Source organism: Amblyomma americanum, chromosome 5, assembly GCF_052857255.1.
Source record: "Amblyomma americanum isolate KBUSLIRL-KWMA chromosome 5, ASM5285725v1, whole genome shotgun sequence".
NCBI lineage: Eukaryota > Metazoa > Arthropoda > Arachnida > Ixodida > Ixodidae > Amblyomma > Amblyomma americanum.
In genome coordinates this window covers 73107319-73179407 of record NC_135501.1, presented here as the reverse complement: position 1 = coordinate 73179407, position 72089 = coordinate 73107319, and the positions used below count along the sequence as shown (strand labels likewise).

Genomic DNA, 72089 nt, shown 5'->3' with positions numbered 1-72089 from the left:
GACCGGGGTTCGGACCAATGACATACGCACCTTCAATTGCATGCTTTCTGAGACTACGTGTTCCGTTAAGGAGCGGTTGAGGTGGCCACCGAGATGGGAGAGCTACTACGACCTTTATATAGGCATATGAGAGGGGAACAAAAATAAACAACCAACACATATAGCATTCAATGCGAAACGAAAGTAATATCCCGTGGTTTATGCTGAATCACATAATCTCCTTTGTCTAAAAAAAAATATTTGGAAGTAGCTCTTGCCCGTCGTCTTTCTTACGTCCCTGTGCAGATCGCATCACCAACTAGCCCCGCAACGTTTATTAGGTGTTACTAACGTACGGATAAAGAAAAGCAACATGAAAGAGTTAGAATAGGAAAAGTTGTCGGGTTAGTTGGTGGTGATTCATTCTTTTGTTTAAAGCGCTTAAAAAGCACGGACAGAAGACGTAGAAGAGGACATCAAATGCGCTGAACTTAACTTTATTCAGGAACACCGAAACACTGCATATATACCCAAAACACAGGCGCCGACAAGCGGCGAAAATTTTATGCGCTAGTGACAGCAAAAATGATACGGCAAGTAGTCGTAAAATGACAAGAGCTGAAAACAGTAGAATAGAAAAGGGGAGGATAAAACCAGAATAAGATGAGAATAAAAACTTTACCTAGTCATTTAAAAAAGAAAAACATCCGACACATAAAATAGTGGTGCGGTTTGACTAAAGGAATTTGCAAGAAGGGGTCTGATAACTTTGAACAAAAACATACATACCAACAAAGATCAAACGTGGTGAAAAATGGGAAAGGCGTAGTGGGAAGAAAAAACACGCAATGAAAACACGTTAGTGATTGGGCACGCAAACGAAAATTTAATAAAAATGATTAAGCCAACAATTAACGCAGCTAAACACAGAAGACGAAGTGCGCTAGATAACTAAAAGGTTAAAAAAACGGGGATGAGCAAGTAAGGTGAAGTCAACTAAAAACACGGCTTAAGGTATAAGATGAGATGCAGTAAAACCAAGAGAGAAAGAAAAAATATCAATAAATAAAATTCAACAAAACGTAAGTCTAAAAGCAAGAAAAAGATAATAAAATCAATAAAAGGAAGATTGGCGAAAAAAGCAAAGATTTTAGCTGCTTTGTAAAACCAAGATTAAGTCAAACATATTCAGAAAGATTCATTGTCGGAAAAAGAGTTAGATTTTAATTCTGGATCTGTTTGACTTAATCTTGGTTTTACAAAAGGGTTACATTCTCTGCCTTTTTCGCCACTCTTCCTTTTATCGATGTTATTATTTTCTTTTTCTTGCTTTTAAACATACTTTTGTTGAATTTCTTTTTTTGATATTTTATGCTTCTCTCTTGGTTTTACTGTACCTCATGCTATACCTTTAGCCGTGTTTTTTGCTGGCTTCAGCTTTCTTGCTCACTCCTGTTTTTTATCTTTTTAGTTATCTAGCGCACTTCATCTTTGTTTAGCTGCGTTAATTGATGGCTTCAACAGTTTTATTAAAATTTACTTTGCGTGCCCGACCAGTAATGTGTTTTCATTGCGTGTTTTTTTTTCTTTCCACTACGCCTTTTCCATTTTTCATCACATTTAATCTTTGTTGGTAGGTATGTTTTGGTTCAAAGTTATCGGACCCCTTCTTGCAAATTCCTTTAGCCAAACCGCACCACTATTTCACGTGTCGGAGGTTTTTCTTTCTTAAATGTCTTGGTAAAGTTTTTTTGTCTCATCTTGTTCTGGTTTTATACTGCCCTGTTCTATTCTTTTGTTTTTAGCCCTTGTCATTTTACCACTACTTGTGTTATTACCGTTGCCACGAGCCCATGAAATTTTCGCCGCTTGTCGGCGCCTGTGTTTTTGGGTATATATGCAGTGTTTCGGTGTTCCTGAATAAAGTTGAAGCTCAGCGCCTGTGACGTGGTCTTGTATGTCTTCTGCCCTTGTTTTTTAAGCGCTGTCAACAAAAGAATGAAAGAGTTAATCCATACTACCTGCAAACAAACTTTACTTATGAAAAACATTTTAGAGGCCTTGTTAGTAAAGCTTATTCGGATGTGAAGAAGTTCAACAATGTGTTTTACAAAAGATCACAAGACAGAAGAGAGAGAGAGAGACTCTTTAATGAAAAAACAGAGAATTTAGCCGGCATTTCAATATCGCTGGCATGCTACTCTGCGTAGGGAGGGGAATTTGGGAGATAAAGACTGAAGGAGAGCAGCGTGAAGAGGTGGAAGGGAAAAAAAAAAAGACAGAACCTGCCGGTTCGTTATATCTGTTCCTGTGACCATCCGCAAAATGGAGCCCAAATTTCCTTCTCAATCAAAATTTACATCACTAACACTGTTGGCGTTACCTGCCTTTCAGCAATTTAGAATCTTTTTCATGTGTGTCAAAAAACTTAGCATATAAGTAGTTACACATGTGCAAGTATACAACTATCAGCGGATATCCGGTGCCATTCAGCTTGCTGCACTGATAGATAGATAAAGAGGAGGAGGGAAAGACAGGGATGTTAACCAGGAAGGGGTTGCGGTTGGCTACCCTGCACTGGGGAAGAGGGATTAGGGGGCTAAAAGGAGGAAGAGAGAAGGGGAAAAAGGCATAACACGCACACACATGGACGACGCTGTCTCAATTTGTCACTCAATCCAGTCGCTCTCAAGTAGGCAAAGAGTGCCTTGTATGCCTTGAGGGCAGTCGACTGCTGTGGCCACGGACCGATGATCTTTTGCTCTGTTAATGGGCGAGGATCGAGGCGGTCCAGGGCACAACACAGTGTATGTCTTGCGCTCGCAAATGCAGGGCACTCACAGAGAAGATGAGCGATGGTCTCCTCACAACCGCAGCTTTCACAGGCAGGACTGTCGGCCATCCCCATCCGGAAAGCATAGTGGTTGGTAAAAGACACGCCGATCCATAAACGGCATGACAATGTTGCGTCGCGACTTGCTAAGTTACGTGGAAGACGAAGGCGCATTCCATGGTCCAGTGCCTTGAGGCGGAGGTTGCAAAACTCTCCCGTGTTCCACGCTAGAAGTGTGAGCTCCAGCGCCAAAGGGCGAAGCCCACACGCTGCGTCAGGTCTTGATATTGGGATCCTCACTGGAAGTCCATCGTTGTGAGCCGAACGCGCAGCCGCATCGGCCTGGTGATTACCGTTAATACCAAAGTTTTCTGGCAGCCATTGAAAAATGATTTCATGACCTTTGGAAACGGTGCCGTGGCACAGTAGACGGATCTCAGCAACAAAATACCCGCCGCGGTGGCTCAGTGGTTAGGGCGCTCGACTACTGATCCGGAGTTCCCGGGTTCGAACGCGACCGCGACGGCTGCGTTTTTATGGGGGAAACACGGTAAGGCGCCTGTGTGCTGTGCGATGTCAGTGCACGTTAAAGATCCCAAGTGGTGTCAAAATTATTCCGGAGTCCTCCACTACGGCACCTCTCTCTTCCTTTCTTCTTTCACTCCATCCTTTATCCCTTCCGTTACGGTGCGGTTCAGGTGTCCAACGATATATGAGACAGATACTGCGCAATTTCCTTTCCCCAAAAAACCAATTGTTATTATAATAACTTTTGTAATCAAGTACGTCCAATTCATAAAATAATTATAATATTGACTTAGCTACGGTCAACACCACGAATAAAATAAAACTTAGGAACATTCCCTGATGATCTTTGGTTTCGGTAACTGTTGGCTTCCTAGATATGGAGCTTATTTCAAGAAAGTTGTGTTGCCATAAAGCATCCATGAGTAACAGGCGCTTAAGAATCAAAGCACTGCATCCTGCCGCCACTAGGGACGGTAATACTGCACGTGTGATAGATGTTGAAATTTGCTAATGTGTATTTTATATCAACACATTTCTGAGAAGTATATTGGAAAAAAAACCTCGTATGCCATTGTCCCCAGCCCACATTCATGACACAAGCGTGTTCCGGCTCCCATCTGCAGTTTCTCGCTCTCCTGAACATCGATTGTCCATACCTTTCCCCGTGGGTGCGTTGGCGAGAAAGGTTATTCTTCTTAAAGCGGGGTAAACTGAAGAAATACACAATTTTTCCCAGTCATGCTTTCGCGACTGCAGCTGTTCAGGGCCCACGTCACTGGCCACAAGATCCGCCTGTTTTGTGTGCATCGCTATGACCATTCAATAGCTTACAAAAGTCTTCATTCAACCTGTCGTGCGAGTTCAAACGTTCCTTGTCGAATTTACCGACGCGATTTGTTCAGCGTGTAAAGCCGTTCTATTCAGCCCGCAAAGTATACTTGCGCAGAGTGGTGCAGAAGAAACACAGAATAAGAACATTTGGCGTTAGACATCCTATGCTACGACATGTTTTCTTTCTGCGTGTTCTTTGCCCTCTTATATCACCTTGAGTACCGATGGTAAAGCATGGGGTGCTTGTTGGCTGCATGTGAGGCTGGTTTAACGGTTTGTTTTAAATTCTGTGCTTCCATCTGTGGAATTTCGGTTGGGGCAACTCCCGAAGAAAGACATTTCATGTGGAAGAAAGCAGCTGCGCCCACCGTTATTGGTTGGTTGGTTGGCCTCAAACAATGCTGCCCAATACCCACTGCGGGGGAGTGGCCAAGACACATGCTGTTACATTGCTTTATAGAGGAGGGTTTTGACAAGAAAAGGAAAAGGAATAGTGTGTAGGCTGATAGAATGGAAGACGCAAGTACAGGGGTCGTATTAACTTGGCGATCGAAGACGGGTCAATGGCCTAATTTGCTTAATAGTATACAATGCCTGTAATGTTTCCATTTAATGCTGACTGAGAGCGAGAAAAATAAATTATAATGGGAGTCGCTGCGTTTTTTTAAAGGAAATTTTGGATAGCAGAGCGCACCCTCCTGTCCCTTCGTCCAAGCAAAGAAGCGCCAATGGGAAGATAAACCGCAGAGGACACAGGCAAACCCAGTTTATGAAACGGAGTTTTCAAAAGACGCTTCCTAAAATGAGAGAAGCTGCGGCAGAACAGCAGGAAATGATTTATTGCCTCATGTTCGGCAGAAAAAGGCCACAATGGGGAAGCCGCCAGGCCATATATGTGAAGGTAGAGATTTAGAAGGGGAGCCCGGCAACGCAGACGTGTTGAAGAGACCGCTAGCCTGCGCGAGCGCCAGTATTTGGTACTCCAAGAATGCAGAACATGCTGGTATTCGGGAGATGATGTAAGAGCTGATGCATTAAATTACTGAAATATTGTTTAGCTGCGAAACCTCACCGCAGCTGCATATGCACAGGTAGGCAGGACAGCAATAATTTGGCCGCAGAGAGGCCCTTGCTAAGAAATCTGCAACCTGATTTATTTAAAAGTCCATGTGCCCCAGTACCCAAAGCAACCTTACCTATTTTAGATTTCGCGGGATCTGGAACTTAAAGAGGCGTAATGCCCGAGACTCAGTGGGTAAGGACAACGAAGAGCAAATCAACAGAGTCCGTCATAACCACGACCGGGGAAACGATGGCTTCTAATTTTCGAAAGGATAAGCTGACTGCTAATAATTGAGCCAGATAAATTTGAGTGAAGTCAGGTAGACGGAGTGAAAAAGACCAACCCAGTGAAAGTTAAAAAATTCCGACACCTACCTTTTCGCGATCCTACGAGGCATCGGTAGCAATAACAATATGAGAGGGAAAGGACCTTAGGTGGTCCTGTAACAAGTCCTGAAGAAGAGGAAACGACTGCAGCTTTGCATTCAATGGGAAAATGTCATTGAAATCAATCTGGACAGAAGATGAGTTGTTGTACATTTTGCGGATATCTGTGAAATGAATGTTTAAGGTATCAAGGAGGGACTGCACGAAAAATATCTGCGGAGCATGCAAACGAGACCAGGCGGCACTAAAAAAGACTGAAGGTTGACTAGGAAATATTATACTAGAGGCGGGAGCAGATGAGTGTCACAACTTTAAAAATGTTTTAAATGTTAAAAGGCGAAACCTAGCTGATAAAGATTGGATTCGTGCCTCAAGGTGCTCAACAGCAGTGGCGACATATTTTGGAAGCCCCAGAAAGAGGTGTAACGCCTCATGCTTCAAGAGCACAATATTGCGAAGTTTGTAGGCAGGAGCTCCTGAGAATAAAACACAGCCGAATTCCAAAATTGGGTGGACGTACATTTTATAAATCATCAAAAGTGTATGCCGTCTCATGTCAGACCGAGCACTACAAAGCCTACGCAGGATGCCAGTGTCGCGAACTCCTTTTGAAGAAACTTGCTCACTGTGTGGCCGCCAGGATAGAGAAGTGTCGTATATTACTCTGAGATGCTTCGCCGTCTGTACTTGAGGAGTTATTTATATAGACCAGGCAGATCTTCACAGGAACAGAAACTGCAAATACTAACAATGCGCATTTGTTCACATTAAGGGACAGATGAATTCTTCCTAACCAGCTGTCAAGAGCATTAAGCGAAATCTGCAAAGTTTGAGAAAGAGTGTGAATATCACCAGCTGATGCAAAAAATTCAATATCGTCGGCGTACACATAAGTTTTCACACCTTGAACGTATGAAATTGAGCTTAGAAAAATGTTAAAGGGGCTCCAAAACACATTTTCAGTGCATAGTTTTGCCTGTTGGTTGCATTGAACAAGTTATATTGATGCTGTTAGCATCTGTCGTAGCGCGTACACTGCGGTTTTTATTATTTTAATTAGCTCGCAAAACCAAATTCGTAGCGCTGACGGTGTCACCACACAGTGGCGGTTTTTAGCAGTGGATATGACATCAGTTAGTGGGAGCTTGATGATTGGACAAAAATAAATATACTGCAAATTGTGTTAATAACTAGAGATACGATTCGTCAAGTTTTTGTGCTTTATCTTACACTAATAAATTAAACTTGTTTGCCCTAGATAAAAGCACTGTAAACAAGTAAAACAAAAATACACCACCAGAGGCTCTGGCTACTGTGCATCGACGGACTTTGCGCCTCTCTGTAAATATCCTACAACCTAGCACTCAACACTTATGGCTACTCTCAATGTATCCGAGAGCGGCTTGGCGGAACCGATCCGATCAAGCCAGGATCCAATCATAGAAGGATGCGTTCGTTTCACATTTAGCAGGCAATGCGCATCGTCAGCTTGTGAAGGATCACCACGCGGCGTCGCCAGATGGCGCCAAGTTCCCGTCAACAGCGCGCGCCATTTGCTCGCCGTGACCAACCAGCGCGCTAGGAGCGACGGGCGATGGTTGGCGGTAAGCAGTAGCGGTACACGCTACGCAAAATGTGTCTGATATCTTGCTCAGGCTGTCACACCGTCGCAGTATCTCGCGCTCGAGTTCGGATTCATATGCAAGGGAACGTCACTGATCAGCGTTTCCTTCTGCGCCCTCAACGTGACGATGAAGCATCGCTGGGTCAGCTGGGCGTTCACATGGTTGTTGTAACCATGCAAACGGCGCTGCCAGCCTTGGCATGAACGTGTTAATGAGAACAGGCAGCCATGGAGTGTAAACTTCCGCCACGTGCTCACATAGGCTGTTTTGATTGGTCGCACTAAGTGTCGTCATTGGAAGAGCGAAATGGGTATGGGATGCTGCGCGAAAATAGAGTTGAGGACAGCATTTTGTTTGCTTGTATTTTGAAATTTCGTCATTGCATAACTCTATTTTCTATGCATTGATTCACGTAATTCTTTTTGAGTCAGCATCTGTGTGACATAAATAAACCATATGAAGAGTAACCTGCATCCGTTCAAGCGGTGTCTCGCAGCCCGTTTAAAAAAAAAAAACACGTGAGAGAACTGATCCTTGCGGTACATCTCTTGTCTGTTGAAATCTCCTAGCGGAAACATCATTTAGGCAGCAATAAAGTTCTCTATTTTCCAAAAAAAACAGAAATCCAGGAGGCAAAATAGGTTTGGAAGTTTAGTTCCTGTAATGTTCCTGCTCTTAGAATTTTTCGCTGGGCTTTCTACTCGGAGCTTTTCTTCATGCAGTCGGTGTAGCTGTCCTTGGCTGTGGAGCGTTTTTACATGCAAGTTTACTGCAGGAAACTTTGACGACCAAAATCACCAACTGAAGCTTGCGCAGCGTTTTCCGTCTCTCTCCACGAGTGGATGGCAGCGATGGCGTAGAGATAGAGCATCCGCCTCGCGTGCAAGAGGACCGGAGTTCGAATCCTGGTGCCGCGAAATTCTCCACCGGGTTTCAAAAAAAAAATCCGCGTGTCGATGGAATTGCATAACCAGGCCTGGAGTGCGGCCTGATCTCGGTGACCAGAACCGACAACGCATTCTCTCACCAGAGCGGGATTTGGCCGCCCTGGTGTAGTAGTTGGCTACAACCTTCTATGAACAAACATATTAACCCTCGGCCCTCAGTCCCCAGCGGCTGCAGAGCAACTGACCACGGTGGCGGTCAGACCTGTGACGCAGCGGAGGGTGCTAAGAATCTCTGGCTCCGTACAGGCCGCCATTAGAATGTGAACCTGCCAACGTTTAACGCCAGAAGTTTATCTAGTGAGGCTAGCCTAGCAGTGCTGTTCGAGGAACTAGCGGGAATTAAATGGGATGTGATAGGGCTTAGCGATGTTAGGTGGACAGGTGAGGCGTATACAGTACTAAAGGACGGACACATACTGTGCTATCGCGAATTAGAGGATATACGAAAAATAGGTGTGGGATTTCTCATTAACAAGGATATAGCTGGCAACGTAGAGGAGCTCTATAGTATTAACGAGAGGGTATCAGCTATAGTAACTAGGCTGAATAGGAGGTACAAGCTGAAAGTGGTGCAGGCGTACACGCCCACATGCAGCCATGGTGACCAGACCGTTGAAATTTTCCATGAGGACGTAGAATCGGCAATGATTAATGTAAAATCACAGTACACTAACCTACCGCCTGGTCGTCAGCCTGCTTCTTGCCCACCTTCGCATTGAAGTCGCACATCAGTACACTGTACTGATGTGCGACTTCAATGCGAAGGTGGGCAAGAAGCAGGCTGACGACCAGGCGGTAGGTTACTACGGGATAGGTTCTAGAAATAGCAGGGGAGAGTTATTAGTATAATTCGCAGATAGATGTAATTTTTGGATCATGAATACCATCATTCCGCAAACGAGAAAACTGGAAGTGGACTTGAAAGAGCCCCAATGGTGAGGCTAAAAATGAAATCGACTTGATACTATGAGCGAAACCTGGCATCGTTCAGTATGTGGCCGTCCTCGGAAAGGTTCTTTGTAGCGATCACATAATGGTAAGCTCTCGAATTAGCTTAGACTTGAAGAGGGAACGGAAGAAGCTAGTGAAGATGAAGACCATTGACGAGTTAGCCATAAGAGGGAAAGAACAGGAGTTTAGGATTGCGCTGCAAAACAGATATTCGGCTTTAACTGAGGAAGACGATCTTGATGTTCATATAATTAACGATAATCTGACATCATTAAATACGGAGTGCGCAGTAGAAGTAGGCGGTAGGACAGTTCGGCAGGATACCGGAATGCTATCTCACGTGACGAAAGATCAGATTAAGAAGCGCCAAAGCATGAGGGCATCTACCCTTTCGACAGAATAGAACTAACAGAGCCATCAAAGTTAATAAATAAGCGCAAGGTAGCCGACATAAGAAATTTTAATATGGAGAGAATCGAGCATGCTCTAAAGAACGGAGGAAGCCTAAAAGCAGTGAAGAGGAAACTAGGCAAAGGTAAAAACCAGATGTATGCATTAAGAGACAACAGGGCAATGTCATTAGCAATATGGATAAGATAGTTAACGTAGCGGAAGTGTTCTACACAGACCTGTACAGTAGCCAATGTAATCAGAGCGTTAATGAGAAAGACATCAGTGCACCGCAATGCGTAATCCCGCCAGTAACGTAAGATGAAGTAAAGAAAGCCTTAGAAGCAATGAAAAGGGAAAAAGCAGCTGGGGAGGATAAGGTAACAGCAGATCTGTTGAAAGATGGAGGGGACATCGTGCTAGAAAAACTAGCCACCTTGTATACACAATGCCTTAGGACCTCGACAGTACCAGAAACTTGGAAGAATGCAAAAAATATCAAAATTTAGAATAAATGAATAAAAAGAATAAATGGAGAATACCTAAATAATCTACGATCCACTGATGACATTGCCTTGCTTAACCACTCAGGAGGTGAACTGCAAATCATGCTCAATGAGTTAGACAGGCGAGCAGAACGATGGGTCTAAAAATTAACATGCAGAAAACCAAGGTAATGTTCAACAGTCTAACAAAAGAACAACAGTTCTAATTGCAGCGAGGGCCTGGAAGTTGTGAAGAAATACATCTACTTAAGGCAGGTAGTGACAGCTGATCCAGATCATGAGAGGGAGGTAACTAGAAGGATAAGAATGGGGTGGAGCGCATATGGCAGGTTCTCGCAGATCATGAGTGGCAGTAGAACAGTCTCTCTCAAGAGAAAAGTGTACAACAGCTTTATCTTACCGGTACTCACCTACGGGGCAGAAACATGGAGGCTAACGAAAAAATTTCAGCTTAAGTTAAGGAAAACGCCGCGAGCCATGGAAAGAAAAATGATAGGTGCAACGTTAAGAGACCGGAAGCGTGCAGAGTGGGTGAGGGAACAAAAGTGGGTTAATGACAGCCTAGTCGAAATCAAGAGAAAAAAAAAGGGCTTGTGCAGGGCATGTAATGTGAAGGCAAGATAACCACAGGTCCTTAAGGGTAACGGAGTGGATTCCAAGAGAAAGTAAGCGTAGCAGGGGGCGGCAGAAGGTTAGGCTGGGTTAAGATTAAGAAGATTAAGAAGTTTGCAGGCAAAGAGTGGATGCAGATGGCAAAAGATAGGGTTAATTGGAGAGACATGGGAGATGCCTTTGCCCTGCAGTGGGTGTAGTAGGGCTGAAGATGATGATGCTGGATGTGATTAAAAGAGCCGAGTGCTCAACGCTGTTGTAGGCTTTACTGACATCCAAAGTGACAAGCGCAGCAAACTGTTTACTGTTGCGAGCTAATTTAATACGACTCTGTAGGTACGTATGAGCACACAAAATTGACAAGCCCGGCCTGAAACCGATTTGACACGGATTCAAGAGAAATATTTTGGAAATGAAAGACATGGCACGGTTGAGAAGGACCCTTTCCCACCAATTTCACTAAGTTCTATGTTAATGAAATAGGGCGTATGTTGTCTCAAGTAAAACCCTCCCCTTGCTTTTCAAGCAACGTAACTATTTTAGCAAGACGTCACTCATAGGATATCCAAGGACATTTAAAGGAATGGTTAACTAGAGCTAAAAGGTCTCCCGAAGATTCATTGAAAAAAATTTTGATCATCAATGAAGTGACCGCATCGGAGCCAGGGGCCGCTGGAGATAAGCGCAGAACAATTTGCGAGAGCTCTGGCGTAAAGACCTCGCTGAAATCACTTGAGGTGCACATAAATATAGCTGGAGATGGTAGAGCAGGTGCAAAGCGTAGCTTCAGGCCACACGCAATGTCTTCTAATTCCTTGGCGATATCAGCTTGGCACTGAACGACGGATTCGGTATTGACAGCTGGTGCAATTACTTTTTTGCTCCTCATGAAATTAAACAAAGCTCGTTTATTTCTTGATTGCGAAAGGAATATATATTGATTTGTAATATATCCATCTTTTGTGTCGGAGACAGTGCGCTTAAATTTTGCTACAACATACTTGTAATCCAACCAATTTTTGGGCATTGATTTATGAGAAGTTTCTACAAAGCTGCTTTCCGTCGCCTATATGCAAGCGTGCACTCAGCGTTCTGCTAAGTGTTGGCGGTTGCACCCTTAGTTATCCAGACCAAAAATTCGGATTTTGCCTTGCATGTTCCAGTACCGGACATAAATGTGTAGCCCTGCATTCGCGACTTGTCTCAGCGCATGGGTCTGAAGTTATTTTGAGAGCTGATTTTGGTGTCTTTCAAGCAACTTTAATTTATTAACATACGCTGATGTCGCTCAGAAAGAGTTAATTTACAGGCAAACTTGAAAGTAATCGGTAGCCGATCACTATATGTTGCAAACAAAGAGGCGCCCAAGATGAAACATAGACTCCTGGAGAGGAAAAAGGTAAATCTAAGGCAGGGCGGCATTGACTTCGAACAAACATAGGTAATCAGGAATTGTTGGATATCAAGTTGTTTTCAGAAACCCAATCAAATAGCCTAGAACCAAAGCTGCCCGTTTCAAACCCCCCGTCACATGGTGCGAATTGAAGTCACCAAGTAATAAAACCTGAGAACGGCTACTAGACTTGAGTAAGTCAAGGGCCCGAGTGTCATGCCCACCTGACGGGAAATATGCATTAGCTATCCTAAATGGCTTTGACTTTAGACAGTGAGGTCAGCCGCAAGGGATTCATGTTCATTGTCCGCATATTGAAAAAATATTGCACACCCTGTGACAAGACATTGTAGAGATTAACAATAACAACCCTACACCTCGTGATGTCCGGTAAAGCCGGAATGGACAGTAATTTTTTAGAAGATAATTGAAATTTGTAGTTAGCCATGTTTCCTGTAATGCAATTAAATGTGGTAGAAGCTTATTGCATTGGCAATTTAAATTTGTTGAAGCTGAAAATATAGAATGGCAATTCCACTGGAGTACACTTAAGAACCCTGTCTTGGCGGGAGTGCCGCAGCCACGACTGCCTTTTCTAGAATCCTGCTCTCTGGATTTTGACTAGCGCTGTTTCCCTTTGTCTTCGACTGAAGGCAAGATGAACCTGCAATATTCAAAAGAGACCTACTTCGTTTCTGGGCGCGGATATCTGACTGCAGATCCACACAGTTCATAAAGAATGCATCCATAATGCTGTTCGGAAAGAGACTTCACATGTTTTTGTTGCTCATATTGTTTTTGGTCCTGTGCAGCGCAGTTGACGACCAGAGAAGGAGGAGCAGCTTCCGAAGCCAAAGAAGGCACGAGCCGAATGGAGGGTACCTGCAGCAGATTGGTCACCTGGGTAGCTACGACCTGCGAGATGCAAGTGGATACAGTTTCTATGATGCGTTATAATGCATTTGCCACAGCTTTCTCAACTGCCGCTGTGAAAGCCTGGAAGCAACTGGCATCCATTATGAGTGGGCATTTGATGGCCACACTAGGGTAGCCTGAGGATCTTTCCTTGACATTGTTTGTCTATAAGCTAGAGCACCTGAAATTCATGTGCTCGTGAAGGACAGTCAGGCGAATCGGCAGGGTGAGCGCCACGACACAAATAACATTTCTCCTGCTGTTCAGGACATTCCTCTCTGACATGACCGTCACCACATGCACAGCAGCGTAAGGTCGATTTGCAGGCTTTGCCGCTGTGGCCAAATTCACAGAAGTTTTGGCACTGAAGGGGCCGAGAGTTAAATGCATCTACTCGAAATACCAATGATCATACCTTTATCTCAGCGGCAGAATATTCCTGCAAATGTGGCAATGACGGACTCTGTAGGAATTTTTACTCCGTTGACTATTCTGCAGCATTGATGTACAACAATTACTCCCGCAGACGAAAGGTTCTCAAGCGTTTCCATAAGGCTCAATCGAGAGTCGACCGACCCTCCGTCTAAGCCCTTGGAACACGCTAGATGAGGCGGAATGAATGCTTTCACCAGGTGGTTGGCGAAGGACGTACACTTCAGCAGGTCTTCTATACAGTCCTTATCCGGTGATCTGCACAAAATACCACACCTGCCGAGCTGCCGGACATCAGTAATGTGCATGAAGCGTTTCGTTGTGGATTGAAGAGCTGCCTGTACTTCCTCCGGATTGTTCTGTCGGATAGCGCCTCCATCGGGAGGCACTGAAGCCACTGGAATGCTGGAAACATCACTGCGGAAAAAGAGATCAATTGGGAGCTGGCCTTGAGGAAGAGATGCCGACGAAGGGGAAAATCCTTAGCAGGGAAAAGAAGTAGACATTAAGCCTTTGTCCCGCGCCCGTTGATGCTACTCGAAATTTTTCATTGTTTTCTCATGCAGTGCTCCTCAGCACTACTCTGAGTCCATATTTATAATCCAAAAAACTTATCTATTTCTTTCAAAGTAGCAGTGACCAGCCAGGACACCTTTCAGCAAAACTAACTATATCTTCTACTTCATCTTTTTACCTGATTTCTGTGCCTTGCGCACCGGTGCGAGAATTGCAAAAAGAAAAATCCCTCATACACACTTCCCCTACTGCCAGGCTTGGGACACTTGTTTTGTTCAGCACAGCGCACAAATGATCTAACAAAGAAAGAGTTGATCAGTCGTACATCCGAATAACCGAAGGGTACCTACCACACGTTAAGTACACCGCAACATGCTGGCATGGAGAAACGAATTGTTTGCTAACTACACTCATATTGTTTTCGTTGACAGCCAAAGTAGTACCCGCCTTAAAAAAGAATTGTCAAGCGTCCATCAAGGCTCTGTCCTTGTAGTCTTTTAATAAAGTATTCAAATGAAAGATTAAAAATGCGTCTACCATATAACGTTCGCGTGCTTGCTGATGACTGCACTATATATCGCACAGTTGTTAACACGCCTTACAAAACAGCTCTTCAAACGATCTTTCTAACGTTTTGTCACGATGAGTGTTGCAAATGTCTAATGCATAGACTAATAGCGACTAATGATAGCGTGGCTCATTTTACTGTAGTCTCGCTCTACTTCTCGCATTAGGCTAAGCGGTCGCTCGATTCCCTGTGGCAGTTTTGCAGTGTTATAGTTACGTACGTCTAACCTACAGCGGTTACCTTTTCTGGTAAAACTGCAATAATTTCATAAAGTAAACTACAAACTGTTCACTCAAATTTTTGAAATAGAACTTAAGTCTTGCACCACAGAACGAAATATTTTCGCCGATTAACTGCTTTTCAGATTAAGATCAAATATATCTGTATTTACCAACGAGTCTTTAAGAACAAGTCTAAGGTTTCAACATTCTTACTAGTTTTCTTAATACAAGCGGAAATGCATTGTGGGCTCTAAATGCGGCAACAGATATATTGCCGATGGCTTGAGTCTCTACCAGCGCCGACGGCCAGCGAGCAACACGTCAGCTCTGCTACTCAGCCGTCAATGCTCTAAAGGGCGCGTGTCTGTCACCTCTTCGCTTACCAAATCGAAAGTACATGTGATGACGCTACAGCATTGCCACATGAATCTGGCCTTTAAAGCAGTACAGACACTTATTTTTAGGCGCGTTTTTTCTTCTTTGTAATGATGCATCAGCCATTTGTACCCATAGATTGCCACATGGCAATCACTTACGACCGCTAAACAAATTATAATTGAAGCTCTTTTTAAGGTGTGCCGGTTACGGTATCAGCAGCCGCACGCTGGCACTGATGTCAACTGGGGGTTTCCCTAACGCTGGGCATGAAAAAACGGCGATACATTCTCTATTTTGTCGGTTGAATTCACTGCAACACTAAATCCAGGCTGCCTAAATGTCTGGAAAGGTAAGAAATGAGCAAGTGACAATTAAATTAGAATTTTTGTACGCTTAACGTTACCTAAACACAAATTTGACGTAAGAGAGTGGTTTAAATTGATACCGAACAACCTAACAGAGAAACTGGGTTAGCAATTATTGAGCAGTCGTATGCAAATAATGGAGAACCATGTGGAGTAATGTCTTACTCATCGTTGCAAAGGATACACGCCGCCAAAAATAAGCGCCTATATTGTTATAAACATTTATATTCATCGCCGGATGGGCAATGCTTGGCTGAATAAAAAAAAATGGAGAGCACTGCAGTCTGCTGGATAGGATAAATGTAAAAACATTGGCGTTTAAGCATCGGTATCTTTTTTAAAGTCATTGTTGTCACGTTACACCAATCAGGCGACCCTTGAATAACGTCCGCAACTTGTTTGCAAGTCATTGTTGTCACGTGACACTTTTACATACCCCTTGGATGGCATCAGCAACTTTTTTTGAAAGTCATCTTTTTCGAACATCAGTAGACATCATCAACACACTTTCACGTCGGACACACTACAATGCGTTCCCTTCCTGCCCCTCTGGCACGCTAGAACAAACGTCTCTTCGTGGCGTATGCGTTGCGTACGCGCGAGGCACTCGGGAGGACTGGGTTCGAACCGCAGTGCAGCGAATTTTTTTGTTCGAATGGTCGTTACCGCGCGTACGCGCACTGATGACAAACTCTGCCCCCACATTCCTCTGACAGGCCCGGTACACGCCATGCTACAGAAAAGAAATGCTTTCGCATTAGTAGTACACAGGTCGCTCAATCATTGTCCTTAGACAAAGACATAATCACGCTCATCGAGGCACAGTGCGCATGCATCTGGTGACCACTCCTGGCGTCCGCGGCACCCACGAACCTGTTTTCACCCAGACGAGAGCTGTCTTGACCGCCGGTCGCTAGAGGAAATTCAGCTAATTCACCTTGCTTCGACTGAATCTTTGATAAAGGGCGGGGAACGTAACACGACTGAGTAGCAAAGCCTGCACAATTCTCATGGTGTCATTTTCCTTGAGCCCCCCGCGTCTGTTGGAGATGCGGCGGATCAAGTGTGCCACCTGCGCAAATTGCTTCTGGAGCAGCTGTACACTGCAGGTCACCCGGTCGTTAGATTGTAGATACAGGCTCAGCACCCGCAGTGTGTCTACTGTAGAGATAGGAGTGACTTCGATGTGGATGTCGATATCGGGGTCGAATATTTGCGTCGTATAGCGCGCGCGGATAACGAGCAGTTATGACTTCTCAGGTATGCACTTAAGTCCGCTCTCTGTCGCATAGTTTTGCGTCACCTCTATGGCTTCTTGATGGCTACCGTGGATACGGAGGTTCAAGCCTGTCGTCACCCTTATCGTGATGACGGCGTGAAGGGCATGGTGCATGTCACGAATTTCAGAGAGCTGTGGGGCAAGACCAGCCATCGCAGCTTGAACAACGTGGGCGACAGTACCGCGGCCTGTGGGGTTCCCCGACCTGTGACGCGGATTGGTGCGGAGCGCACGTCTCCTATGCCCAGGGTAGCGGTTTGACCTTAGACGAGAGCCCTCACGTAGTCATAAGTGCCGCTGGCAACTCTGTGGCCTCGCTAGGGCCGCCAATATGACATCATGCGACAAGTTGTCAAAGGCCCCCTTCAGGTCTAAGACCAGCACAGCACGAGAGCCTGGGTCCTACCAGGATGGCCTATCACTTTCTCTTTCAGCTGAAAGTGCACGTGTTGGGTTGAGAGATGCGGCTGGAACCCGAATATTCCCTGAGACAAAAGGACTACCTAGTGGACCAACTGAGGCTTAGCATGAAGATAGTCTATTTTCTATTAAATTAAAGGTTTATATATACCTATCTCATCATCTTTCAGGAGACGCCAACGCCCTGCCCATGCCGCGTTTCGATGGCGGCAAAACGCAAAAGGAGCCTGTGGGCTGCGCCACATCAATGCACGTGAAAGATCTCCACGTGGTCGAAATTATTCCGAAACTCTCCACTACGCCATCTCTTTCTTTTTTTTCCGACCGCGGCGGCTGCGTTTTTATGGAGGAAAAACGCTAAGGCGCCCGTGTGCTGTGCGATGTCAGTGCACGTTAAAGATCCCCAGGTGGTCTAAATTATTCCGGAGCCCTCCACTACGGCACCTCCCTCTTCCTGTCTCCTTTCACTCCCTCCTTTACCTTTCCCTTACGGCGCGGTTCAGGTGTCCAACGATATATGAGACAGATACTGCGCCATTTCCTTTCCCCCCAAAACCAATTATTATTATTATTATTATTATCTCTTTCTTCTTTCGCTCCCTCCCTCTTCCTACACCTTCAATGCTGTTAAGGTGTGCATTGAGAAATAATAATATAAATAAATCTTTTTATTTTCAACTTCTTGTACTATTCAGAATTCGGCCTACTTTAGCAATTCATGCTTCAGGGCGGCACGAGCAGCAAGTGGCTCACATAGCACTATAGTAATATAGATACTCTGACGCGTAGAAAAAAATTGTCAACTCATTAAAAAATATTCAAAATACAAAAATGTCTCCCCGGTGAAAAACAAGTGCGAAAAACACATTTGAACAACAGAACCATGGAATGACACAGGGAATTTCAAGTAAATATTCAAAATCCTATTTGTTGCACTTCCCAAACGTTTCTTTTTTATTTACTTGGTGACATTGTCGGGAGAGTTTATTTTAAGCTTATCTTCGGTTAACTCATTAAATAAAGAGGGTACTTAGTACACATCGCATTTCTTTTCGTGAGTAATGTAAACACAAGCTACAATAAAATGGTCATATTTTTTCAGATCGAACTTACTTTTAGGTCTGAGTGTTCTGAAGCGAGACGTGTAATAATGCCTAAATTATGTCGTATTATCTCATAACTGATCTACATTCATAATACTTATCATTTCTAGGTCGTTTGTAGTAGCGGAAGTCTCAAATACACAGCAACGTATTGATTCCGCACATTTCATTGTTATTGTATTATTTTTTGCCTTGTGGCCTCAGAGCAAAACCGTATAGTGTAATCCCTGACCTCAATATTATTCTGGAATGGATCTTTAGTCTGTCAGTGGCAGGTTAACATTCGTGCATGATTTATTTTGATAGAGTTCTTCAGCTACAGAGCTTAACTTTTTACACTGTTTCAACATGCTTGTGCCAAGAAAGTTTGGTATCATAATAAATTTTAAAAATTTGACAGATGCGCCGTAATGAAGTGGAACACATGAGCAGTTTGTGCAGCTCTCCGTGTGAAGAAATACTGGTCCTGACAGATTGAACTTCTTATGCGGATTCTGAAAACACATCAGTTTTGTTTCAGAACTGTTAACAAACATAAAATTTTCTACGAACCATTTCATAATTTTGTATATCTCAAGCTGCATGTCTTTAAAGCAGCATGAAAACTTGGATGTGTCAAGACGAGTGCGGTGTCCTTGGCAGAAAAAGATGTATGAGCAGTTGACCATACCTGTGTCTTTAATATACAAGTTGAATAACAATGGTCCCAGAGATGATCCTAGGAGAACTCCATGCCTGGTCGACTGCAATGCGCTATATTTCCTATTTATCTTTACTAGTTTTCGGCGGTTCGTGAAATAGTTACTCAGCCAAGAATTAAATGGCCCTCATAATCCCATATTTTAAGGTTAATGAAAATTTGTCTCGGAATATAATTTCGAACGCTTTAGTGAGGTCCAAAAATAGGGTTGCTGCACTTTCATTCTGATAAATTAAGTTATATCAAGTCATAAAAATCCTCTTACAATGTAATGGTACTACATACTTTCTTGAATTCACAATGGTTCCTTGAGAATAAGGAGATATTTTCACAAAAACCTTCTCATCAAAGTATGAATAAATTGCTCCATAATGTGTGAATGCCCAGAAACAATTCCAATGGGCCTATAATAATTGACGTCACCTTTCTTTGCCCTTACAAATTTGTTTAATAACCGATATTTTTGGCTTCTTATTTATTTGCCTGTGTTATACGTTCTATTTATCATTGCTAGAAGTAGATGTTTCGAATGAATAAAATTCATAACAATATCTCGTCTCTTTATATCATCTATTCCGGGCGGTTTTCTAAAATCCATTGATCAAACTACACGCTATAGTTCGTCATCTCTCACAGGCAGCAGGTAAGTTGACTTACCGCATTTGGTGCCGCTATACCCGCCACTAGTCGATCTCGGCATTGTATTTATCAACTGCTCCCCACACTTTAAGAAGTGACTTAAATACAACAAAAAGAGGAGAGCGGTCGCATTTTTTTTATTTTTAAAGCAATTTTTTCGTCTATTTTTGGCTTCTTTTTCCTTCTCATGAGCTCATTCAAATGTCCCCTCGAAAATTTCACACTTCCTCTGCTGAGTGAAAGTTTTTGTGAGAACTACCATTTTTTTGCAATGTTACTTGGCTCCTAAGCTTTTGGTATGCAGTCTTTAAATCCATGTTCTCACGTTTTGTCTTGTAATGTTTCCAAAGGTCTTTTTCATCACAGTGTTTAATTATTTGCATAGTTAGCCATTTGTTATTAGCACTCCTTCGTTCTAAGAAAGCGCTTATTGAGGCCTTCGGTTAAATTGCACGCAGTCTTGCCACAAATTTTTCATAAAGTTCAATATGCTTAAAATGCAATATTGAATTCTATTTATGATAACGAGTTTATTTACCTACAACTGCGCTGTTTATTTTTGCCGCCATTTCTTTTTGTCTCCGACTGCTCTCTTTTCATTGTATGTATGTAAAAGCCATGAATTAGTGGTCGACCGTTTTCTGCTGAAGAACATCCGAAAAATTTTGCTTCCACGTTGGTACTACTATGTGGTCTATGCAAGTCTGTGTGAATTAGGAACTTCTCCATTTTTCTCTTTTATAACCTTCCATTGCATTGCATAGTTCATACAGAGCCAGTTAGTTATGATATTTGTGCATGCTTGACTTGTTAATTCTCGTGGTATCAATACTGAACTCGCCTAAAATTATTGGATTCATATAAGGTACTTCCTTCGGCATTACACTAAACTCTCCCATAAAATCGCCCACATTGTTATGAGGAGCCCTACATATTCCTGCGACACCATGGCTATTTGTCTGAGTATTGACCATCACAAGTAGTAACTAAGCGGATACAGGCTTGTTTCCTAAAGGTTCGCTAAGGTGCTCGTGTCTAGTGAAAACCTTTATTCCGCCGCATTTTTGTCTGGTCTTCATAGTGTATATTGGTTTCACTCCTTTAAATTATACAGGTAACATTCTGAATTCGTTACATTAATTTCACTCGATGCTATTACGTCAGGAGCAATTGACAGTGTTCCCAAATATGAGTGGAACTGGTTCCAATTTCTCTCAACGCAACTAAAGTTAATGTGCATCGATGTAAATTCTGTGCTTATGCTTTGATCTTTTCTGAGTTCAATGTGACTATATTCTTCCCAGTAAATCAAGGAATTAAATGTTTTTGACATTATATCAACCTAACGAGGTCCGTCTGGCTTTTCGCTTTAGTCACTGTTGCTCCGGCCACCTTTCAGACTAAAACATTCCATTTCTTGTCGAGAGGAACTTGGAATCCTATTCCTTGGCGACAGACTTCGTTTTTCAGAAAAGTTTGTTTAGCAGTTTTGTTAGGTTCTGATTGATATAAATGTTGTCTGATCTCATGTGGTAACTCTTTTCTACCCACTGGTTTCTCGTCCTTCTGTCTAAGAATTTTACAATGAGTGGTGCTGTTTGTACCTCTCTTGCCTTCAGCCTATGATCTATGATCAGTGTCTTCTTTCGGAGGAACTGCAAGCTTCAAGCCAAGCCCTGCACAAATTCAGTTTTGTTTAGTTTACTTGGGTTCAACGTCCCAAAGCGAATCAGGCTATGAAGGACGCCGTAGTAAATGTCTCCTGAAATTTCGACCACCTGGGGTTCTATAGCATGTACTGAAATCGCACAGTACACGGGCCTCTAGAAGTTCGCCCCCATCGAAATTCGACCACCGCGGCCGGTATCGAATCCGCGTCTTTCGGGCCAGCAGCCGAGCGCCATAACGACTAGGCCAACGCGGCGGACTCACAACTTCACATAAGTCCTGACTGCCGTCCTCGTCTATGCCATGTATTTCGATAACTTTTCTTCTTGACTACTGTTCACCACTACTGACAACCAGTTGAAGCTCCCTGACTTTTCCCTCTGTATCAGTTCGCCTTGACTCCAGTGAGTCAAAACGTTTTTCCTGCTTTTTAGCTGACTGCCTGTGCTCGTCAACTTTTAACAAGAGCTCATCATACTTTTCTGAGAGAAGCTAAATTGACTATTCAACGACCTGCGTTGCACTCATCGACACATGCAGATTGGTTTCTTGCGTTTACGCTTTCACGGTTTGTTGGTTGACGACCGCTTCGATCAATTCCATTTTGGTTTTTGCGAAAAAAACAGCTTCACTAAGCTTTCTTATCTCAGTCAAGACTTTGCTACTGATATTCACTTAGGGACGTTAAATCCCCATGAACCTAACTAAACAGATATGCCCCTCAGATTCATCGTCGATGCTACTAGTTTCCCGGCATATTTTCGCTTCCCCATTCTAGGTTTTTTTCTTTGGCCGTGCGACAGGTCATGCAGTCCGATCATCGATTACTGGTGACGTCATTGCGTTAAAAGCATTCTTTGTTACTTCAAAACACTTCCGAAAGCGGTACCGATTATAACATGCAGCACATTTTAAGGCCGCTTGCTCGTTCGCAAGAGCCAGACATTTACAGTTTTGTTGCGTGCCCTCAAAAAGCACTTTTATACATGTTAAGCTTTCCTCATCGTCTTCGTAGATGACTCGGCCATTGCGCCTAACAAACGTTACTCGTCCGTTCTGATCGCCTTCTTCTTCTTCCGAGCGTTTATATTGCCACGCTGCTGACTTTCTGCCGGCGCCACCTGGAGGTCGAACTGTGTTCCCGAGCGCGTGGCCGAACGTCTTCTTTGTCCAGAACGAGCGCGGCGGTGTTGGCAAACCTCGCCCGAGTGAACAGCTTTGTTCTCTGTATTTTCGCCGGTGACATTTTTGGTGCTGGCAGTACACTCGACTGTGACGAACTTGCTGGCTCGCGGAGGGATTGTTATGTGGTCGTCACATATGCGCAACATTACTTTACAGGGCTCGGTGGTTGTGTTAACGGCTCGCTGGGCGGAAAAAGATACCATGAGTTCCTGAAGGTTTATGATCGCACCATACTCGTGAAGGAAATCCATGCCCAGTATGAGGTCCTTTGAACAGTCAGCTAACACGGCAAAGGAGCCGGTGAAAGTAAGACCACGGATTTGGATGCGGCAAGTGCAGACGGACGCCGATTGGTGTCACGACATGGCCACCGGCAGTGCGGATCACGGGTCCACACCAAGGCGTCAGAACCTTACGGAGTGTCATGGCTAGCTCCCTGCTCATCACAGAAAAATCAGCGCCGGTATCGACGAGTGCGGTCAGTTCATAACTGTCGACGGTTACTAAAATTTCAGCGGAAACTAATCGTTCGCAGCACGTCGGTGGGGTCGTCGGATCGGGTCGTTGACGCTCGGGCCGTCGCGTCCAATCGTCGGGTGGAGGCTGTTGACTTCGTGCAGCGGCGGCGGCCCTACCCCCGGAGGACGCCGTCTTCAGTTTTCCCGCCGAGGGGACGTGCCTCCGAACTGACCGGAGGTTGAGGGCCGACTGGGCGTAGCAAAGCGCCTCGGGGGTGGCGATCGCGACTGTCGCCGCTGTGAGGTCGGGGGCGGCACTTGAGAGTTCAGGTACTCCTCTATGTCCCGCGGTCTTTCACCATAGCGCGGTCGAGGCGCGTCCGGTGGGAATCCTCTCAGACCCATCCGCCGGTACGGGCAATTCCGCAGAACATGGCCGGGCTCCCCGCAGTGGTAGCAGAGCGGACGATCGTTGGACGTTCGCCACACGTACGCTTTGCGGAATGGAGGGCACGGGTCCTGCTGCTGCTCGATGGGACGCACGTAACGATGGGGTGGTGGTGGTTCGGCAACGGGGCGAAACGCTTGCGGCGCCGGGGCAGGTCGGCGCAGGGCATCGCTGTAGGACATTACGTGCGGCTCCGAAAGGGGTGCTGGGGGTGGCTGCACCGCTCGCCGGATTTCGTCACGGAGAACATCGCCTGTCGAAGGTACGCTTTCTGACGGAGCACTCAAGTGGAGGTGTCGCAGTTCTTCGCCGACAATGCTCCGCACAAGCGCTCGCAGCGCCTCATCCCCGGGGCCTGGCAAGGACGTGCAGTACTGAGCGGCCGCTACATTTGCCTGACGGCCGTATTGGGCACTTCGTTCCTGCAAGGACCGTTCTATGGTCGTCGCTTCCTTGGCAAAGGCGGCGACAGTTCTCGGAGGGTCGCGCATGAGGCCAGCGAACAGCTGCTCCTTTACCCCACGCATAAGGTGCCTCACCTTTGTAGCTTCGGGCATGGCTGGGTCGGCCCGATTGAAGAGGCGGGTCATGTCCTCAATAAACATGGCCACGCTCTCGTTGGACTGCTGAGACCTGGAGCGAAGGGCAAGCTCGGCATTCTCCTTTCGCTCGCTCGAACTGAACGTGGCGAGCACCTCGCGGCGAAAAGCTGCCCAGTTAGAGAAGGACGCCTCGTGGTTCTCGAACCACGTTTTCGCCGAGTCTTGCAGTGCGAAGTACACGTTCAGCAGCTTTCGCTCGTCGTCCCATTGGTTGAACGCGGCCACACGGTCAAAACCGGCCAACCAATCTTCTACATCCTCGAACCGGTCGCCGTGGAAGGATGGTGGCGACCGAGGTGCAAGAAAGACGAACGGCGGGGCACTGCCGAAGGACTGACCTGTCTGGCTGCCAGTGGCGGAAGTCATGGCCCGAGCAGGAATCGTGAGTGGCTCAAATTCGGGTTGCAGGCCTCGCAGGCGACGGCTAGCTTTGTGGACAGGTGTGGCGTCTGCTCGTCGGGGAGAAGCGTCAGGGCTATCGTCCCGGTCAGCGTACATGGGATGATACCCAGCACCTCCACCAAAAATGTCACCGGCGAAAATACAGAGAACAAAGCTGTTCACTCGGGCGAGGTTTGCCAACACCGCCGCGCTTGTTCTGGACAAAGAAGACGTTCGGCCACGCGCTCGGGAACACAGTTCGACCTCCAGGTGGCGCCGGCAGAAAGTCAGCAGCGTGGCAATATATCCACGCCATCCTCTCTCGACGCCAACGTCTGTAAATGCTGGAAAGGGTGCTTGATTTCGGCCCTCAAAAAATGCAGTACATCCCGGATATATCGAATTCGGGCATTTTAAAATATTCGCTATATCGGACAAATTATATGCTTGAAAGTCCTGTATAAAATGTGTGAAATTCCTGAATGAAATTTGCTCCATAAATAGAAAAGCGCGTAGCGCCCTGGGGCTGTGAGGAGGAGGGCAGCGCCTGCGTCTAGCAGTATACAGGTACATAGAGACAGCAGGCAACGTTGAAAAGGAACATAATTTGTGCTGAATTTAATTTGCTAGAACAGTTCTCTTCTTTCCATGAGGTGCCCGAAAATTCTTGTTTCTTCGCGGAAGTACTATGCTGCATTTCAAATTCAAGCTTTCAAATTGGCAAGCCGTCTAGTTCTCTTACGTCGGCAAAGATAAATTGGCCACTGCAACGAAACATATATAAGTTTGACAACTTTACTGCACTTTACTTAGTCCGTGACAGTGCGACGTAAAGTTCACTGCAAGCATTTTATGTCCTCCACACTGATGAAATTTGTCCAAGGTACTTCGTGAACAGTTGCTGTACAGGAGTTCATCGCCTAGAAAAAAGGAGCAAAAAATTTAGTTCGAGTTAGTGGAAAAATGTGTGTCGTAAATGGATAATTCCTGTCATGAATGCAAGGTTTTTTATTCAGCAGTGAAGAGAGATGCGGGTCGTTTACAGCGGAAATTGCCCAAAGGCTCCCTCGCTATGGTTCAGGCAGGTATTCCCTGGTGGATTTATAGGTGTCGCATAGTTGAAAACAAATTTTATCCTAATTTAAGCGCAGTATTGCGTTAAAACTCGGAGTGAGGAAATTGAACTGTAGCATTAAAATGCTCACTGCATTAGGTGAGCGTGTTTAATAAACAGCAGACGGGTGCTGATAAACATGTTCAGGGCAACTTTCCTGCAAGCATTATTGCATGATTAAGAATACACGACTGGTACTGATAAAATGCGCAGTACAAACTTCTTGCAGGTATCATTGCTTTCTCATGAACGGTGGTCGTTACAGAACACACGCATGGAGCAATGCTCTTTCCTGTCTGTCGAAATCGCGGAATGCGCCATTGGCAAAGAGAGGCGTATGTAAATGGCACAGAAATGCAGACACCCGAAGTTAGCCCTCCTGTCTTGTGGCCGCAACTTTCGCATGATAAGCTTGTTTTCAGAGCAAGATGTAACAGTACTTGTCGTGCATTTTATTATTGCGACAGTATCCCTGCTAGCATAACGACTTATTTGCAAATGTTGATACCCACACGACTCTAGAAGGAGATTCAGTAACGTGTACTGCATGTACTTAAAAGATACTACAAGAACACTGCGGCACATGTTTATTGTAATATCAAGCGTGGTCCCCACAACATCTATTTTTTCACCCTTCTTTAGTCGCATATAAAGGCTCCTCAGCAGCGCGGTAGCTTGCCTTTCAAAAAAGTACTTTTTGTGCACCATACGAATGCACAGTGCCTACTTTTCTCGCAGAATCGTTAGTAGCAGTGCGGTACTCTGAAATTCGTCCTGTTATGCAACGAAATATGCAGACGAGCGCCGCCTGCGTTCACCCATTATAAAGTTCACCCATTATAAAAGTAAAAAATTACAATCTGCAATCTAGAAGGGAGGGAAAACGTGCCAGGCATTTGCAAGGGGGTATCCAAAAGGTTTAATTATAATTAAGAAGTCTTACAGATATTTACATGAAACATTTTGTGCATAATCAGCGTCATTGCTATGCCTACTTGAGAAAACATCAAACCTTTATTTGAAGCAGTTTTAATTCAACATGCTGTAGAAGACATCAACCTGCATGATGCACAAAATTGAAGCCCGAAGCGCTATCAATTTCGTCCCTTTGAAGGGCAGCAACGCGCGCCAGAACCACAACAAAATAAAAGCTTTCTATGGGGATGAACGCCCATCATATGAAATGGCTATGATGTGGAAGAGAAACATTCAAAGTTGTCACGTGTCCCAGACAGACGAGCCACGAGCAGGTAAACCCTCAATCAAAAATGATCTTGCCATGGTGAAGAAAGTGGAAGCCGTTATCCTTGACGAGAGAAGATCAACAATGGAAAGAGTGATGGCGGAGACAGGACTAAGTAATTACGCAGCTTCGCGGAAGGTTTTTCATGTTGAAATGCACATGAATAAGGTGCCTGCGCACTGGACACCTCGCTTGTTCACATCTTTTCAAACGCAAACTAGCCGCGCCTTTCCGAAAGGAGTTTGACATGGTTGGTGCGGAATGAAGTCGATTTTCTTGCTCCCCCTTATATGCCTCATCTGGCGCCAAGCGACTTTTTCTTCTTTTCGCAAAAAAAGAATCAACTTCGTGGTCGGCGATTTGACGACAGGGAAGATGCCATTTTCGAAGACGAAAAGAGTGGTTTTCGATCAAAGGGGAAGACCTCTACAAAGGGGCTTTAACCACGTGGAGAAACGCCGAAAAAGTGTGTGACTGTGCAGGGAGACTACGTGAAGAAGTACTAAAGCGTTGACGACTGCAAGTGACTTTTTTATGCTTTTTATTTTATGATGATAATTAAAACATTTGGGTACCCCCTCGTAAATTTTATTCTCCACGGGACAACCAAAATGCACAACATGGAATATCTTGGTGCACAGCTGCTGACTACTAAAAGGGCCGGATATTCAATATTCGGTAATTTGAACCACTTCATTCAAAAGCTGATAGCTCTGGCTCCCCCAAGCAACGTGTATAAAAATGTGTGCCTATCTGCAGTACGCGCTTTCATAAGTTCAAAGCAGTGATAAGAAGCGTGTGAAATCATGTAAATTGGTGCTTTCATGAGAAAATCTGGATCTCCTCTGAAAGACAAATCTGCGTAATTCGTACTTGTTGTGTAATTTCTCCTTACTGAAACACATTCTTGGGGCGAAGATGCCAATAAGGGCCGCTATAGCACCAACTTCGTTCTTTCATACAAAAAGAACATTAAATTTATCCAAAATATAACCTTCATTTTGAGAGCGTTTCGTACAACCCAGATTAGTTATTGAACTTTTGGAAGCGTAACTGACATTATTTTTCTTCCTTGCACAATGGATGCGGATTCCTCGACCTCTTTTTTTGAGACCTATTCATCATGACATTCTCGCGGTCGCTTTGCACCTTTTTCATCCACACCCCTTTGCAGCCGGGAGTAATTAAGGAAAATTTGCAGCTCCGCCTGCCCACAACAGCTGTTGACTGCTCTCTGATATGAGAGCATGGTATTATGACGGCCCCGTCCATGCTTTATAGCATACTGGTGGCATTTGGTCGGATTATGTAGCAGGATATGGACGTCTGCTTTATTTTTTCAGGGTGACCATTCCTGCGCTAGAAATTTTAAAACTCAATGCTTGTGATCAAAGAGAAAATGTTGACGTGAACTCCATTCGGCAATGAAAGCACTCCTGTGTGTATGTTTTGTTTTATTCTCTTGCTTCGAGCGCTATTCCGGTTAAAAAAGTTCAATCGCTTAAGATTTCATTATCGCGTTGCCGTAGTGGGCAACCGGCGAATTTATTTTTTGTATTTTCAAAGGTGTTACGGGCAAGGTAGTCCATTAGATAGCAGTATATATGTTGTGCCAATATGAGGACAATGTATAATTCTTGTTACAAGCACAATTGTTTTTTATACGGCAGTACACAACAACCTGAAGGAAAGCAATGCACTCCATCCTGATAATAATGCCTCAATTATCATGACGTTTATGTGACTCCGGAGAAGGGTCACGTTGGTTGTGTCTTTCAACGAAGTGTGAACATAAAGGCGGAGTTTAAATAATGCAAAAAAAAAACGATAGAGCACTGAAAAAAAAGTTGGAGCTCGCAGCTCTAGTTTTCTCCATTCTAAGATTAATTTCCATGCACACATCAACCTTCACTTCTTTATAACGCCATGTAGGCTTGGCACAAAAGCAGTTTATTAAGGCTTTCACGTTAACTTCCTGTGTTAGTTGAGAAATATCAGACTTATAGTACTCTGGCGCAATAGAAGATAAAACACACATCTCGCACAGGCTAAAAAATGTGACTTATGCCCTTATTCCGCTGCCAATCAATTTGCACGCTCGTGAAAGGATAGTGTTCTAAGTATACGTTAGCTTCTAACCACGTTGCACATAATTTGAATCCTGCTGACAGCAAGAAATAAAGGCCTCTTCGTATTCGACACCAGTCTGCACAAGCATAACCACCAGACAATCGTTGAACTGTTAGAAAGTCTTCTAGTGTTACAGTTGTACTGAGCACGCACGAAATGCCCTGTGCAGAGGATAGGCTTGTTCTAAGAGACAAGGTATGGGAGGACGCAGTAACTGAAAGTAAATGTCGCGTGTTTTGCGAACGCATAGAAATATGATTTCCCCACTGTTTAATGTTCGTTTTCATTGCCCTTTCTTCGGGTGTCCTATATTCCCAGCCATTTGCAAAAAGAAGAAGCAACACAATTCTAAAAATATTTCCTTACCTCTGCCATTATGCAAAACACGGAGTCAAACCTTCCACGTTTACTGCGGCCATACAGATGATGTGACTGAAAGTGAAAACATGAAATTGTAAGCATTGACAACTGGCTTCTGTCTAGCGTCTTGCTGAATAGCATCTAAAGTTCTCCTATACGTCATATTGCAGATATTACCCGACTAAAGAATCGTTCAGTTAGAAAGTGATGTCTAACGCGATTCAAATGACTATTGGAGAGGCCAGCCGCAAGCGGTAGAGACAGAAAGTTGTGCACAAAGTAGTATATTTTATCTGATCGTGGTCTTACCACATGGATAATTTTGTCAAACAGGAGCTCTTGACTGAGGAACCGCGCAACGGCGAGTGGAAAGCGGCAGGAAGAAAGCAAGTGGTATTAAGATTTCGGAAGTTATTATTCTGTCATGGAGGACTTGACATATACTTTATTTCAGCGTTTTTGCGTGGTCGCGAAGAATAAATCGAAGGTGATAATAAAGATTATCTAAAGTAAGGTTTGATGATTGAGATGAATCCGCGGAAATTTGTTCTTGCTCAGTCACGTTTTTCCTCACGACGCTACCTCAAAAGATTGTCCTCGCCTGAAAGGGAAAGGGCAATACTCAAACAAATGACAAGAGAGAATTGCACACACAGAGAAGCTGCCGCAAAGGTGCGACGACGTCGCCGCCCTCGTCACAGACATTCTAAAAGTGTAGCGAGCAAGTGAAATGATCGTCCTAGCATTTCTGCCACTTGTCCTCCCCCTCCGCACACTACTTTAAGGATTGAGAACAATACGACTGGTGAGGCACAGACGGTTGTCGCTGACGGGCCTTTGCCATCCCTGGCTGAGATACACACACCCGTAGTGACCAAGCAGGTTTTGCGTACTCAAAGTCCCGAACCCATTGCTAATCAAGCACAAGTCACAACTCCGGTCCAAGACCGTGAACGGCAAGTGATTTGGCCATCGCTCCCGAAGCACCTAGCACCCACCCCAGCGCCACGCACCCAGTTTGTTGAGCCTACTGCTGGTTGGGTAGTAGGTCAGAAACCGGACCAGCTCGCAGACGAGCAAGTGATTGAAATGCTAAAACCAATCGTGAATGCCATGCGTGTGTTGCTTTCTAGCATGCACATGCCAGCTGAACAAAATGCACTGCAGATGCTGGATTTGTTGAATGGAGTGCTTGCAGCTGTCCAATAGCTGGCACAACGCATCCTTCAGCCTCATCCTTCTGAGAAGTCCCCTGCTTACGTTGTCATCAACATTATCAGCCTCAACGGCAAGCAGCCTTTCTGGACACTGAAACGTCGGCGCTGCCTTGTGATGGAGGGCCCTCAGTCTCATACTTAGGTCGCAGCAGTCGGCAGTCCTCAATGTGTGCAGGCTACAGCTGTGGCGGCCTGTGACTTACAGTGCATGTGGCATTACCTGTCGTTCTTGCTGCAAACCGCATTTCTCTACTACTGCTTATTCTTTAACGCCCCGCTCATCCCTCTCCCCCAGTGCAGGGTAGCCAACCGGAAAATTTTACTGGTTAACCTCCCTGCCTTTCCTCTACCACTTATCTGTCTCTCTTTGACCTGGCGAGCGTGCTGAAACTAGATAGGCAGAAATAATTGTCCCGCGGCCGGTACTAATAGAAAGGATTCCACTACGACGAATGCGGTGAACTTTTCTATGGGCATCTTCAAACCCGTAAGTGTCCGCACTGTTTTTATACACACGCTCTAAGGACTTACCTCCTTGGTTTAGAAATGTATAATAAGTGCTCTGAAAGCGAGCTGCTATTTTGCGCTCAAATATGCCTCTTAAGTTCGCACGTTGCGGTCTGCGTTGCGTGATGAATTTTTTAGCAACTAAAATAGCGCAGCTCATCAACAATTACACAGAAACTACGGCTGATGGTGACTTCCATTACGAGAAGAGCGAGCGGGCAAAAAAGTGGGAGGGCTGTGCTCGTGGCAAAGGTGAAATAGTGCTTTCGGCCACCATTAATAACGCAGGTAAGTCATCCAATTGACCTTGCATAGCATTAGCGCTTCCAGCTGATTGCATGCGCGAACAACATGTTAGCAATCCTTCTTTTTAGGTAGCTACTGAGAAAGTTATACCAGAGCACAATTTACAACCGGTTAGTTTGATCAGTCTATTCTGCTCTATAAATGCATAAAAACTCCAAATAACAATAATGCCTAAATTCGTGAGTAAACTGCACCAGGCTTGGCAAGATTTTGAGATTTTTGCAAGTGTTTTCTACTGGCTGCTTTCCGAACGTGAACGTAAAACGCATTAGCATTTTTTGGCCAGTGTTATCACAAATACAAAATAGAAGCAAAGGTTACTTCCGCTAGAATTTGGCATGTATCTTTAATAAGGGATATCTCCGTAAACGGTCTGCATAAGAAGACATATTTTACCAAAGGACTGCACCCAGGACTGCACCCGGTTACAGCGTTCTAAGATGAGGCCCTGCAGCACGCGCAGGTAGTACCCACTGGGGCGGTTGATCTCGGCAATGGCTAAAAAAATGTAATTTCTAGAGTCACCCACTCTCTAACTCATACTTCTGCGTCCCGAGTTGGCCTGCAGGCAGAATGGTAACTCACGTTGCGCTGATTATCTGGTCTATGAAAAGGCAAACCATTTCTTTCGGTTGCACAGGGCGTGGGCCTCCGGTGATTACCGAAATACGACTACTCCTGAACACTGAAAACCCGTGGTGTAGGCACTAGTACTTGTGGGCGCTGCACATTAAAACTCGTCATAGCAGCCCGCTACTCGCGACGTCGCTGGGGTGGCGCAGAAACTTTCGGCCGCTTAACTGCCTATTCGAGATTTCTGTAACCGGATATATTTTGGTTCCGATGGCCTCAAGCGACAATATTTGATCGCTGGTCAAGCTATTGCCGTCGTTGGTCTGGTGTCATGCAGGGTGCGTGAGAAAATCTGCCGAGATGACGACGGACCGGCGTGGCTAGTGTCGTGTAGGTGCATCGGTCTTATATCTGGCTAGCTCGAGTGCGTTTAACAAAGAAAAAAGAGTATTGTCATTCCATCACTGTTCCTCCACTCCCAGTTGGCGCACCATATAATTAGCATTTTTCTTATTCATACACGAAAATGTGTATTTATCTCAGCTCCTATAGTTTTTCTTTTTTTCAGGCTCTCTTTCTCGCGCACGTGCATAATGCGTGCGTTCGTAACAGATTGCCAATTCTGCCCCGCCTTTGGTTCCTATCAGCACCACGCTAGATAGACCAGCCTGGTGCGTCCTCGATGTGGAATGCTAGGCTGCGGTTGAGTTTCTGCTTCGGCAGCTCCCGTGTTGCGGCACAAAATTGTAGTGCGAAAGGCGGAATAATTTATTTTACGTCACTTTCTCTACGTTTGTCGTCATCGAAGAGTGCCTGAGCGCCGGACTAATTGTGCCGTCATTCAATGGCGACCGACATTAAATACCGCGACCTCCTGCGTAAACACAGTGGTGTCTGCCTTATGAATGAAGGATCGAGCGCGCATTATTTCGCTTGACGGGAGGAATTTTCTTTCGATACATAGGTCGTCCTACTCACTCATGAGTGCCCGCATTTCGTCTCTGTCAGTCACGTTTGGGGGTGTGAATGACTCGATGTGAGTGTGGGTGGTGATGAGAGTGAATGTGAGTGAGCCCTCAGGGAATATGTATGGTGATTTTATGCGGGTGCTAGTCTGTGGTTTTGCCGAGTTGGGTGAGTGGTGGGTGGCGGCGACTCGAAGGCGACGGTATCCGCTTAACTTTTTTTATATTCCTCATACTGCCGACGGCGCTCGAGGGCGAAGCAACATACCGGTGCCTTTCGGACGAACGACGCAGAGAATACCGCTGGCTCGGGAACGGCAGCCTTCTGATCCTGCTTACTGTTTGTACTGATCCCTGTCAAACAGAACAGCAACTGCCTACTGCAAAGCGCGAAGCAGTGGGGATCCTTTAATCGTTTTGATATACCGGATTGGTGTTCATTACCCGCGAGTAATAGTTTGTGTACACTCTCAAACTTACCTTGCGGCCGGTGCAGCTTAGAGGAACCAGATCAAAACTAAGACTGTACTTCACTCCTGACACCATCTACAACATAAAAAAATGGCATTTAGAAGGTCAGCTCTGTTCTTGCTGCCACACAAAACATAAAGGTACCTTGACGGCAGTGGCATTCTTTTACCATTGAGCATTTAGTGTAAAAATTTTTTAGCTGCACTTTTAGGACGTCGCTCCTGCATTATGAGAAAAACGCATCCGCCCCAGATTATCAGTGCGAATAATGCATAGCATCGTTTTATTTGTAATTTGTAAAACAGTAACAGACGATTTTGCTGACGTTCAATCTTGATGTGGCAACTTTGTTGCAAAATTGTGTTATACAATTTTGATGAAATAAAAATATTTAGTTCGGGGAATCTGTTTACAAAACAAAACTAATGCTTGTCATTATAAAAAAGCATTACACTGGCCTTTCTCCTTGAAACGTACGACTCTAGCTACGTGCCACTAAGTTTGCCACCAGGATCAAGTGTGCTACGATCTTGGAGACCTCAATAGGGCATACAGCGATGCCTAAATTTTAGTGCAATGGCGACGGTTCGTCGCTCTTTATAACGAGTCGCTGTCGGCGGTGGTTACGGTGTTGTAAGTCCCAAAGCGAAATAACATTTCAGTGCGGCCATCCACTTTCTGCTTAAAATTATCGTAGCTTATTACCATGAAAACAGTTTCATTCCAGCGAGTGTTCTTGTAAAAATTATTACTGTGATTGTTGCACCGTGGCCAAGGGTTTAGTCTTAGAATACCGAATGTCAACAAATAGTTGCGGGTCAGGACAGCCAAATGAAGGTTGCATCGTAAAGGTGCCAACACACGAGCGGGAAAAAAATTGACAGTGGCTTAGCTCAGCTATGCCAGGATATACGTGGCGAGAGCTGCAGTTTCCCCCTGGTATAATCACGTGGTAAGTTAAATGAATAGTTTTACATCCTCGTTTTCAATTGTTGTTGATGAGGATGATGTTGCCATTGCTTCATCTTAATTTTCTTGAGAAGGAGCCATGCGAGCTGCTATGCGCCTGATGACGTCTCCGCTTGGTAAGACGTTGTTTTCTTTGCCCAGGCGTCTTCACCGCTCGTTGGCTTTCTGATGTTTGTTCTTTCTCTGCAGAGCGGCGAAGTGCCAGGCAAAAACTTCTGGGTCCGAAAAATTGATCTTCTCCTGACGATACTGCCACATAGCGGCGGCTGGAGTTTCGTTTTCGTCACCCATACTAAGCGGTTGTGATACGCCGAGTCGTATCACCTCAACATTTATAGACACAGCCACACATGACCATTTTATCGACACGACCCCACACGCGGCGCGCAGCGGCTGAGCTCTGCAGCTCTCGCTACATATATCCTGGCATTGCTGAGCTAAGCCACTGCCATTTTTTTAAAAGCGAAAGCTTTACTGGCCACGAGCTTGCGCTTTCGCTGTGGCGGTGCTCCCAGGAGGCACAGAGAAAGACTTCGAGCCGTTGCCTAGCAACCGCCACAGCTGGGCGGACGCCGCGCGCTCCCCGCGCCATCTGGCATGACGTCACACCGTGCGCCTCGCCGGCCTTACTCGCCCTTACACGCTTAACCGCTAACCAACGTGTTCGGAGGCGGCATCTATGGGAGCCACTGAAACCCCGCACACTTACTGAAGAAAAGAAAAACTGTGCCAAGGCTGGGAATCGAATGAGGGCATTTAGAGTTTGAACCGGAGACGTTACCACTCCGCCACGACGGCTCATGGTTTAGTCGTGAATAAAGGAGCATTTAGTGAATGCACTCTTCCGATCCAGAAGTCACCGCCCTTTCGCTACGTATATCATGTCCTAACAGAGCTAGGCTCTCAGCAATTTTTTTCCACCGCCGCATCACCATCATTTATACAACACGACAGTCCTCCTCCCCTTCCCGCGCATGCGCAGTAGAGTACGGCGCGCCAGCTGCGTGTCGCGCATGCGCAGTCTCTCTCTCGGTCGGAGGCGAGCGGCGTCGGCACGCGGCTCCGGCAGCTGTGACGTCACTCGGTGTCTCCTCTCGGTCAGAGGCGAGCGGCGCGGTGCACGGCGCTCCAGCTGCGTGGCTGTGACGTCACTCGGCTCCTCGCGCATGCGCACAAGTGGTCCCGAAGGTCCACAGCGAAACGACGAAACTGCGGCTAATGTAGCTCTCGCTACAAAACGAGTGGCACAGCCCCCGCCAAAGAAACAGACAGAGATGTGGCGGCAAGGAATATGCAGGAAAGCGCCACAGCGATAAGCTCCCTCCGTGCCAAACCGGTCAAGGTTTGCCATTCTGCAGGAGCGCGCGCGGCTCTGCCGCCGCCCCTTTCATGTTACTTTAGTAGGAGCCAAGAGGTGGCGGCCCATACGCTCTACACGTGACTAAGCCACACGCCTCTCATTGGTCTCCCCGCTCAGCGGCACGCGGTAAGGCGCCGAAAATAGCTCCTCGACCAATTCGCTGCGCCGCAGATGAACTCGGCGCCGCAGCCGTTTTCGCAGCAAGCGTCTTGCCTCCGCTGCCGCGCCCCGCGCCGTATTCCGCCAGTGTGTCCGTACCTTAAAGCGCTCGCCTTCCTTGCAGGACATTCGTAGAACTAGGACTCGCGGAGTCAGCATTTAGTGTTCAAGTGATCATCAGAAATATTATTCACTGAGATTAGGTCAGCAGTACGATATATTTCCAGTGTTTTTCTTGCGTGCAAGAGGTTAGGCTATTGTGTTTCAGAAAAGCCCTCTTGGGCAGTCTACCACTGTAATACACAATTCTTTTTGGCTGTTTCCGGAACATAAGACGACTGATTAATCGATTTATGTATATTGCATCGCTGTCACGGACTTCTTGTATGCGTGGAAAATTTTCAGAGCACATAGCTTATTTCGTACATAATTTAGTTTTTTCCCATAGTTGCACACTTTCTCCCCGTTCAGCACAATTTCTGCGTCACAGCCACTTGTAATAATTGTCCTCGCATACCAATGATCACAATAATCCACACATCTGGATAAAGGTTTGGGCAGGCTCACTGTTATATAATATTTAAAAACTAAATTTCTTTAGTTTTGACGAGACGCCGGGTGCCTTCGCAGAACAAGTGCTCATAATTACTGGGAGTAGCTGCGATGCGAAAAGCCTGATGAGATGATCAGTATGCAAAGAAACAAGCAGAAGCTGTAATTGAATGTCAGTGTTGAGATATTTGTAGTTTCCTGATGAGTTTAGCTTTCCCATCAATGTGTTTAAATTGTCTAGGATATATCTTGTAGCTCTTCGTTATATGCTCTGCCACCGAGCGTTCTGCAGCATTCGCTGGTGTGGTACAAGGCCTGGTGACGAAATGGAAAACTTGAAGGAAACTAGCACACAGCAGGACTCTTGGGAAAAGAATCTGTGCCCCTAGCTCGTCCTAGATCAGTGGCAATTTTTATGGCTGGATTTCGCTCTGAAAACTTACAGGAGATGCGTAGATGTTAAGAGTAACATTGAGATTTAAAATGTTTCATTTGAAGTTTGTATTTTCTTGCTTTGTGTTAAGTATCTCGCCTAGATTTCTTTCATCAGTGGTGCTGTAAACGTTTCTGCGCAGCTCTTAGTTACGGAAAATATTCATTGCATATAAAAAAAACAACGTTTGTCGCATCTTTCTTGGCACAGATTTTAAGGCTTGCAGAAAGCTATGTACTTTTAGTGCAGTGTATTTAAAAGCTTTTGCACCTGTTTATCAAAATCTGATTGCTTAAGTGGACAGCAGTAGCGGTTCTTAGATACAGGGTTGAAGGAAGTGCCCCTGCATTCAAAGCAGATGAAATATTTGTAATTAGATGTCGCATCGTTACAAGAAAATGTTTGCGCTGACGTTTATTTTAGGTGTTAGGATTACACAGTGAACAATTACCAAGACACCACTGCTACTTGTCATCAGCGGGTAGCCCTTCCTGCTACCATTCGTCGTGAAATATTTTAAAAGCCAGGATTCAGGCGGGAGATAGAGCTGAGCGGATATATTTAAAAGAACACAAAATAAACAATAGACACACATCTTTCATCTTAACTTATAAGCCATATAATAATTCTGAAATAGCTCTTGAACACCCAGTTTTATCCGTTCAGTACAGTACACAGTGCATTGCCCTTCAACATGTAAGATGTGTTCGCTCAGACACAGGGGCAAACGTAATACATTTGCGAGTTACGTCTGAAAAAATTACATTCAAGATTAAAAAAAAACTTTGAGGTACACGACACCAAATTACATGATCTGGTTAAATAGAAGAATTCACTCTGGCGCAACTCCTTTCCATAAAAAGGCAGCAATGAAGTGCTAAGAGAAAAATCAAGATTTTTCCAGCGTCGATTTATAAATGCTAAAGGTGGCAACCGAATGCGCTGCAAAAAGTGCAATGTGAATGATGTGAAAGGAACACAATTTTTTTTCAGTTGTTTCCTTAGCAGCTATGCGTATTTAATGCATGCCTTTTTTGAATCTACAGAAGAACGCGTGGAAGGCATTAAACATATTCTGACAACGGCATTTGCGTTATTCATATTAACTTTGCACAATTGAGACAAACCTAGCAGCTTAAAAATATAAGTTGATTTTCGACATCGCATAGTGTGACATGTATGTCTTGTCTTTGTTCTGTGTTCTCCGCAAGGTGAGAATAAAGGTCATTCACTGCAAAGCATCTAGGATTGGTGGAAACAATTTATGATTTTAAAAGGCACGAGAACTCCGGGCACGCGGCGCTGATTTGCGGTGATTCTGAACAAACACGAAACCTCGTCTAGAGATACTTTAGGACTAGAGTCATTTATATTAACAGGACAGAAGTAGACCACATATGGAACGCTTGCAACCAAATCGAATGGCTAACGGTTATTTAAATATGCTCTGAGGTGGCAGATTTCAGGTAAATATAAGCATCCGCGTGAGGGCGGTTTCTTACCTGCGATGCGACATGATGAAGCCGAATGGCGATGCCTGGAATACCACCCGCGTTTCTTCGGCCAGTCAGCGCAAAAAGTGCAAGTTGGGCGTACTTATGACTTCCGTATGGATCATGGATTCTCCACCCTCCCAGAAGTCGAGAAGAGTGGCCTGGTGCCACCATTAAAGCAATTATTAAAAAACAGGTGAACAGAGCCTCCCTCATGTTCCTGCAAAGATCTATTCCGTCCTCCTACCCTACACCCGGTGCCACGTAGGGTCACGTGCTGCCTTCTAGGAGTGTTATCTTCTTTGTTCACCTAAGTGGGAACAATGACACGCATGGATAGAAGAATATACTTTTGTCTCCTCTGCACAGGTGTGCTGACAGTTTATTTTGCCGGAGTTTCGTGTGCAATGTGTGCTTCCAGCGACTTGCGGCTTTTTGCGTCAGCTCGCTTTGTCGCCTGTGGCTCGCATTTTGAGACCCCCCCCCTAACCGAAGGCAGAACTTTGCTTTGCGTCAGCTGCAGAAGTTTACGAACGCAGCCCCGCAGTGCTGATTCGAGAATAACAATGCAAGCATTCTGCTGAAGCCGTTATTCTTGTCGTTATTGTGCTGTTGAAGCTTAAGAAGAGCTGGGACTCAGCTGCTTGTTTGACTGTCCATATGTTGCACAGTATTGTCAGATCTTGGTGCCCAAGGGATTGCAGCAGCTAGTGTTTGCTGATGCTTGCTACAGGACTCACAACATAAAGCATTTTGCATGAATAAACGATTAAGGCAGTCTTTCACTCTTTTTTTTTTGCTTGACATTAGTGCAATGAGGTGGGGCCCTGCGATGCAGCCTTCTTCTGCACACTCGCTGGCGAGGTGAAGATACAGCGATTAAGCGCTTTCAATTAGGACGAGAAATGTGACAGCATCTCTTTTTTGGTGTATATAAACAACAAAAGCGCTGGAATCGATACTTATACACCGCGTTTAGCCTCGCATCACTGCGAGCAATCACGCCACATTATACATTGTGACAACAAATGGTTTTTTCCATGTCATCACAGTTAGGGCTTTACTTTGTCGATACTCGGTAAATGCGGCACTGATTATATTGCAAAGACAGGTTACCATAACTATCGGAGATTAAAAATTTATATCTGCAATGCACACACTACCTTCTAAAAAGCGTAAACAACTGTAATCAAAATATTATAGGCGCTCTCTAGGCGCTAGGTGCATTTGTTCCTAAAAGCCGTCATCAAGCACAACAATCTCCATTCATCATCACCATCAGCCTGACTACGCCGACTGCAGGACAAATGCCTTACCCATATCAGCCATTTAACCCTGTACTGGGCCAACTGCGGCCATCTAATCCCCACAAATGCGATCTGATCCGCACAGCGAACTTTCTGCCGCCTCCTGTTGCCCTTGCCAACTCTTGGTATTCAGTGCGTTACACTTAACGACCATCGGTGTTCTTGTCTTCACAACATTGTTCTCCCCAAGCCCATTTCTTATTGATTGTGACTAGGATGTCACTAATTCGGGTTGGTTGCCTCACCTACTTTGTTCTTTTCCTGTATCTTAACCTTATTCCTGTCATTTTCCTTTCCATAGCTATGTTGTCTTCCTATTAATGTGAACCCTTTTCGTTAGCTTCCAGATTTTATACCCATAGGTGAGTACCGGTCAGATACATCTGTTGCATACTTTTCTTTTTGGTAATATTTGTAAGCTGCTATTCATGACCTCAGATTACCTGCCAAATGCGCATAACTCCAATCTTAGTTTTCTAGTTATTTTACTCTCGTAGTTCAGATCTTCGGTCTCTGCCTGCCCAATGTAGCCGTATTCTGCCATACTTATTTGCCTCTTTCTTAAATGTGAACAGCTGTTTCCTTCCGCAGACTGCTGAAGATTACTTCTCTTCTTATCAATTTTTAAACCCACTGCTCTGCTTTGCTTTTTTAAGTCATTTATTGTGATTTATAGGTGATCTCCGCAGTTAAAAGACAAGGCAGTGTTATCACTGAATCCCAGTATACTAAGACATTCATCAATTCATTCCCAAATGTTCCCAACCCGTTTCGACACCTCCTATAAACAGGCGGTGAGTACCAATTAAGTGATCATGTGTCCATGCATGACACCCTTGCTTAAGGAATTTTATTGCAGCTTTATGCAGGACTCTGGTGGCTTTTCAGTTGTAGCATCTTCCACTATTTCGATATAATGCACAGCTGCGTACTGATTTCGTAATGATTTCTTAGGTTCTAACTCCGTCAAATGCTTTAACGTATTCAAAGAAGGCTCTATATAGGTGCTGGTTATACTCTGTGAATTTTTTTTACATGAATGAGAGTGGGAATATGGCCTATTGTCGAGTAGCCATTAAGTAGAGGTTCCTGATCATTTCGTTGATTGAGGCATTTGGTTATGCTAATTCTTCTGATTCTGCAAGTGATTATCTTATTAAGTACATTGCAGGTGGCGAGCCTATCGGTCTGTAAATTTTGAAGCCTTTGACGTCTCCTTTTCTATGGATTAAGATAACGGTAGTGTTAGCTGAAGGCTCTAAAAGGCTCTAGGTCATAAAGACCAGGATACACAAGGTGGCACTTATTTCTAACGTTATCACCCCTTTTTCCATAAGCACGTCTAATATTACCTATCCCTCACCAGCTTCTACCATCTTTGCATTGATCTTATAGCTTATTTTCTCCCTTTCTTATCACTGGTGGGACGTCCAGTGTCATAGTTTCACACATATAATTTTTTCTCAGCCTTGCTCCTGTGTCCTGATGTAACTTCCAGTGTTTGGTAAATTTAAAATCCGCTCATGCGCGAGTTATAGTGTGATGTAACAAATAAATATTTTGGCCTCTACTGTCATCTGTATGACCCGAAGAAATTATGGTAGAAAAAAGCAACAACTACTCAAAGCAAGGATAGCGCTTGAAGCGAAAATCAGTATTATTGCTTGAAATTTGCTTAGTATTTATATAAGGTTGAAACATAAAGTGCACAAGTGAGTCGGCTGCACCCACAAATGATGGCCAAGTGCATTTTTTTCAGCGGGATGTATGTATCAACGCCATTTTTCACATATCATAACATAGCAGCGTAGCAAAAAGGGGCTTCAAAAACCCACCCCACTGGTTTGCTGCGCATCACAATATTAGATCATTCCCGTCAATATGTTTTATCAGTATTGTACAATGTTGCACGTCTTCCCACTATTAAAAGTGATCTCCGTAATATCTGTGCTAGTAATTAAAGGAATTCTTGTAGTAACATCTGATGGCAGTTTCACTGCTTCATGTGCCATTCCTTGAACGCTACTGGTAGAGAATGTAATTACTTTTTATTTTTGAAAAAAAAAGAGACTGAATAATGTTTAGGAAGGGAAAAATTGTACAGACGTCTGATCCAAAAACTCTTAGAGCGCAGGAACGCTGCCAAATAAGAATTTAACCTAAAACAGGCACCTGAATGTGAAACACTTCCATAATTTTGAAATACGCCTTATCATCAAACAAGACCAAACTAAAAACCATGTTGGTCGCGTACCAGTCGGTATCAGTTTTATGGTGAATTCTTTTCATTGCATAGCCTATGCTTTGACAACCCGCTTTAATAGTTATTTAGCAGTCACTAAGAGAGATCGCAAGCAGCGAGGCAACGAATTTTCTTTTATCTCTGAAGTCGGCAAGCAGAAGATAGGCAGTTACTGTACCCAGCGCGAATGAACACAGCGGCTTTTCTTTTGCACAGTCAGTGCTTTTTCAAATGTTTACACTTTAGAACACACGCCTAATGTGGTAGTATACGGATAAATGTATCGCCAGAAGCACTGGCCCAATTAAACCTCTGACATTCTTTTCTGCTGATATCTTTTAGTGCTTCCAAGTGACGTTCTAAATTCGTAAACCTTCGATTCGTGACTGATTCTGCGGCACTTCAGATACGGTTCTCTTCCCTTGTTTTACCTAAGAAATAATTTTGCCTTGAGTTGTCAGCGTACATGAAAACCGCGATGAAAAACATTTTGCCCTGTCTTCTTTTCGAGGAATACGTGCCCTTGGTCCAGGCATCGCTTACAATTTTCCTAATTTAGGCAAGGGCCACAGAAACGCCAATAGACGAAACACTGTCTAAAACACGTCGGGAACTTGAAAGATGCGTTTTCAGGCAGAATTTTTTATAATTATTCCTGGTGGAGTTTGTGCCTTCATCTTGTGGCGCTCATTATTTGGATCATTTACATAGCAAACATTGCTCAATTATTGTTTTAGCACGCCACCATAACTTTACACTGTCTTCAGAAGAAGAGCGTTGAAATTTAAGACGCCAATGCATTGCTGTTAGTAATTATCCCGTAGAACCAGCGCTCGCAAGACAATGAAGGTTGGGAGAAGATATCCGATGCATTAACTTGTGTTTTGCTCTCGTACTCGCATTTTGATGCCTTGGCTCTGCACAGTCAACACCGTAAATTGCACTAATTTCGAATATTTGTTTTAGCACCTTACCCATTTACACTGATGCTAAGGCAATCCTTCAGCCGTGAGCCACCAGCGCACCGCACTGCTGCGTGCCGAGAGAACACCTAGTGTTACAAAGGCTCATGGCCGGGTTCAGTGCATGTGCAGTAGTTGCGGCGTTGAGCAGTGTGGTAATATTATGTAATCATCTTTCTGGAATGCAAGGCGAGAAGACTGCCAAGATTTCTGAAAGAACTCCTGAATATCAGGTGCCTATTCTATCACCTCGCTGCCCTGGAACAGTGGTCCCAATCTGGGATCCACCCTAAACAGCATAAAGGGCCTGGCACCTGGAGCAGTAAGAATTGATAGTCCGATTACGTTATGGCAAAGTAGGAATCGGCGCCCTCCGTTGATGTGAAGGAGTAACGCAGACAAAACTAGTGCACTTCACTCACAGGTAAGGACTCTAGGTGCGCCTTCCCTCAAACAAACCTGAACTACCTCACAGCAGCACCAAAAATCACTCCAAGGGATACTTACCTGTCCTCAGATGCATCATAGACCAGGACGAAAAAGAGCGAAGTATTATTTACGCCTGGTCTATGTCACATTTTTGGCACAATCTGCGACTACATCTGGAACCATTTTTACCGTTTCTGTTCAGCAGCAGGACATTTAAATTGGTTATCCTTAGCACAGGCAACTGTCGTATGCAAACTGTGCTCTTTCCGACAAACAGGCCGACACTGGTAGTACAGACAGGCGCTACACAAGCAGGGAAGAAATTGTGAACATTCATGCGATTTTTTACACTCTTTACTGAATATTTCAGGAGGCAGTGCACTTTCTGTAATTTCAAGTAATTTCAAGCAGTGAATTGCCTTTTCTTGCGGTTAGTTTAAGTTGTTTTTTAAGCCGGGAGAGCATTTATGCTTCACTTTTTGCAGGCTAACCGTCTTCAGGTTCAGCACCTCATTGTACCACAGAACTCATCAACTTGTAGCAAAAGATGTGTTTGTGAAAAAGTGGAGCTGGCCCAGAGCCAGAGATTTCATTAATGGCGTGTCTACTTTGCGCCAAATTAGCAATTTCTAGAGCTTGTGGACAGTAAAATATCCGGATAGCTTTCTGGCTTTGTTTTCGGCGGCGTTTTAATTTTAACTTAACGTCATAGATAACCGAGCCAGCGAACAAATGCACGAGCACCGAAAGCAATGCTTCGATAGTTATAACCATGTAAAGTGCGTATGCATCAGGCTTGTGCACACCCAGGCGGAGAGGAGCCTAAAGTGCATAAACCCGCCGAAACTTCAGGCGCGCAAAGTGTAGACAAAATACTTTTTGCAGTAAGGGTGATAGCAAATTACTCAATGGCATCCACCCAATCGCAGCAATACGACTACAAAAAACGCTACACAGCTTCCACAGAAACATCGTATTAACCAACGTGTAATACGCTCCGTTATTACAAATTTACTTCATCTTGGCGAGTAAACGTGGGTTCCCCTAAAAACTTGACCAAAATACTCTTCCTACTTCTCTGGATGTGCAGCAAGCTTTTTAGCAGCTTAAACTCCTTACGCGTAAGCGACAGAGTTGTCCCATTATGCACGACGCTGAGAAACTAGGCTGTATGATTAGCCTTGTGAACATAATGCGTTTCGCCATAAATTATTATTATCTTCCTACGGGCATAATGAAAACGATGCAACAATTTCATACATCATTTTTGCTAGCAGGCGTTTTTGTTCGCATCTTAGGTGCCAGTGACAGCATTAATATTTATTTAACTCTATACTCACGACGACAAACCTGTTGCCTTCAAAGGTAAACGCTTTTAACGAACACTTTTATTCCTGAGTTCCAATGAAAGGCTTTCGTAGAGCGCGTTTACGCTTTGCATTCGCTGCAATACATGTGCTGTCTGTTAAGACCTCCGCATTGCGCGTTTGCGCTACAATGTTCTTATTAGTAACTTTATTTCACTTCGTTCCTTTTGTCGTCTTCTCGGTTTACCGGAAAGTGAACTCCATGAATCCCTCAATCGTTGGGAACACCCATAAGGAACACAGGACAGGAAGACGACGCACCCTTGTTTGCAGCGCCTGGAGTCGCACTATAGAGGCCAGTCTTGGAGAGGCTGAGTGTACAGGGTTGTCACTAGGGCGTAAATTGAAAATGTTTATGAAAACTAGCGTCACTCCCTGAAATAGGGCGCAAAAACTAGAACGAATGTTAACTGCATTCGTTCCAGTGCAAAAACTCGGATTTGTGCTACGTATAAGATGACAATGAGTGGGCTGTGGTGCCGGACGGAGCATATGGAAGTTGATGAAGACGACGCTCTCCAATATGAAGCGCGAGGGAGCGTCCGCAGGGCATTCAAGGAGATTGTGGGCAAGAGTAGAGGGGGGTGGGTGTACAGGCTGCAGGAGAGGGTGTATGCTCCCGGGAGGATGCGGGTCTTGAAGCGGCCGCATATATATGCTGATAATTGACAAGAGATTGGTGGGGTGAGGGTTATAGCTGGCATTCGGCGTGGTATGCCTGGGTTAGCTGACTGAAAGAATGCATGCGCTTTCGTGAAGAGCCGGGCTCCGACTCTGCCGCGGCCCGGCTGGTCAGATCCCTGGCGTAGTCATTGTGCTGGTGTTCCCAGCGTGCGCAGGCACCCAAATCAACTCTACATGGTGGGGTGAAGGTGCGGGCCTAGCTGAGGATGCGGAAAGCGGTTTCATGGACTCATCTTCGTGCAAAATTTAAAAAACTGCATTTCTTGATTTGGTAAGGACTTACCGGGCATTAAGGGCAAGTGCGATTGCGACCTCTTCCATGCATTCCATGGTGGATGCGGCAGGAAGATAAAGAGCGGCAATAGGTTGGAGTGTGTGGTCATCGACTGCAATTGCCGCGTCTTCGCCCGTGCACGCTGCGTTCACCCATACGGCATCGGCTTCCGAACCTTGGTATTTGTCGAGAACTTTTTCATGGTTTATGCTGCGGGCCAGGTGCTAGGTTGCATGGGTGATACTAGGGAGGGGTTTTACTACGTTTTTCTTTGTGTTTTAGAAGCAGTGGACTGGGAGAAGTGTGGGGTCGGCTGCTGGTATACGAATTTGGAGGGCGTCAAGGATGTGACGTCCTGTGAAGGATTTAGCTAGGCGAGCGTATTGAGCTTCTCTGTGGTCTGTGAGCTCATGAGTACTGTTGTGCAGGACAAGCTGGAGATGTGTAGTGGTTTGCAAGCATTATGGAGCATAGCATCTAGGGTGGCGCTTTCTTCTTGTCGGAGTCGGATGTAAGAGACTGTGTTGAGTAAAACGACTGAGCATGAACGTATGAAGGAGGCAGCTCAAATCGTGCTCCTTCATGCCATAGTGTTTCCCGAAAATTTTTCGGAAGAGGTTTGAGAGCGCCTTTGTCACCCGCTTGAGTTTGCTTATAGTAGTGGAAGCGTTCCGGCAGTAGTAATAGGCCCAACATCCAGAGTGTGTCATATTCTGGAACAGGGCGTTCGTCTAGAGTAACAGTGATGGGGGCCGTGGGGAGGATACGTGGTGAAGGGTGCATGAGAAGCAGCTCAGAGTTCTCCGGGCAACAGGTGAGACCACGCTTTGTGCGTGTTGTGTGATTTTTGCGGCGGTTTGTAAGGTTTCCTCTATAGTGCGACATCACTGCCATGGGTGGTCGATAGTGGAGTTAAAAAAAGGCGTGTCGGCTGCGGTAATAGTCTAGTGGGAGGCCATTTTTATGGGCACAGTGGAGGACGTCCCAAAACATTACAGCGTCCCAGAAGTAGAGGAATACATTGCGACGCACTCTGTTTTTTTTTTGCGCAGGACAAAATTAGTCCCCCATGGCAGAAACGTGCCTCTCTTTTGTAGACACGTTTTTGGTAGGCCATGTATTGGTCACACCCAGAAGTATTAAGTTTCTTGCTGTTAACAAGCAGCCGATTCCATATATATTGTTTCTTTTGGCTTGGGCGCAATTTGGCGGTCTCGAATGGCGGTCACAGTCACAAAATTTGATCCCGGTGTCCGCTCTGTGTGCAGTAATTTTGTTTAGAATGTATGCAAACTGTGTAACATCCTCAGGATCAAAGCTTTCTCTGAAGCAGTCATTGAAATGGTGGATGTTCTCGTTTAAATGAAAGCACATAAACATTGACGTCATAGCAACCAACATAGAAGGAGTCTTTCTGTACTTGCCACATCACGTAATAACGAAAAAAAAAGCCAGCGACAATCTAGCGGTCTCGCGTAGTGGGCTTTGGAGCTCATCTCTTCGCGCCGACCCGCCTTCGACTCCCAGTCGCGTATATTGATGGGATTTTTTTCTTGCGCTTCTTTTTGTCTATGCGGACATACGTACTCAAAAGTGAATTTTACTAGGGTCTGATAATCCGGGTTCGTGCTTTTGCACTAAATTCAATGAAACAGCGCTGAAACAGAGGTGAAATGGAAACACGGAAATGACGGAAGCATACGCACTCGCTACCGGTGGTGGCTTGAGGCTGTTTTTTCTGCGTTTCTCAGCCCAGCTTTTGTCCACGGCTGCTTTCCTCCGGCTTGTTTTTATTCGTAACTACGTCAAAGATGTCCTAATTCAGAGGGTGAAATGTGGCCTTTTTTTTATTCGTACTATGTTCGCGCGTATGCTGTTCAGGTACGCACATATTTCTCCTATTATTTAAGGTGACCACCTTACATAAGCCTTCTGACATAAGTTTTATGTCGTTATTAGTTTTATCTTGAACCATAATGTACCCCTTCTTCTTAAGTGCACAGGCATCGCAGTCTAATTGGAGCTGTTTTGTAAATATTGTTAGGACTGCATTAAAAGAGAGCAGAGCCCGTTGCCTATTCAGTTCATTACGAACAAAAAAGAAACATGAGGGGCCACTGCAGCCAAAGTGTAAATAATTTTAGGCTGAAGGCTTCTGGCAGCCCATGAATTAGACTGTTACGTTCTTCGTCTTGGTGGATTCACGCAGCTCTATTGCGCACACTTGAAACACCTGCAATAAAAGGAACAGCACCTCTTAAAGACGTTCGCACTGACTGGTGCTAAGCGAAGGCGTACATCACAGAAACACTTCCACAGCAAGTTCAGATATAGAGCGTTCACTTAGGAACACTGTTACCAGGGTATCTAACTTCTTTGGCTCTGGTGGCGTCTATTTCCACCACAACACGAATGTTCCCATCGCGCCTCTGTACCGAACGAGAATACTTTGAATATTGATTCTCAGAATTCTTGCCTTATTCCTGTTGCTATCCACATGACTGCTCAAAATTTCCACTGAGCTATGCCGTAAAAGGAACAATAAGCAGGTGCATGGTAGGCATGGCTGTAGATGCCCAGGTATAGCTAATAAACAGATGTATATCTCACTACCCATGCCTTGTTTTTTGAAGATATGTTTGAAAGTTGTTTTGATACGTCTCCCCAAGCTCATATTCGCGTCGTATTGCAGGGGCTTCGTTGCACTGCGTTTTTCAATTGTGCGACTTGCCACCATAAGGGCGCAACGGCTGCCAGTGCTAATCGTTAAGTCACGATCTAGAAGAGCATCTTCTAGCCTATATATGATGCTACTCTACGGATGGGCTGTTGTGCAGCTGAAATTATTATTCCTCTCAGAAATCACACGAAATCTTATATTTCAAATGAAATGGAAAGCTTTGGCAACCTATAATCTTAATGTGCTCAAGCCAGGCAATGAAAATAAGGAAGTTGGCGAACAGCAACCGGAGAAAAGGAACAGAGAAAATAAACTGCTGACCTTGAACAATTATCTCTAATTTTACAGCTCTCTATCCCCTGTGAACATTGGCAGCAATGTGCACGAAGAACGGGGACAGGCCTACTGCAACGCACGGACCCCCGCTCGAGCAGCACGTGTTACTTGCCCTCTGTACAGGGAACAGTGCAGTGTGTTAGGCTTGTTTTTCTTGAGAACGCGCACATGGCGCGCTCATAGGAAGGTTCGACTTCAACCTTTGCCGAGAGATATCCGAGCCACATAGGGCAATAAATGAAGTGAAATATCTTTTCGTCTCAACAGAACAGTATTTGGTCAAGATGCAGGCCCTACGACTGTTTTTCAATTTATGAACTCGCGTAGCGTACACACCTGGTTGCCAGACAGGCGCCAGCAGTACGCATTTTGTCTTAGCGCAAAACGTTAGTGAAGGGTTTTGTGAATATTGACACGTGCCATTGTAGAAGCAGAAGTAGCGCCTGCATTCTTAGAGGAAGAAGTTGGTTATCTCTCGGTCGCGCGCTCGGACAACTTAGGGACTGCCGCAGTTTTCCGTGTCTGCTCCGGAGGTTCTCATTCACGTTGCACGTTACTATTTTTTGTAGCAGTGCTGGGTACGCCTCCCAACCTGCACATTCCGTGCACCATCAGTACGGACCTCCCACCTGTTCACCAGCGACATAGCCTCCGTATCCGTGGCGAGTCGCCTCAATTTAGGCCCCTTCCCCCGCCCACAAGAACGATGCAGCCTCGGCCGCCGACTCCAACTCACATGGTCACTGGGCGCCGATCCAGACTAGGCGTCGACTCCAACTGCCATGGCCCCTGACAGCCAGCCCTTGGGTCCGATCCTTTGTCACCCACCTCGAACACCGCCATCTTTTCACGGTGACGTGTTCGAAGACGGTGAGGATTGGCTGGAGACCTTCGAGCGGGTGGCCCGCTACAAAGGCTGGAGCGTCGAGCGGAAGCTCAAAAATGTATACTTCGCTCTAGAAAAGTCTGCCCGGACGTGGTTTTAAAACCACGAGACTAGCTTTCCTACCTTGGAGACATTTTTCAGAAATCGCCTGGCAAGATTCCCCAATGCCGACAGAGGGGAGAAGGCTGAAGCTGCGTTGCACTCCCGAAATCAGGGTACGAATTAAATTGTGCGCGTGTATATCGAAGACAGGGCCAGTTTTTTCAAGCGCGTTGACCCCAACATGACAGAAAAGAAACTTCGTCATCTCATGCGTGGGGTTAAGCGGGACGTGTTCGCGGGCCTCGTACGCAGCCCACCGCGTACTGGAGCGGAATTTCTCACTGAGGCAACCACCATGTAGACGACGCTAAAACAGCGGGCCCGCAAGTACAATCGAGACATCGACCGCATAGTGCCCGAACCCTTTTCGTCGTGCCCCTGCGGCAGTGCAGACACCTTGCGCGAACTGATACGCTCAGTTTCCCGGGAGGAACTCCAGCGAATCCGTCTGCCCCAGTTAGCGCCTGCGCAGCTGGCAGCAATGACAGAAGTCGCCAGGGACGAGGTGCGGCAGGTTGCGCAGGTACCTCCTATCCCCGAAACGCCGCCGCGGTTTGATGACAGACCCATGTACGCGTCCGTTGTACGTCTCACGGCTGGCTACGCTCTTTTTACTCAGACGCATGCTGTGAGCAACATCGGCACAGGTCACGCAACCGCACCTGGCTACGGTAACACCTCGACATCTCTAGTCAGTAGCATGGCTCCATATTATGCAACTGCACTTGCTACAGCTAGGCCACACCATCAGAATTCGAATTTGTGGCGTACACCGGACTATAGGAATCTCTGCTACGACTGTGGAGAGCCCGGTCACCTCTACCGAGCATGTCCGTACGGCCAAATGGGTCTTTGCGGTTTCCGTCCCGACGAACCTAGTCCTCAAAATGGTGAACGACCGCACGAGATTGAGGAGCATCTTTGGTCTCGGCAGAGCCTTGTCTACTTCGGAAGACGCGAGTCACGTATGCCTTCGCCTCGCTATCGCGGTTCCAGCCTCAGTCACCAGAGTAGCTCTGCTGGCCGTCGCGCGCCGAGACCGTGTGAGGAAAACAAACACCAGCGTCCTCAGGGGGCACGGCCGCTGACGTCGGGACGTGTCCAGATCCTGCATCGCGAAGCCCTCGAGCCGACGATACCTCGAGAGAGAGAGGCAGCGACAGTGTCCGATACGCTTCATCCGATTTGCGTGTGACAAATTATGGCACCGAGATTTCCGCGCTGATCGATATCAGTGCTGACTATTTCTTTATGAGCCGTGCCTTTGCTGGAGAGCTTAAAAAGGTTCTAACACCGTGAACGGGGACCCACATTCGCACCGCTGGTTGGCCACCTAGTTTCCCCTGTGGGCACGTCCACGGCTTTAGTTGGAATTCATGGTTTCACGTACGTCGGTCAATTTGCAGTGCTCCCCTATTGTTCCGGAGACTTGATTCTGGGGATCGAATTCCTGCAGGCGAATGGCGCTGTGATTGACTTTCAGCACACACGTGTCACGTTATCCACCAAAAAAAGCCCTTGCCCGTTTTGAATCCCGAGATCCCTGAAGCAACGCTCTGCGCATTGTCACGAATGACGTCACGATGCCGCCGCGGTTCAGTGTCTTGGTGCTCGTTCGGAACGACCTATTTTACTACTACAAGGACCTCGCGGTCGGCCATTCTCGACTGCTGCTTGAGCGGGGACTTTTCGTTGCAAGGGGTATCGTCCCGCTACGATACGGCCGCACCCATGTCCTCCTGACTAACTTTGACAACGATTGACAGCGTAATCGACCTCATATCGACAGTGGAACATGAGAAACGTAGTCACCCACTCGTCGCTGCTGTCTTTTTGGACATCAAAGGGGCCTACGATAATGCAGTTCATGACGCCATCCTCGATGCCCTTGCCGACATAGGCGTTGGCGGCCGGAGGTACTCGTGGATTATGAACTACCTCAACGGCCGGTCCGTTTACATGTCTATGCCTGATGGAGAGACTACCCGTCATCAGGCTTGCTGTGGAGTTCCTCAGGAAGTAGTTCTCAGCCCAACCCTATTTAACGTGGCATTGATTGGATTGGTGAGTCAAATTCCCACTCGCATTCACATCAGTACCTAAGCTGGTGATATCTGAAACTAGGCTTCGGGTTCGACACGTCCGCAAATGTGCGCGAGAGTATGTGCCGTGTCATCTACTTCAAGGTACCTACGATGTCAGGGTTTGCACATAGCAGCTGAAAAATGTGCTGTGGTCGCATGCACGCGCAAGTCTCTCTGCCGCTACACGGTAACACTTCAAAGCGTTGCAATACTAGATGTCTCCCACCACAGATATTTGTGCATTATCATTGACCGTGATCCGTCATGCACGAGGCATATAAATATTCAAAAGAAAACACTCATTTTTGCCATGTCTTTCGCTTCGTAGCAGGAATTAGATGGGGCCCAACGGAGCGCTCCTTGCTAGGGCTTTACTATACTCTATATGCCACACTCGTTACAACCTTCCTGTACTCTCTACCATGAGCATTTCCTTCTTGCGGACATTAGAGAGTGTCCAAGCACAGGCGCTAAAGATATGCCTTGGATTACCTCGAACAAAGCTCAATTGAGGATTCTCGTGCGTGCCCAATATCGTTCTACTTCTCACACGAACCACTTCGTGTATATTTAAGGGCGCTTACGCGGCACCGCTGTCACCCGCTGACAGAAATTTTTAATGAGCGACCCGACAGCAGTTTTGCACCTGCACTGCGCTTCCATCGATCCGAATTACCATCAGACTATGCCCAGCCACCTCATCCCTTGCAGCCACCATAGGTGATGGCTCAGCCTTCAGGATGCCTGCATGTCCCCGGCATAATCCAGAAATCTGTGATTCCGGTTAGCGGACTGAAGCAACTTGCTCTTGCCTACATCTGGTCAGAATACTAAAACTGTGTGCACGTATACATGGATGGATCTGCATCACTAAATGCATCAACAGCAGCTTTCGCAACCCCGGCTCACCAGACAACCCGCAGATTCGTTTTAGGACACAAGTCTACTTCAACCGCTGCAGAGCTTGCAGGCCTTCGGGTAGCGATTCGCCACATCTGCGGAGAACCGCCTCATGAGTGGTGCATTTTCACCGACTGCAAACCTGCGCTACAAATTTTGGGATACTTCCTACGCCACACCGCCTACCAAGCTCTTGTTCTTGATATCATTAGTCTCCTGTCATTTGATCAGAAATAATGCCACCGTATAGTGTTTGAGTGGATCCCTGGAAACTGCGGACTCAAAGGAAATGAAACCGACGTTGCTGAAGCAAGGAGCGCCTTCAGCAGTGGCCTGCGTACAGCTGTGCAGTTCTCTAGACCGGACAACACTTGACTCTTTCGGAATCAATGAGGAGTGCGATGGCTAGGTACTGGGCCCTTCCAGACACTCGACACATACGCCTTAAACGACTAGATCTGGCGATGACCTTTTCGGTTCTTCACGGAATACCACGCCCTATTGCATGCACAATCCATAGATTACATCTAAACATCGCCCTCACGCGCAAATACTTGCACTTAATAGAACGAGCGGACTCCCCGAACTGTACCACATGTGGCGTGCAAGAGACTATAGAATATATTTATTGGTGCCTCCAGCATACACATGTGAAAGACTCATGCTTGCATCTGTATTGAAGTCTACGGACACAAGGCCGCTCTCGGAGGATTTGATCCTCGGTGCTTGGCCAGATAGTTTGAAAACTGTACAGACAACGCGAGCGCTCTCACGCTTTTTAAGCGACATGGACCTTGCCTCGCATTTGTGATGTTAGAAAGTGTGCCTTAATTGTTTTTAATGTATTTTTGATCTGCCTCCTCCCATCATCATCACCCCCCATCGTGACCCTCTTTTTTCCTCTTCCCACTCCCCAGTGACGAGTAGCAGGTCAGATATTTTTTTCAGGCCAGCATCCCTGCCTTTCAAGTCAATAAACCCTCTCTCTTGACAAAGAATAGCAGCACGTCGTCAAAGGCACGGCCATTGCAATTCTCCAGGAGGTTACTAATGTCCTAGGTTTGTGCACCGTAGGACGACCCACTCCAGGTAATGCTGCCCCACACCACGTTCTTCAGTCAGTGAAAATAAATCCGGCCCTGCCATCGGCTCAGAAGGATCTTCTGTCGGACCTCTTGGCAGACGTTGCGGGCGGTTTCGATACGTGCTTGAAGGTTGGCCGAACTCCACACGCCAAACACCGTATCACCGCTGATTAGACTACGTGACCCGTGTACCAGCGCCCTATACTTGTCGACATTAGATCTTAAAAGCGGGGATTGGCAAATCAAAGTGAACGAGAGTTATCGGGAGAGGACGGCTTTCGTGCCGCCCGACGGCCTTTACAGGTGCCCTCATTTGGTCTGTGCTCAGTGCCGGCCACCTTCCAACGCATGGACACCATTCTCTCTGGCTCGAAGTGGCAGTCCCGCCTGGTGTTCCTGGACGATGTCGTTATATTTTGGGCTATCTCTGACAAACACATGGAGCGGTAGCGCATCGTGCTACAAGCGTAAAATCTGCTGAACTGGATATAAAAGCCAAGATATGCATTGTTCGTTTTGAGGAACTTCGCGCTCTTGGTCACGTTGTTAGCGCGCAAGGTATTCGCCCGGACCCTTACAAGACCGCTGCCGTCTCTGGTTTTCCACGCCAAACTGACAAGAAGGCCGTTTGCCAGTTGTTGGGCCTGTGCTTTTATTATAGGCGCTTTGATCAAGATTTCTCGAAGTTCGCTGAACTGTTAAACTCAGACTCGCGACGACACGCCGTTCCTGTGGGGAAGCGACAAAGAGGCTGCATTTGTGGCGCTTCGCAGCCCTCTACAAAATAGTCCGATACTCGGCCATTTCGATGAACACGCTGCCAAAGACATCCACACTGATGACAGCAACGTTGGCCTTGGTGCGGTACTGACTCAGCAGCAAAACGATGACAGCGGGTCATCAGTTATGCCAGCCGAACACAAACGTGCTCCTAGACCAATTATTCTAAGAAAGGAGAATGAATGTCTTGCAGTGATATGGACCATCAGCAAGTTTCGACCGTGCCTCTACTGGCGACCCTTCCACGTGGTAAGCGACCACCATTCCTTATGCTGGCTGGCAAGCCTTAAAGACCCCTAAGGACGTTTGGCTAGATGGAGCTTACACTTGCAAGAATACAAATTAACAGTCGTCTACAGGTCGGGCCGTAAGCATCAGGATGCGGACTGTTTGCCGCGATAGCCTATCACTATAGATCTCGAAGATCCCGCTGATGATGGTTTTCTTTTCTTGGGCGCTTTTAGTGGAGTTCGCGCCGCTCATAGATAACCTTCAAGGCACCGACGCTGGCATCCCGCGTGTTTTTCGTCCTGGGCTCCATACCTTCACTTTGCCATCTTGTGTTCTCTAAAAGCGCAACTTTGCCAACAACAAAGAAGCGTTAAAACTTGTCGTACCATCACAAATGTGGCCAGAGATTTTGAGTGCCTGTCATGATGCACCATTCGCCAATCATCTTGGAGCAAGCCATACACTCGAACGGATACAACAAAACTATTATTGGCCCAAGTTACTCCCAACGGTGCAGGCCTACTTAAAAACATGCAGTAACTGCCAACATTGGAAGTCTGCTCTGTTGAAACCAGCCGGACTTCATCCCGTCGAGCCACCGACGATCCCCTTTGACCAAGTGGGCATGGACCTCCTCGGTCCTTTTCCGAAGTCTTCATCCGCAAAGCATTGGATCGTCGTTGCGACCGACAACCTGGCACGGTACGCTGAGACCACATTCTTTGTCAAAGGCACAGCTGCTGAATTGGCGCAGTTCTTCCTCCACAACATTGTTTTGCGTCATGGAGCGGCCGCCATTGTTGTTACTGACCGGGGCACTGCTTTCACTGCCCGCTTAACCTAGTCCGCGATGACTCTGACGCACAGCAGCCATCGACGTGCTACGGCTTATCACTCGCAGACAAACGGGTTGGTAGAGAGCCTCAACCGCTAACTAGTTGACATGCTTTCTGTGTATGTTGACGTCGAGCATTGAACTCGTAGGACACCATTCTGCCCTCCCTAAGGTTTGCGTACAACACCGCCCTGCAGGAGAAAACCGAACTGACCCTCTTTCGGCTCGTCTTCGGTCGGCAGCGGACCCCACCGTTAGATGCTATCTTGCCCGTTGAACCCTACGCCGACTCTGACGCTGACCTCGACGTAGACACCTTCGTACAGCTTACTGAGGAAGCGCGGCAATTGGCACACCTGCGATTTAACCGCCAACAGGAGACTGACGCCGCTAGGTAAAAACCTCAGACGCCGCTTCGTCTGTTGCGCTCCTGGCGACGTTCTGTTGGTTTGGACACCAGTTCGTCGCCGCGGACCTTCTGAAAAGTTGCTGCTCAGATACTTCAGCCCTTACAAAGTAGTGCGCCGCGTCAGTGATGTGACGTACGCAGCTTCTGCCGCCCAAGCAGCTTGCTCATCGCGCCGGTCGCACCGTACTGAAGTCGTGCAGGTTGTTCGCATGAAGCTTTACGAGGGCAGGCTACCAGACTGAAAGCCTCTTCCCTGCTGCTGTGTCCTACACTTTCGCTGACTCTTCCCTCCTCAGCGCATCGTCTCGATGGGCAGAAGAGAGGGGCAGTGATACGTGCCATTGTAGAAGCAAAAGTAGCGCTTGCATTTGCACAAGAAAAAGTTAATTCTCTGTCGCTCGCGCGCCCGGACCACTTTGGGATCGCCACAGTTTTCCGTCTCTTCTCCGGAGCTTCTCCTTCGCGTTGCCCTTAGCAATACTAACAGGAGAGGACGATACAGATATGGCGAAAGCCTTCATCTTCTCCACAGCCCCTTTCCAGTAAGACTCACAAAAGTCCTAAAAATATCTTTGCTTCACGTGACATATCAGCTGGAACAATCGCCTGCTTGAAACAAGAACGACCTGGAATGATCCCTAAACAAAGGCGGATAGTAGAGAGTGGCATCTTTTGTGAAAATTGCAAGTTCAAACTTTTCGTTTCAAAATAAAAATGCTGCTTTAGTGTTGTCAACACAGCGGAACAACACACTCTTTCCTCTACGTCTTTGTAGCAAATGGCGGCAACCATAGCAGTCTCCTTCACCTCCCACACTCATTGAGCACTGATATCCTATTTTGATGTCATACTTGTAAACCTATTAATATTTGCACCTGGAGATTTAAATTTTTAATGCCTGGTTAGGGGTCGGGACTTAGACATCGTTAAAACATGAAGCAAAAAAATATTCGACGCAAAAAACCATTGGCGAAAGCGTTAACCTAGCTGTGCAATACTGTAACCGATTCTTCAGTTAACTAAATCTTTTCGAAGGCGTATATGAAGAGAGCTAATGGACATTGCGTAAAGAACTTTTGAGAGGCAACAGCAGAAGTCACGTATAATAGATTGCACCTCTTAATACGCACTGATTAGCATCATGCAGTCGGTAAGTTTAAAAAATAAAAACAAGGAATTCTGATATTGGCGTCTGTGCTGTTGAATGCGCGATGGGAGGGCTGTCCTTTTTTCTATATTTCTCTGTTTCGTTCATATTCATTTATTGGCTGTCTTCCGAGACACATGCACGTCATAACACTCTGCCTACGCTATTGCACGTTCTGGAGAGTGAATGGTGACATAGGACCCCAACCTGATGCGACGCAGTTGGCGCGTAGGCATTCAGGCTGCTGCAGCATATAACATGCGAAGTAAGCAATTGATTCTCTTCAAATTTAGGCTCGCGGGATCCAAAGAAACGCTTCAAGCGACGGGCATGTAATGCCAGAGCGTAGCGCTGTGCCATTGGTCAACAAACGTGTTCGTAAAACATTGAAATAAAGTCGTCGTTTAAAGGTACACAATCTCAAAAACATTCGCGCTGCAAGAATTGTGCGAAGAACAGGTAGTGCATACGAGACGCATCTGTACCTTGAATAAGAACATGTACATGAACTGCAGTGAATAAGTCAGTTTCATTGCTTTTAGGACCAAGGTAATTGACAGCAATAAATTCTGTCTGAGTTCTAACCAGCCGGGAAATAGAACGAAGATGCAAAATCATTGCTAGTGGTAATACGTTTGTCAAGAAATTCTTAAAGCCTACAGCAATCATCCTGTCGATATCAGCATTTTTTTTCGTGTAAATGACAGCGTCCAGCGTCTTTTGTCGTGTATTTTTATTAAAAAAAATTATGCAGGCCGTCCTCAGTTGCGAATGTCATTTGAAGCGTTTATTATTTGTCATTCAACCTCAACTCTTTTTTAGAAAAACATCCCGGTCACTAACCTTTTCTGTCCAGCAGTAAAGCTCCTTATTAGGTTACTTGATGTACTTTGTCGCAGGGCGCTCCTTTAAGGAAGTAAGAAAATTGCGTTCTAATTCTTGAAATTCTTCGGCAGAACAAGAGTCGAAGCATTTTTTTTCAAAATTTCGGTGGGTATTCGCTTTCCGTAGCAGTTCTGCAGTGCACGTTTTCTGCCACTCCAAGGAAGCTGAATCTCTGAGCAGCGAAAATTATTTCCCGTCTTTCACTGCTGGTCATAGACCAGAAAGGCCTGCCATAGCTTTGGGAACACACTTAAGCAGGAAAAGTGCCGGCGTAGAACCTTTGTAAAAATATGATGCGAGGAATAAGTAACTCAGCCAGCTCTTGATTGCTTTCTCATATTATTTGTACGCGAAACAAAATTTCACTCTAGAAGCCTCGAGTGGTATCGACGACGGACTGGCCAAATCTCAGAGTATCTCTTGAAATATAGTGCTGACATGGGCTGTGTTGGCAACCATGGCAACCGCTTCATGTTATACAAGCTAAACCTTTGCTACAGGAACTTCGTACACTCTCATATGGCGCCCATGATTGCTCTTTCTGTCTCTGGCAAGCAAAAGACACCTTTGTAGCGGCTAACATTGATGTAAAACAGCAATGGGCCAAACGGGCCATTGCTACTAGGCCACTCGCAACGCTTCTAACAAATCGCGGTTTGAATTCATAGCAATGATGACAAGCTGGGCTTTTTTGACACCCTACAGAACATCAAACAGCAAGTAATTGGATGCAGCAGGTACAGAACCAGAGAAGCAGCTGTAGTAAAAGCGTCGATACATCATGCCAACCGCAAAACGTGCCATTTGAGCTGTCTCTTAAAGGTAGGAGGAATAACAATCCTCTTCTGAGCGTGTGGTGTTCACGGAACAAACCTTCCTCGCGGCACGTGCCTTCACGGAACGTTTATTGCAGCTGTTTCGTTTCACTTGTGTAGATAATAAATTTTTTGATCAAAACACCGCTATGCCATAAAATTTGGCACGATGATCTAAAACGGCGACCGAAACATACAATTGCAAAGTTACTAAAATATGTCATTATTCTTTACACAGGTATTACCTACGCCATTTTATTACAATACCTAACCATGTCACCCTTAAAAGTCGTTGGCACAAGCTGCGCTTGCACTGGGTCTTTAACGCTCGTGTACTTTAACGCTCGTTTAACGCTCGTGTATGACCCCCACCACGCAGAGTAAATTTCAATATAGGCGAATTGCAAAAATGCATGTGTGCTGGGTGATTTTGTTGCGGGATCAAAAGTCTAAGGTGGACTAAATTAATCAGGGGGCCTCCACTTCGGCGCCACTGAAAGCCACTCTGTCTATTTTTAGGTGAAGCCCCTGAATTTTTAATTTACTTGCCCATCGTTTAAAACCACACGCAAGTTTTGCTTTCTCCTCCTTGATTTTGTATTTGATACCTTTCACAATCTGAAACAAAGATTGCGTCTCAGTTAAGAGTGCTTGCTGTTGAGTGAGGTGATCATACATTTTAAAACAAGGGTGCAACGCAAAAAAACACGGACCCGAAGACGCCCGTCCATGTCGTCATCTCGTCGGTTTTTCTTTTTGCATTAGCGCAACTATAAAAATAATATTTCAACTGTCAGGATCATTTCACCAACATTCGTTGTATATTTTGGGCACATGAACAAGACAGGCTCTCCGGAAGGTTTTTTTTCTCACGTTTCATGCATAACTGCTTATACAGTTAACGTGTGCTCCAGAAAGGCATTCAGTGGATGTTCAGCGCTTGTGTTGTGTCCGTCAATTGTGTACGCTATGGATCCTCATGTTGACTACCCACTAGAACGAACCCCCACCCTTCTAAGATAAAGATTTGTTGCTTCGTATCATATGTTAGTAACATTGTGTGCTCCCAGGAAAATCTTTTGTGTCATCTGGAGTTCAGAAAATTGGGTCTAGCCTTAACTTGAAAATTTTATTTTGGAAAACTTCTAGCTTATCTTTCATTCTCACTAGGATTAAGTAATACACGAAAGATTGTGCTCTTGCTACCTAATTTATTGAAACAATTTATACGTGAAAGATAATTTCGGAGAAAAGAAGGAAAGAGTTTGCGTCTCGATAGTGTCTTTGGAGTGGGCGCCCTAAAATTGGTACATACTTTGGCTCGTCCCACTGGCAATGTTCATTTCATTGGTCCTGAACTGTTTTAGTCATCCTATTCTATTTAAATTTTGTCGTTCGGAGGAAAAGGACGCACAGGCAACTTGATAGTGGCATGTACGTTTAAACACGCCGGCAAAACCCTAGGCCAATAATCAAATACGCTCTGGATAGGCTGAATACGCGGAGTGACTACACTACTATGCGAGTGAAAGTTGGTGTACATGATCTATACGGGAAGGATGCAAAGAACATGCGTATGTTGTCTTGCATCCTTAGCGTAGAGAAAATGTTCAGAGTATTGATGCCACACAGTATATAGAGTATTTCTTGACCTGTTTACCTATAGATTTTGCATGGAGTGGCTTTTTTTTTAATGCGAACGGTACGCAATGTTTTCAGTGCCGAATGCTCGATAGAATAGCTTGTCTGAGTTGTGTTCCTTCGTTTCCTTAAGTACCTTTTTTATGTGGCTATTAGCAGCTGGTTTTTAATGGCCCTAGATGTCTCTGACCTCATCATACGCTGTGCAGATTATAAAAGAGATCTGTCTGTAACCGCGTTTTATTTTAACAAAACGGATCAGTTATGCAACCTAACCACTATTGGTGGTCACAGAGTAGTGATTGTGCTCGCAAGTAACTAGCTTTTAAGGTACCGTCCTGCAACATGCGCGCTCTCATCTGCCTAGCGAGGTGGCTACTTAAACTATATCAACAACAGCTCCAAGCAGCCACGGGCCGTAATTACACTACAGTATTGCGCCCTCGATTCTAACGAGTGCTTGGGTTTCATATTCGCTAGAATGAAAAAAGCAAACGAGTGCTTGATTTTCATATTCGCTAGAATGAAAAAGCAAAATCGGTGTAGATGCCTAAAGTGCCATTCAAAAATACTCTTGCCTTACTCCTCGTAGCTCTCCAGACGTTTATTCGTGGCTTCTATAGCAGCATGCACACTTCAACTAAACGGGAACGTAGCAATGCAGTTGCAAGAGCAGAAGTGGGAGGCAAATAGAAATAAAAGAAGGTAAGAAGGCATACCGTTCACGCCCTCCGCATTCGTTAGCGGACCGCTCGACTAGCCTGGGAAGCGGAAAGCCATGGTGCCATTAATTCTGTTTTGCCATTTGCACCATTAGTCCCTCGTAGCCTGAGTAGCTTTGCTATGTTAATCCGGTGCGACGCAATCATCAGAGTTTATCCAGAGTAAATAAGAAGCCGGAAGATTTCACTCGCTGTGTCTACCGCTTGATTTGAAATGGCCTACAAGTTTGAGCAACGCGATTAAATGACTCGAAGTTCAAATATTGTTTTCCGCAACGTCTTTTTCACTCGCACACTAACAATTTGCACAATAGAGCTCCACTTTACTCACAGGCGCGAAGAGAGGTGGAGGGCCGTGCTTTACTCCGCTAGAAGTTTTCTTTGCGAAGCAGCCAAAGCTACAGAGCCCATAACGATCTTTCCTTCTTACAAAGCAGAATATAGGCCATGGCTACAGTCAGTCATTTCCTTCTAAAGAGCAGTGGATTATTAATAATTTTAAATGTATATTTTGAAAAAGAACCGCATATTTTCAAAACCGGAGAGCAACGGGCACAACTGTTTTGTTCATTATTACGAACTTTTTAGGAACGCACGCTTAAAAGAAGCTTCTCTGATGGCGCTAGCTATATGAGCACGACGACGAAGCAACAGTTCAACAAGCAACATGTCAGAAGGCCAACCACCGCCGAGATTTTCACGGTGCGAGTTAAAGCACTGCTCCCATTTAGCTTTCTCTTCATTTCCTATGATGGCTGTTTGCCAGTGAATCTGGAGATTGCCCCGTCCCTGCGCCCTTCACTAGTGGAGGGTAATTTTAGTAAAATAAAGGCTTGAATTATACACGGCACGATACGCAGTCTGATTTTATCTCTCCTATGTGGCAACCATGGCAACGCAAGAAAGTCTTAACCACCGAATCGTGATTGCACTGACGCTAGCGCCAATTGTAGCATGCTGTATATTTTTTTTCGACTGCAGCTCACATGACGTTCCAATGAAAGAATTTTGTCAAAAAATTCGTGCTAGGAGCGGGTAATCATCAATATCAGCTTGACTACTCCCAGAGTACCATAAAGGTCTCTTGCGGCGGCTATCTTATCTCCGCAAAATTCCTAATCTTATCTGCCCACCTTCCTTCTGTGCTTGCCTTCTCTAGGTATCCAGTACGTTATTATGGTTGTCTAATTCTGGTCAAGAAGTTTATTTTAGCTCTTAACTCTGTTTCTTTTTCCGCTTTGTCTGGTGGATACGAGAGGGTGTAGAGAAATTACTAATGAGAAGAGAAAGCACAGGCTCTTCAATAAAAAAATGTATTTTAGAGAAAAGCCTTCATGTTACTGCGATTGGGCAAGAATTGGTGGATTTGAGATTTTTTGATTATATTGAGCACACATGAAAGGATATATACGAAGGTTCTAAATTTAGCAAAAAAAATGTCGAGTAGATGAGCGGCAAAATGGTGGCTTAGTGGAACCGAGGAAACTTTGTAGCACATTTTGTTAGAAGGCCCAGCTTACGCATATAGCTATCAACCTACGAAAAGAAAATAGAGATCATCACGCAAGTGCCACTACCGTCGAACAGTCTTATACGTCAACCAGTACGCAGTCGGTTGTAATGGTCTTTAGCGCTACAACTTTTTTACCTTCAATACAATGATCTCATGGAAAAACTTCAATACGTAAACCTCACTGAATTTTTTCGTGCATTTCTCAGCTCTTCTTTCAGGTGTGCTTTTTCATCAATCGTCATATATGCCACAAGAGGATGAAAACTATTTTTCTCTCATCGACTGTGAGAAATGTTCGCCAATCACTGCTTTCAAATTAAGCGCATATTTCCGCACTCTTTTCTCGGCTTTAGTTTTAGTGCCTGAAACAACTACCGGTTGTTCGAAGGAAGAGTTCTACTTTATTTACACTGCACAAGGAAGCCTGTTGCCGAAAGAACAAACGCACACTTGTAATATTTACCTGCATGCAGGATATCACAACCCTCAAATTGGCGTCTCGATGGTAAGGTGGATCGACTTTAGGAGCGAAAGCTTTAAAGGCGAGTGTGAAAATATTTAGAGATCTAGATGGGTTCTCGTGGTGAACCCAGGCGCCTAGAAGAGATGGCCCGCAACCTTAAACGACTGTCGCGCTAAGAAACAAAAGTGCTACACAGAAAAAGTCTGCCATTGTAAACGTTTTGTTCCTGCGTTTTTCGTACACAGCGCCCTGAAAACTTTTATGCACCTTGCGCGCTTGCCGTCTGCTCTTTAAATTTTTCCATTTTCTCTTTTTTTACGGCGTAGCTGTGTCTACAGAGTCTCACGTTATTTTACGAGATGTAATGGAGAGCTGTAATTGAAATCTTTTCCATAAACAAAAACATTTACTTTGTACTTGTCCAACTACTTTTTTGTTTTCTAATCAGGATATTCTCTTTTTTGCCGTCTATGCTTAGTTTTAGGAGAAAATACTCAAATGTCATGTTCCTTGAGGTTAGGAAAAATTTTTGGATCCTACTTTTTCAAACTTGTTTGTCTACTGTGTTTTTCTGCCGTCTCCTCTGTTGTGTTTTAAATAGAAAAAAAGATACATATTGTGACGTTCTTCTTTCTACGAAACATACAACGTTTTGCTTATTTTCTTAATAACCACTTTTTTCTTAAAAGTTTTAGCTGTCTTCCTATACCATGTGAGCACAGTCAAGTAGCAATTTTCTATGCACAAGCTGTATTGGCTGTAACCGTACAGTTCTGTTGCTACGTCTTTGCATAGAATATTGTAGCTGAAATTGGAACATAAATTTATATACTACATCGACCAACCACGTTTGGAACAGATAAGTTGACAAATCATATAGTTCTTACTGCTTCGTTTGTTCTTCGAAACACATACTTTTTGCTTGTCTCCTACTGTGCGACTACCCAGAACTATGGCGAACAACAATACTCTAAAACAGGTGGCTTTCTAAAAAAAGGAAAAACAATGCATGCAACTTTTGTGCGAACAATGCGTGTCCAATGCAGCAAACTCTGGTGGCAACGAAGGTTCGTTTTTCGGGGAACGCTATGACGTTACCAGTACCGGGCACGAAAAAATAATCATTTTTTTTCTTTTTTGCTTCAAACGAAGCACAGAAATTAATTATAAAATTGCCTTTGATGTGTACAAATGTAAAGAGGGTGTCCAGTGTGCCCTTTGTTTATTGTGTTAAAAAGGAAACTCCTCCACTAGCCATATTGTATAACGCAGTTTACTCAAGCGGCTCTTCAAGGAATTTTTGTGCAAAACCTCAGTAAGAAAAGCAACCAGACTCCGCCAAATAATAAAAACAATCCACTGTGGTTTGTTCATAACGGCACATTTTTATTTTTTGTATTTTTTCTGTACTCTAGTGCTTTTTGTCGCAGTAAGCAAAGAAAATTTATATTGTTACAAAATATTTCTTTGTCAATAAAACTAGAGAAAATGTTTCGTGGTGACATAAACACTCTTTTTGCGCATCCGAGTGAGATGCCGCAATTTTTAGAGATATCTGAAAATCTTTAATGGGATTTCTGTTTGAACAAGCATTTTCGTCTCGGCCACAGTGAAATACGTCCTGTATACTTTGAACATGCCTTGTTTGAGCTATCACTTTCTCTACACAGCTATGTTTTTTGCAGCGTTTTGGTAGTAAACAACAAGTTTACAATCGGCTCTTGGGTTTACACCAATATGGACATAAAACACATTCATATGTTCACGAAAGCGGGCCGACTCAAGAAAAAATTGTGTAACAGTCACAGTGGCAGTAAGCTAAACTGGTATCATGAATCGACACAAGCACGCGCTGACACAAACACCCTCAAGCACGCACGTTTTCGTAAAAGGAGGAAAGTAACAATGATAGCCGCTCGCTGAAGATGCTAAAGCATGCTAGCGTAAGGAATCACCAACAAACGTGATTTCGCAAAATGTGTGTGGCCCGACGTCACATACACTTATTTGACGAGTTATGCTTGTAGGCTTCAAACCTACGCATGCAAAGCAGGCATAAACATTACTGCGCGTCAAAAATATATGTGTCTGTGTAGCAGCTCAAAATCTCGGCTGGTTCACATCCACCGTTGGTTATATTTTTGCACTGAAATAGCAACAGCAGAGCGCGAAAAGGAGAGGCTCTATTGCTACTGTTGTTTACCTATAGTAACTAGTTGCAGAAATGAGCACTTGATGGAAGCCTATGTTGTAGCCCATTGGTTCTTATCGTGCTGTACCATGTTGTGTGCCTCGTTGTCTCTTAGAAGTCAGTAAAATTTAAAACAAAAACAGCGATATTGCCCTAGGCAGCTCGAAAGCTACATGTTATAACTGATCACGGTGGCAAAGCGCGATTGTTTACTGCCCCGCTTCAGTTATTAGCCGGCTATAAAATACTCCATTCTGATTTTGAACATTATACAATCGCTGATATCGGCCATCTGTGCTGCTTATTTCACATGCCATGTTTGTTAAAAGGAAGTCAAAAAATAAATGTGCAGCGATAATTTCGTTTATTTACTTTTTACTCAATTTCTTACAGTATATGCTCCAGCCTGCCTAAACGTTACCGCTTGCGTGTGAGGCTGCGGAGGTGTGATATAGAGTTCTAAACGGACTGTAAAAACAGGATTACGTGTGGTGTGTAAAAAAATAAAAACCAAGTGTGTAACTAAATGTACTTCATGTTGCGGACTTGCACACTGTAAATTAAAACAACGAAGAGTAATTGGGGCTCAGTGAATATTAGAGTTAAAAGCACCATCAAAGGAACTTCGATTCTTGCTGTGACACCATTTTGTTCGGTGCTGTTTGTATTTCATAGAAGTGAAAAGATGCCTAATATCAACCTTTCTTTGACCAAAGCTATTGAAAGTGTGGTGTACGACATATACCGATTTTTATGGCTCCTATAACAGGAATGACCTGTCATCTGCAATAAGTATGAACAAGGGTATGAAAATTTCGCGCTTTGTGGAATATTTAGGTTTGCGTTTGCGCGGGTGAGTGGCAAGTTTGCAAGTCGGATACCCAACAACTAATGTATTGTCCGGCGCTCTCTTTGTCCATGACGCTGAAAACTCTTTAAGAGACAGCTTCGCCGAAAAAATTTACAGTTTTGTTCAAACTAAAGTTACAAGTCGCGAATATTTCCTAAAGCAGTTTTGAATACCAAACGCGCGCATACGGCATGCGTCGATTGCTAGATGTATTTGTTTGCGTCGATGTGCGCCTTGCATTAATTTGAGTTTATTTTCACGTTGGCACTGAGGCCTCTTCTCTGCGAACGTTTATATGATCCTAAATTACTTCGCACTTTCGGTGCGGTCAGTGTGCTGATGTTAATAAGGGCTTCAAAGTGTGCCAAAAGATGTTCGCCCAGAAACGGCTCTCTCATAAGCATGGTTGCAATGGGTGGCTGATTTACGCCAAAATGAATATTTTCCGAAGCACCCGCTCACTAAACATCGGTGATGCTCCTAAGAAATTTCTGGCCTGTATTAAACGGGAGGCCCTCGTCTAGATTGCGGTGCCTGCTGCGATGTATTCGTACGTACATGGCCTGGGATTCGGATGGGTTACTAGACACCGTTCGGCGCTGTGTTGCAAGCGGGTCTTTGCAAAATCCTTAGAAAGGTTTGAATATGTAAAAGAACAGCGCGAAGGCCATAGGAATTAGAGAGAGTCACAGAAACTACACGTCCACAGGCACTGAGTATTCTTGGAAGCCCGTTGTGCTCTTGTTGCATTTATGCCTTTTTTTTTCGCTCGCTTTGGGCGCATCTATTTGAATATCTGTGGTGAAAGACCTAACACTGAGAGAAAGTCTACTTTAAGAATGTAGAAAGTGGTCTTTTTTCTTTCCTACGTTTTTTTGTTTGGATGACAGACTTTCCGGGGGCACGATTTCAGCATTTCTTTCGAATCATGCAACTCTACAACAATGTTAACATCTTTGTTTTCTACTCTTTAATATTGCGTTTAAATAGATTACGCACATCCTCCACTTAGCTCCAGATGCAGTTCAAACTAATTTATCCATTTAATAAGATTCTTCCTAAGAATACAGTGGACGACAAGATAGGCGCATACAGTTTTCTATTTTTAAGAAAAAGGACCAACAATTACATGTTTACATGCACCAATGTGCCATTTATTTTTTGCCTCACGGCTTGCGGCAATCGAAAGACTCAATTTTAACCTTTTGTGTCCTGATGTTCTCGTGCAGCTGTATGGTGCATACTTCCAGTACCTGTATTGAAAAGCAAGAGTGGTTATTAGAGACGGTCGGCTCGAGCAGCGCTACGCCAGTGCTTTCGTTTGAAAAGACATTCGTAACGAAAGCCCTATATACAGCTCTGACAAACACTCCTTCTCTACCATTTTCAGCTCACTGTCAATCTCAACAGATATTTAAGTATAAGAAACATGCTTTCAAATAGAAAGGTGCTTTTGTAATCACGTAAATCTAGCGCGCACTCCATGCTCCTGCTGTGCAGGAGGCGTGAATATTGACGACAGAATGTGGCAGCAAGTTTTTCATGAAGAATTCAAGAGGCGACGTATGATTTGTCTATTACGCTTATTTTACTATTGCACGATCGTATGCGCTCCAAGAGAGCCGCAGTCACACATATAGTTGAAAATATGCAGGTACAAAACATACACCGTATTTTCAAGCAGTAACGAAGCAACGGGATTTCCTTCTCAGACCAATAGTGGAGACATTAGTACACACTTACATACCAAATGGCCCCGAAATGAGACAACAAGGGTTCTTACCTTATTTTGAGTTAGAACTCAAAGACTGTTATAAGCCCAGCAGTACACCGATAAGAAACAAAGACCGTTGCCTGGTTACTTTTCGCAAAAACGGTATATATGTATGTACGTTATTTTGACTGGAATTTGTGCTAAGCACCTTGCTACAGCAGCATTAATGATTTGCATACATTGCAACTATTGTTGAACAATTTTCAAAATAATTTTCTTACTTTGTCTGCAATTCTCTTCAGTGACTATTTCGTTTATTAAACATTCAGTTGCGCTATTTTGTAGGCCCTTTAGAAATCGCTCAGGCGAGATCACATTACGCGTGTATTTTGCAAAAACTTCTTGTGGCGCTGTACATTTATCTGGATTAGGACTGTAGAACTCTTCTTTTACAGCCCTCACCCCTGCACCCTTTTTAACCCTGGCTCCATAACTGCTCTTACTGTCAAGTAAACGTGGCCGATAGTTGCACCGTTTTCACAATTGATGCGCCTAATGTGTGGTCCACATGTATTAATTAGCCAAATCACGGTCTATTGGGGGTACGCGAAGATAGATTTTTGCGGATATGCAAAAAATTGATTCAAGAGCCTGAGAACGTGAATGGTATTCCATGCTCAATTCGCTTGATTAAATACCAGTGCTCTTCGTAGCTGGACAGCACAGCAATTTTTATTTTGCAGTGCCAACGATCATACATTTGTTTATGGTCATATATAGTCGCTTGTCTACATTTAGGCGACTGTGCTAGGTGGATGAAACCAGAAGTTTTTTTATTGCTCTTATCCCCGCTACATACAGTTAGAACACAGTGCGTCGAGACTCATCACGTCCTTTTTTAAAAAACTTTCCCATTCAGCACTGTTAATATGGTGAAGTAACAACAACCGTATTTCGCCTAAGAGAGCTACTTGTTCCATGTACGCAGAGAGGCTGTCTGAGTTCGATCCGCTTATGTCAGGGAGGCTCACATTCATCTCATTTTCAAACACATTATTGGGCATCTATTCTGAATCGTCTGCAACAAAAACTTGAAATCTCAATATAAATTTCTCTCTGCAATATAGATGGCGCTCCAAGTTCAGTTTGTCTGTCTTCTGTTTCAAGGCAGAATATAAGCCATACAGGGAAGCTGCTGCTTCTCCACGTAGCTTGTGTGAACAAGCAGAGGGGTATTGGAAAGAATCACTGCCTGCAATATTCATACAATAAATAAATTTATAACCTTAATGTCATATTTTAATTTCAACGGTTAAGTGATATGATGACAAGAATTAAGGACTATATCTGATCAGGCCTGTTAGAGGCGGGCATCAAACGGAACTAGCCACGAGGATATTCGCTTCATAAGAATAATTTTTGAGTGGAGTGTGCTCTAGGCAGGCAGCACAAAATTACACAGAATTTCAGTAGTCACCAAAAATAAGCAAGTATAATCAGCTTGAAACAATAACTGGAATATAAAATTGCAGCAATTAGCATCTCATCCTTTGTAGGAAGAAATGGGAAGGATGTGTCTCTTCCTACTTTGCAGTTTTTAAACACTGCTTTACTTCGCTCTTCCAAGCAATTCTATTTCAATTTCTAAACACGTGGAAGTAATTAATCCTGAAGGGAAATGAAAACTGGCGCGAAACTCTTTCGCAAGACTGCGGAGCCCTTACAATCACATTTAGATTTCTATGTAGTTTAACGCGCGAGAGAAAAACTTGCGCAGTTTAGATTTATTCTTCCGATATAAAAGATGAATTATTGAAAAGGGCTCCGTGACACCACTGAGTAGTGTTCCACCGTTCATCACCATGTCGCGTACGCAATACCATGGTTGCATTTAACAATTCTGCCCGGAATAAGTCCATGGTGCTGGATTCTAGGAAATCAACAGTGATTATATGTGGCCGTGTCTGCTCCTCTTATTTAAATATCCCGCTACATGCAATGAATGAACCCTGACTTATTGATTTTAGTAAAAAGGTAATTGACAAGAATAGTTGCATCTGGTATCTTCCTGCCAAGTCATAGAACCTACACGCAAAAAGAGGTTTAGTTTTGCTATGCAAGACATGTTTTCAAAAATTGTGAAAGCTATTTCACATTCTGTATTTCATATCGTTTTTGAATTGTGAATAACAAAGCCAGCAGGCCTCTTTAGTTAGTGGTGAGATAACAAAAGAAATATTTCACGGAAGCACTACGGATGTAAGTTAACGAAAAAAATTTGTCTTTGTTGTTGCGATATATCACCAATGTTTGTGTGCGAAACTTAACTTTTACTTACCTTCCCAGTCCAGCAGAGAAGATTCTTATGAGTCCAGTTGTAGTATGTTGCAGGCCATGCCTTAGGGGAAGTAAGAAAATATTTTACTTTGTTCAATGTTGGCGGCGCCACACTAACAGCTTTCGAAACTCAATAATTTTGTGTCCGTGCGCAATATGTCTAGTCGCATAATATCTGGAGCCCGCTAAATCTATGAAGGGGCAAGATGATTTTGCTTCTACCCCTCTGGGGCATACTACAGCAAGTTCTATTACTAGACCTCCTAAACACGGGTGAGAAAGAAGCCGTGCGTACATTGCAAATTTCGCAAAACGAAGTTCACACTTACTTCTAGAAACTTAAATGTTGAAAATTTACTTCTACACCGTACACACCAATAACAAACGGGGACTTATGTCAAATCTTTGGGTACAATCTTAGTACACGAAATTTTGGCGTGTTTCGTTCTCTGGACAGATCTTTCGTTTTATGGTGCTTAAGGTGAACTCCAACATTTTGCGTATCAGTATGTAATTTAGCAATTCATATTTTCCCGCGTTTATGAGTACCTACAGTTCTCCTCGCGTTACTTCTTTGGATAATAAGTGCGACAATGCCATCTCATGAAAGCACACATTCTGTGAACTCCTCTCCGTCAAAATGAGACCAAATCATCGTCACTGCTCACGTATTGCCCTTCTGTGCCAATTAAACGCTGTATAATGTTCTACTAAGTGCTTTACTTCTATAAATGAACTATACGCGCACACGCTATCAGTCTACTGCTTGAACAGTTTCATAAACGAGCTATTTGAGGTATGCGTGTTTTCGTCCGTTATTAAACTATCAATGCTCCCCAATGCTAGGAAGTGAAAAATATTTTTATCAGTCAAGGGGTCGTATTTACGTTTGGTCTATGCCAGTTTAACATCCCAAAGCGACTAAGGCTTTGAGCGACCTCGTAGTGAAGGGATCCAGAAATTTCGACCACTAGGGGTTCTTTACGTGCACTGACATCCCACAGTACACGGGCCTCTAGAATTTCGGCTTCATATAAATTCGACTGCCGCGGCCGGGATCGAACCCGCATCTTTCGGGTCAGCAGCCGAGAGCCATAACCAGTGAGCCATCATGGAGGTTCTTATATTAACGTTTAAAAGGCACCCTAATCGTTTCGAGAAAACATTTTCCTGTTACCAGCAAAAACAGTTAACAGTCTATGTCGGAAAGCAAAAAATATTGCAGGACCAAATGCTACTCTCAGAGTTCTAGCACCAGACTAGTGCTCGTAGAAAACAGAGGACATCTCTGACATCGCTTTCTTTGCGAGAGTGGTAATATACAGGCACCCCTACAAGATTACGACGAGCCCGTATTTCGCAATAGTTCCTCATCAGCGTGCACGCACGCACGCACGCACGCACGCACGCACGCACGCACGCACACACACACACACACACACACACACACACACACACACACGCACACACACACACACACACACACACACACACACACACACACACACACACACACACACACACACACACACACACACACACACACACACACACACACACATATATATATATATATATATATATATATATATATATATATATATATATATATATATATATATATAATAGCAATAGATTCGACAGAAATTTCATCGACAAAAGAAAAATTGTCCTCCTGTTAGGCTACGCATTAGAAGACGATTACTTGATGGGCGTGACGAACAAGCACACTCCTTTTTTTACTCAAACGTTTTTCCTGCAGAAAAAAAATTTGCAAGGAAATAGGTAAAGTGACAAGAACAATAAAGTACCCTATGTCCAAACAGGTTTTTCTCTTCCATAGTGGAGCTGCATAGTCAGGCTGAAGGCACCGACTGGTATTGGTTACTGAGTTCGCGTGCTTCAGACGTGCACGCAAAGCATAATGATCGCGTTGGCAGAAGTCTTGACAAGAACGCGTTAAAACCACGAAATATTTCGGTACTCCAGCTTACAGCGGTCTTTTTTGATGCCCATTACTCGCTGTTGTGTGGGGAGCACTACG

The 72089-nt window shown here is 44.8% G+C and overlaps 1 protein-coding gene and 1 long non-coding RNA gene across 4 annotated transcripts in view; both read right to left on the bottom strand.

Annotated features, from left to right (window-relative positions):
- Nucleotides 1-24917: 24917 nt before the first annotated feature.
- LOC144134802 (mialostatin-like) lies at nt 24918-38547 on the bottom strand. Of its 2 annotated transcripts, XM_077667634.1 has the most exons (4): nt 38184-38468; nt 33218-33283; nt 29176-29241; nt 24918-25242 (listed from the first exon to the last, which is right to left on the bottom strand). In XM_077667634.1, exons 1-4 carry the CDS (start codon nt 38388-38390, stop codon nt 25159-25161), a joined length of 423 nt encoding a protein of 140 aa, XP_077523760.1. In that variant the 5' UTR covers nt 38391-38468; the 3' UTR covers nt 24918-25158. The 2 variants fall into 2 exon arrangements, with proteins under 2 accessions (XP_077523760.1, XP_077523761.1); XM_077667635.1 differs by lacking the exon at nt 33218-33283 and having other exon boundaries at nt 38184-38547.
- A 28572-nt stretch (nt 38548-67119) lies between these two features.
- Nucleotides 67120-72089, bottom strand: part of LOC144134801 (uncharacterized) — an 8901-nt gene continuing 3931 nt past the window's right edge. Inside the window, exon 3 of one of the 2 annotated variants that reach the window (XR_013315259.1) lies at nt 67120-70106. This is a non-coding gene — a long non-coding RNA (uncharacterized LOC144134801). The remainder of the gene's footprint in view (nt 70107-72089) is intronic. The other variant, XR_013315260.1, reaches the window with a different exon arrangement.

Excerpts from the sequence above, each read along its gene's own strand:
- LOC144134802 (XM_077667634.1), bottom strand. The coding sequence starts at position 38,390 with ATGAGGGAGGCTCTGTTCACCTGTTTTTTAATAATTGCTTTAATGGTG. Across the intron at positions 29,242-33,217 it reads TAAGCTGCACCGGCCGCAAG|TCACATCATCTGTATGGCCG; the intron begins GTAAGTTTGAGA and ends TTTCACTTTCAG. Across the intron at positions 25,243-29,175 it reads TGTTTTGCATAATGGCAGAG|GCGATGAACTCCTGTACAGC; the intron begins GTAAGGAAATAT and ends CCTTTTTTCTAG.